Below are 72,089 nucleotides of genomic sequence, written 5' to 3' on the forward strand. Positions count from 1 at the left end.
GAATATTCTGGCCTTTGATAAGAAGAGGGACACTTGCTCTTCTTCAAGACTATAGGAGAAGATTCATGTACGTGCTTGCAGATAAATAATCTGATAACAAGGTGAGAGTCTTTACAAATGAGAGGTTCTATTTTCCCCACGAAGGAAAAAGCATCAGCTGAAATTACACAAAGAGTAAGAAGTTACATAAGTTATTAAAGAATAAGATTTTCATGAGCTTACAGAGAAATTTAGTCTTGTTTCAAAATTGACAATTATGCATTTATAAGGACATCAACATGGCTGTGTGTGTGTGTGTGTTGTTTTGTTTTCTCCAACAATATTTAGTAGTATAGGTACAAGCATAGAGAAGGCACAAATTTGGGCTCTGGACGGCTGCTGATTGAAGAGAAGAAAAAGGAAAGACATTTCAGAAAATTCACAAAGGAGTAAAAAGTAGCAATAATCATCACAAATCACAGGATTTCAAATTAGAAAAGAGGAGCAAACAGGAGGAGGTGCAAATAGAAGAAAAATGGTATCGAAATTCAAGGTGTCCATAGGATTGCTCAAACAAATGATCTTCATTGTCGGGTATCTACAAAGAGGGTCTGAGTTCCCACCGAAGATGCAGGAAAAACAAACAAAAAGCCAAAACATGGCAACTGATAGGATGTGTTTAGAAATTACATATTCCCAGTGGGAATTTCTCTCAATAATGTGGGGTGAAGGACTTTGAAAGGGAATTTTGTCCCAGGTTAGAACCTACAAGGAGCCATAGAAATACAGTACTATTTGACCTCATCTTAACTTTCTCTAAAAATTAGAAATACCTATGCATGAACTCATACACCCATGTTGAGATGATTACGATATAATAAATGACCCCTCTGGCTTCTCACACTAGCACTCAAGACCTTGATAAACTTGCCTTGTTACAATATCTGTTCCTAAACTTGTATACAAGAAACCTTACTTCTTTTTTTTTTTTCACCACCCCCATCCACTCCCATTCACGCCCATCCACCCCCATCCACCCCCAGGGCGCCGGTCCGCTGGGGGCAGGGGCGAAAACTTACTTCTTAACATACCCAGAGAAGATCAATTTACCAAGTTTAGACAAGTAAATATACAATCAGAATGAAAATATAAAGTTAAAAGTATTAGAATATTAATGATCAAAGCATTCCTTCCCTGAAGGAACACTGACATTGGATAAGAAAAAAAAAAAAAAGATTTTATAATCATACAATTAGGACAAGTACAAACAGGCAAAAGAACTATTTAAGAGTCCCTTATTTTTTTTAATATGGAGATGGATACAACAGGTGCTAAACAGCAGGCTGAAGGAACACTGACATTGGATAAGAAAAAAAAAAAGATTTTATAATCATACAATTAGGACAAGTACAAACAGGCAAAAGAACTATTTAAGAGTCCCTTATTTTTTTTTTAATATGGAGATGGATACAACAGGTGCTAAACAGCAGGCATTTCATCCATCTCATGATAAGGATGTTCTTGACAAAAGAATTTTTAAATTAAATAATTCACTGATTTCAACTCTCTCATCCTACATAAGTATCTGATCTTCAGGTAACCACACGTCTCCCCAAGTTATTTTTTGTGTATCAATTCAGCAACCAAATAATGACGATAATTTCTGTCCATTTTATTTGTAGGAAAGTAAATGCAGATTATGGAGCACTATAATAACTGGAAGTTCTTCCTGCAACTCTACTAAGGAAACAACAACCAAGATAGAGTTACAAACAGGGATAAATAAGGACAAGGGGAAAGGGCAGAAGAGGAGCTCTTATTTAAAATACACGAGTCACTACAATATTCTACTTCAGAAACATAAGTGCTATAGATGAACTGGGAAAAATAATCTACAGTCTTGGGTCATTGAAAAAACGGAAATATGTTAACTTATAATGTTTCCATGAAATAGAGTTTTGTTTGTTGTTATTCTGTCCCTTTAATTCTAAGCTTTTACTTAAATTTTACCATCAGAAATAAATCAAAAATAGTTTACTAAGTTAAATACCATTTATCTGATACTCGAGAACATAAAGTAAAGAAAGCAGAGGAAATATGCAAGGAAACACAAAAGGAAATGGTTATCAGAAAAGGTAAATGTACGTCATCTGAATGCCTCTTACATCATGGTAGAAGCAAAGTGGATAGAGACAGCTGACAATTCAAATATATTTATACTAGAGAAGTTCTTTCTTTCCCTCCATTTCTAGTAAAAAACTTATGTCCATGCATTATTTGAAGTTTTCCATTTAACTCATAATATTTAATGGAGTGTTGAATTTGTTTATATCCAGAAATAAATGGAACTTGTGTCAACATGCATCTCTATAGTGATACATCTGATCAAGGTGATGATCCCAAGATCTTTGAGATGCATCCTCCATCTGCCATCGTCACTGGGTTTTATTCCTTCTTTTCTCCTAACTATCCTTGGCCTATTGGCTATATAACTCATCCTATCCCTCCTGCTCACCAAGAAACTGGTATAGCTCTGAATATTCATGCTATCTAACATATCAGTCAGTTTCCTAGGTCTGCCATCACTCTAGCTGGCCCTTGTTCAGGTAACTCCCTGAACCATGCTTTAAAAATCCACCTATGGGTGCCTTGGTGACTCAGATGGTTAAGTATCTGCCTTCGGCTCAGGTCATGATTTCTGAGTCCTAGGACTGAGCTCTGCATTAGGCTCCCTACTCAGTGGGGAGTCTGCTTCTCCCTCTCTCTCCCTCTCCCCACTTCTCCTCCACTCATTCTCTCTCTCAAATGAATAAATAAAATCTTTTTAAAAATAAAAATTAAATTTATTTTAATTCTTTTTAGCTAAATTTAGCTAAACAAAGAGAACTCTAAAAAAATCACATTTAAATGAAACATCAATAGCATGGATTATTTAATAAAATTCTTGAAGAATTTTGAAAATGTATCAGAACTGATGAATGTGTTTCAATTTTAACCATGTAAACAAAACGAGGAAAATGATATGAATCTTGAAAAATGATGTGTAGATGAATATGCAAACCAAAAAATCACCCATTAAAATGGATTATTTCAAGAAAAATATGCATTATGTGTAAAATTCAGTTCTAGAAAGAAGAAATATAATAAAATAAGTGAAATAATACAATTGTATCTTATCTTTATTCAACACTACTTATCAAAGTCTGGAATTAATAAAATAATAGCAATGTGCTAAATGAAAGTCACTTACAAATCGAAGTTTTATACCAGCATTTGAAAAAAGGTCCTAAGACTGTATTTAAAGCAATGATTAGAAACATAAGTTTTAATTGATCAAAGTAACATCTTCTATGTCATTCTCTTTGCAGAACAATTAAGGATTCTGTTAGTAACCATTTGCTAGGTTTTTAAATGAAATTAAAAAGAACAGGACATACCATCTCATGACTGTATTTAAGTCATGATATGCAGCATTTTTTACATCAGAATGACATTTTTTTTCCATAGAGTCCTACTAAAAGAATCTTTCAAGAGTTGATAAATTATATGATGTGCTCAGGAAAGGTAATGGAGTCAACCAGAAAATCTCTAATTAGGAGAACTCTTACGAGTTTGATAGTTGTGAGGTTATGAGAGTTGTGAATAAGATGAGTGTCAATTAAAATGTCCAAAAAGCTAGAACTAAGAGTTTATCTTTTAGAGCAGTACATTATACAAGAGTTTTCTCTCTCTTTGATTTTCAACAAAATTGGAAAAAATTAAGGGTTAAGTATTTAAGCTTTAAAAACTAGGCTTATCCTGTCATAATTAGAAAAAGCACTAGGTAGGAGAAGACTGTTCATGATTTTGGAAAGCAATCTTTTTTTTTTTTTTTCAGTGACAACTTTTATGGAATTTTCTGTGAAAACTGCTTCTTGCTTTAATCAAAATATTTTAAACTAATAATATACTATATGCCTCAGGGGATAAAAGAAAGAAGAAACTAATGGGAAAAGAAGTCCATCATTTGCATTTTATTAATAGAGTGTTCAGAGAAACATTTAAATATCCAGAAAAGGAAAGAAAAGAACCCTTTAAACTAAGCATATTAACCACATTTGGTCAAGTAACCAAAGTGTTTTTTTTTTTTCTTTTTTTTTTTTTAATCCTCTATTCTCTTGACCTCTGTACTTTGAAATCAGGGGCCGCTGTATGTTACGTGTCACTCTATTCCATAGACCCTCATGAAGGGTCTTCAGAACTCTGAATGTGGAGAGTTTATAAAGAAGCAAGGCACCTTTAAAATTATTTCTTTGAAGATGTCTCTCTATTCCAATTCTGAAGGTAAATGCCTGGAGTAAAAATTGAATTGTAAATTCTAGTTTAATTGGCAGATGGCAGTTGAGAAAGAATACAATTTTTTTTTCATTTTTTTAATGCACAATGTCTCTGCTGGCTCAGTCTCTGTTCAGAAAACTTGGAATTATAAAATTTAAGATCCAGAAGACGTCTTAGTGAATTTCCAGCCCACATCTCCATCACAAAGATTAAGTGTAGCAGAGTATAAAAGAGCCTGAGCCTGATTCCTGCCCCCAAAACCAGATTCTGAGCAGCCCTGAGAAACTAAGAGACCCACAAATGCCATCAGCCCTTTTGCCAGGCAATTAAGATTCATCAGAAAAGGAGCATTTACTCTCCTAGGGAAATGGAAAGGTACCTTATAGCTGGCTACCTTCTCTCTCTCTGGAAAGCAAAAACAGGGAAGGCTGAGGATCCCATTTCAACCTATTTAAAATAAATTATTTGAGAGAGAGCAAGAGACCATGAGTATAGAGAGAGGCTAAGGGAAGAGAAACAAGGAGACTCCCCATTGAGCAGGGTGTTCAACACAGGGGTCAATCCCAGGACCCCAAGATCATGATCTGAGCCGAAGTCAGATGCTTACCTGACTGAGCCTCCCAAGTTATCTCTATTTTATTCTTCTTTTTTTTTTTAATCTCTATTTTCACTGCTGGTTTCACTCCTGCCTTCTTCTACAACAGCAGCCCACCTAGCTGTGTTAACTTGCTTGTGTGCTCCCTGCTTGCTGACCTACGTCCCATGATCTGCAGCAGAACTTACCTTGAGAACCGTAGACCATGACCTTAAGGAGTCAAGGACCAAACTCTCCCAGAAGATAGGACCTGACTACATGTGAAAACGGCTGATGCAGATGCCAGCACATCTGTACAGGGTCACACCACATCTGACTCGCTGCCCTGGCACCTGCTCCCCCTGCACATAGCGCCCCCTCCGCTCCCCTTTTTCCCATGCCTTCCCTTAAAACTTTCCAGCTTTGCCTGGATGAGGAAGACAGTCTTTGAAACATTAGTCCTCTATCTTCCTAGGCTGTTGGCTTCCTGAATAAAGCAAACTTTCCTTTCCCAGCATCACTTGTCTCTGAAGGATTGATTTTCAAGGGGTGAGTAGCACCGAACCTGAGTTTAGAGCTGGGGCTCTGTCTGGTAACACTACCATGTTCAGTGCCCATAAACTGAGACTATCTCTGCTCCAATTTCTCCAAGGAATAAAGCTCCTCTCATCTCCTGGGGAATGGGAGAGGGTAGGCACTTGGCCGTATGGACAAGGAAGAGCAGTAGAAATCTAAGGTTTCTGTTGTCAGACTTTCAAGTAGTCACCCGTCTTCACTGCTGTTCTTCCCTTGTGCCTTCCACACTACTTGTTACCTCTAAGCACAAAATCCTTCAGGAACTCTGCAGGAACATTATCCCACCCAGCCCCCATAGAGTCCATGTGCCCAGCCTCTGACACAGACATCACACATGTTTTTACTTTTTTCAAATACCAGTTCTCCATATTTTTGGAAAATATTGAGATTTAAACTCTTTTGCTGTTGGGGGAGCTTGGGTGGCTCAATCAGTTAAGCATCTGACTTCGGCTCAGGTCATGATCTCTGGGTCCTGGGATTGAGCCCCACCTTGGGCTCCCCACTCAGCAAGGAGTCTGCTCCTCCCTCTGCCCTTTCCCCATCGCTGCTTATGCTCTCTCTCACTCTTAAATAAATAACATCTTTAAAAAAGTAAATATACTCCTTCGTTGTCTTTCGTATTGTTTTTAACTATTTCTTAATACCATTCTTATTTCCTTATCATTTTCACTACGTGACATTTTTATAAGGCACAAAACACAAAAAAGTTTTATGAAAATTTTGTCTGTTTTGACCTCCACTGCTTCCTCATCATCTAGAACAGGGCTTAATCAACAATTACTTTTGCATGAATGCACATACACACATATTTATGAAATATAATTTCTTTGTGAAGTATTTTCCATGGGAATTCTAGATCATGTTTTTATTGATTTTAACTCAAGTTGCCATTAAAACATACCTTCACAGTATTTCATGGCATGGGACTTTTACAGATACAAACTCACAGTTTGCTCAAGGCAAACCTACATTCTATAGAAAGAATGAGAATTAGAAATAACTGAGAAAGTATATGAGTGTATGTGTGTATATGCATCTAGACAGATAGCTATAGATATATGGTTATAGCATCTGATTTACATTAACAACAGCTTCTTCTTATGTTTATCCTTAGCAGTTTAGCTCAAGCATCTCTGAGCTATATATAAAATCAGTCCCAGAGGCAGGAAACTTGCACAATACTTGTGGTTTGACATAAAAAGTGGACCTTATCTTGAGTCATACAGTACATCATTACTCTGTGACAGATAACCACCATATATAATTTAGAAAGGTCCTTCATACACGTTGACTGCATGCATTCTGGTCTATTACATAAAATACACCCAAGGTCAAGTTCAACAGGGAAGAATTAGAAAATATGCCTCTTTCCCTCTTTTGAGTAACTCAGCATCTTTCATCTTTGTTTTAAAAGTTTAAAAATCCTCAAAACATTGCATTTATTTTCATTTTCAAATTTTTAAGTTACTGGAGATACACAGTATACTGTACAAACCGAAGATGAGGTCTCCCTTTTTGGTATTCTTTTAATCTAATTTTTAACTTTTCTTTTATTCTTGTTCATCCTTCTGGATTCCTTTCTACCCTGGCTTTTAAAATTCTTTTTCCTTTTTCTTTCCCTTCCATCCTTTTTCTATGTCTTCTTCCATTATCTTACAGTGATGTAAGTCTTTTGAGAAAATAAATAGGCAAGCTTGAGACTCATGCTCCAAAAATCATATCCTTTTTGTGTTTTGTACATCCCTGATTTACTGAAGATTTATTACTTTGAGATGGAAAGTAGCACTATTCAAATAATGTTTGGTAATCTAAGTACCCTGAGAGAATGGGGGTGGGGATGAGCAGGCATTTAGAGAGGTAGAATTGTGTTTGAAATTGAGAGAAATCTGTAACAGAATATATGAGATTAATCTTAATGCCATTCATATTGCACTATATAGTTATCTACTATAAGAGACAAACAATTAAATGGAAAACTTCATCTGTTCTCTTTCACCCTCCACACATCATCACGCATGTGAAGCTTTTCTCTGTGTTTTTCTACCTTTGTGTGTAACAGAGTGGTGAAGATCATGGACTTCTCTCTGCTTTTCTCTCTGTGTCTATTCCTGTGTGTGTAGCAGAGTGGGGAAGATCATGGACTGTTTAGTCATAAAGATACAATTTGGATCTTTATGCTGCTGTTGTGAAACTTGAGCAAGTTACTGATTACTCTAAGCCTTAGACACCCTTACACAATGAGGACATAAATACTTAATTCTCAGGTTGTTGTCATAGTATTTAAATAATATCATATATCCAGTTGTTGACTTGGCACAGAGCCTGGAAAACACTGCATTGTGGTGAAAACTGCCAGTTATTCACCAAAATCTATGTTCTCTATTCCCTTAGACTGAAGCAAGACCACAACTGCTAGCTGCCTTCCTTTTTTTTTTTTTTTAAGATCTTATGTATTTATTGATGAGAGACACAGAGAGAGATAGAGAGGCAGAGACACAGGGAGACGGAGAAGCAGGCTCTATGCAGGGAGCCCGATATGGGACTCTATCCTGGGACCCCAGGATCACACCCCAGGCCAACGCAGGCACTTAACCGCTGAGCCACCCAGACGTCCCTACTAGCTGCCTTTGAAGACAAAAGAGGCACATGGTGGAACGATCAGGGTAGACCATGAGCAAAAGTGGTATGTTCCATTCTGGCCAATAAACACCTTGCATGACATGTATCATTCTCTCTGCTTTTTCTCCCTTAGCTGATGATGAAGCTTGACCTTGGAAGCTGTGTTAATTCTTTTCCTGCCCCCTTTGAAATGTATATAAATCTTCTCCCAGACTCTTTCCAGTTTAAGGACTCAGAAAATATCCTTCTTAAAGACTAAGAATCCTACCTTTGAAATGTAATGATGGAAGAAGATAACACCCCTACAAATCAATTACTTTGGGAGGTAGTTAGTAAGAGCTAGAATGTTATGTTTAATTTACTCCTAGCTCTTTATATTCAGATAATATAATAAAAAGGTGAACTCAGGAAAGAGTTCCTGGTTTGAGAGCAGAGGTGCAAGTGAACAGAGTCCTGAATTTCAGGATCTTTATTTATTTTTTTAAAAGATTTTATTTATTTATTCATGAGAGACAGAGAGAGAGAGAGGCAGAGACATAAGCAGAGGGGGAGGCAGGCTCCATGCAGGGAACCCCACGTCAAACTCGATCCCAGGTCTCCAGGATCAGGCCCTGGTCCGAAAGGCATTAAACTGCTGAGCCACGCAGGCTGCCCCTGAATTTCAGGATCTTTAAAGCTTGAAAAGTAAATTGTAACCTAGAAATAGGAAATAAGACTGAAAAAGCATCTGAATTTAAAAAAAAAATCCTTTTGATTTAAAGTTTATCAGAGGAATGCACACATGAGGCGGAGCCTATTCGAATGGCCTCAACTACCATTTAGTTGAGAAAAAAAAAAACTAAGAAGGAAGGAAGGAATTTTTCTATTGTGCCAAAGCCACCATATATTCTTAGAGTCCAGATAGCAGAAATTCTACAGCAACATTGCACAAATTATACAGGCATGCTGATAAGAACCACGGGAAACATTTTCATATTCCTCAATCCAGTATGATACTAAGGAAGAGTCTTGGGATTTTCATCTAAATTCCTTGCCTGGGTCTGTGCTGTATCCTTCAGTAATTCACTTAATTGTCTTTGTTTCAATCTCTACACTTCTAATGAATGTTCAAGTTGATCATTTAATCTGTTTTACATGATTTTTGTACTTCCAAACACAGTCTGATTATGACCACAAAAATATAACTAAACTTCTAGATAGGAACTCAAATCTTATGGTCAATTATTTTAATCCAGTTCACTTGAAATTTAAAGGACCTCTGCTCCCTAGCAGGCCACTTCCGTCAGCTGAGAAAATGTTCTGACTTGTGGCATGTTGAGCTCCTCATGGAGGAAAGGGATTAAGAAACACACAGATATGCAGGCTTTAAACAGGCATATTCTATACTATTAAAAGAAACCTTTAGAACATTCTTAAAGCTGAATAGTGTAGCAAATATTGTCCTTTGTAAAGAAACCAGTAAAAACAAATAATATTTCTTTGTTCATTATAGCATGATATTTGTATACAGACTTTTGCAATTGATTAGAGTAGTGCTAAATTTCAAAGAACAGCAATCTAGTTTTTATATAGTTGAGTGGCCTAGATATTAATAAGGATATACATACTAATGATGATGAACCAGCTGTCCATGGAAAAGCTGATTTAGAGCATATCCCGTTTTATCATTCTGACAGCTCGCATGGGAAAACATACCATATTCATTCCCCTTCCTTGTGCTAGAGTCAAATTAGAATTTCATTTAAAGATAAGGAGCCAATATCATACCATTTTACATTCTCATCTTTATGACCTACTTATTTTTCATACTTGCTGTTAAGAGATGGGCATTCTTCAATGTCAGATGGGAGTGGTTTTATTTCTCTCTATATTTTCTGTTTTAGTGATCTTCTGAAAAAGAAAAAAAAAAAAACAACTCTTCCCTCTCTTTCAAACACCCTTTAATGTGTCTGAGATTTTATTGATTTTTTTTTTACTTTTTTTTGGTTGGTTTATTTCTTATTTAGTGTGACTTCATAATATGTAATCCCTTATTTAATAGTGTGTCATTCATTTGTAATTAATGGCAGACAATTTCTAATTTGAAATAGATAACAGTAATATATGCCTCTGTGTGTGATATTTCAAATGACTAGAACAATTTGAACAGAAGAACTAATTATTAATGCAACTTTTTAATGCTCTTTTTGATGAAAACTGAATTAAAGGAGATAGAATGAACAAACTGCATCAGGACAGAGAGATCAGAGAAAAAAAGAGAAACTGAGTTAAGATTTCACTCATCAATTTTCCTTGGAAATGCTATTGCACTAATCTTGTAACAAGGGCCAGTAGAACTGTAAAATTCATGCTGAGTTAATCATCATCATTTTTTTTAGTCATTTCCACTGTCCACTCTTTTTCCACAGGGTACGATGCTTTTGAGAAACCCAAGACTTTATATTTTTTCCTTAATGAACCCAACCTGTTCTGCAAGGCATCTATGGATCCACACTACTAATGCCATGTGGTACAGGTATAGGGTTAACTCCCAAAGCAGAGAAAGAATGGGACGTGAGTGGTCCCCTAACGTCTCATTATCTTACAGTTTAGACTGGGCACAGATGGTCTGAAATCATCATGGCCAACAGTCCTATAGAGAGAGATCCCAAACTTGCAATGGTCTATATATTTACTGGAACAGAGGTGGGGGGTGGTGATGAGGTGGGAGACAGGAAACAGTTTTACTACAGAATAACAACAGGAAATAGTCTTATTCAAAAGGTAGAATCATGGAACCCAATAGCTGGAATTAGCCTAGGTTTGGTTTGGTTTGTTTGTTTGAGCTAACACCCTGCTGAGCCAGCTTTTGGCTAACCTAGCAAAGTGAGGAGGAAATAGCCTCTAGAGCAATCCAAATTGGTCTTCTCATGCCCTTATGAAAATATTCCTACTTTGTCTCCTATTTCTCGGGCCACTATTGTCTGCTAGAGAAGTACAAGTCAATGATTGCTGTTGCATTAAAACGCTGTGAGGAAAAAAAAAATACTGTGAAGCTGTTACTTTAGGCAGGTAATGTAATCATTGTAGTCATAATCATAATCATAATCCTGATAATAAAATAACCAGTGTTTACTGAACTTTTACTGTGCACCAAACACTATGCTAAGTACTTTATAGGCATTAAGTTATTCAATTTAATCCTTATAAGAATCCCATGAGATAAATATTATTATTAACCACAAAATATTTAGATATTAAAAGGGTGCATTAGTAAATTATGCCTTCACCCAAATAACTAAATTTAAGATGAAGAATTTAAACATTATCACATTCTGGATGGGAAAGACATATGAGTAGGAAATACACCTTCTACTTTTACCCAACTCATAACCAATTTTGATTGCTTTTCACTCCTCTGAAGAGGCACAGATCAGCTAGCTTACCAGAAATATCCTAATCTATCAGGAAATAAAGGTGTGAAGAACAAATGTCTGTGCCCTGGATATTAAACAGAGATGGCCTCCCTCATAAATTAACCACAGCCAATTTACGCAGATACCTTCTGTAGGAAAGGCACAAAACAATACAAAGTAAGTGTTCTCTTCTTCAATTTCTAGCAGCTCTGTCTTCTGAAAATACATAATTCATGCAGCTATCAGGTCACTTTCTTGTCAGCATCACAAAGGAAAGTGGGGAGGAAGGGCCATTTTCATACTAATCAGTCAGAGAATATTTACATGGCAGCCAACTGCTCTCCCTTCAGTGTGCAGGCTTGCTGCAAAAACCTCAATGTCTTATGAGTTATTAAAGCATCCAGACTAAATTGGAACATTGGCATTTTTAAAAGTGGACTATAAAAAATTACCATTCAATTCCCTTTACCGTTTCCTCCCTACCATTAGTTTCCTGTTTAACAACCTGAGGTCTCTCTAATAGGCTGTTTACTCCTGTACTCTTCTGACACTCTTGCAGAAACCACTTTGGAATCCTGAAGCCGAGACCAGTCACCCTTACTTATTCTTCTTTTACCCAGCAACACATTGCTACTTAGTCCCCACCTATTTTTTTTTTTCTCATTGAATTTTTTTTTTTTGTATATTTTTGTGTTGGAGTTCGATTTGCTAACAGATAGTATAACACCCAGTGCTCATTCCATCAAATGCCCCCTCAGTACCCATCACCCCAACCTCCCCAACTACCTCCCCTTACATTACCCCTTGTTTGTTTCCCAGTTAGGAGTCTCTCATGTTTTGTCACCCTCTCTGATTTTCCCCACTCATTTTCTCTCCTTTCCTCTATAATCCTTCCACTATTTTTTATATTCCCCATATGAGTGAAACAATATAATGATTGTCCTTCTCCAATTGACTTACTTCACTCAGCATAATACCCTCCAGTTCCATCCACGTCAAAGCAAATGAATCCCCACCTATTTTTAAAAGGAGTTCACGAAGATGTTTCAGATGGAAGAAAAGAATACTAAACACTCTAATTGCCTGGAAAGCAATTAGAAGTTATTTCCTCTGCCAGTTTTCACCTTAGGAGGAGGGAAACACCTCAAAGCCTTGTACAGAGATGGGGATGGCTTTATGGATGGCCCATGGGCTAAGGTTGTGGTTTTGTAGCAAGGTCCCATGCAGCAAAGATCAACATGAAATAACAAAAATTCTGGTGCCTTATTCTCCTAAGTCCCAATTCAAAGAAACAGAATCAGTGATTCAGACCTATTCAAGCTCCTACAGTATCTCTCTTTCTCTCTCTCTCTTTTTTGACACTATGAGGTGTTCTTTTGGCAGCCTGGTTTCATTTATTCTGTGTGCCTCAGGGAACAGGACTCCTCCCAATTGCTTTGGAAAACGATGCCATAGTTTAATAGATGTCACTAGCACAGAGGAACTTTCATGATGTTGTGACTAAATTTTTCTTTTCTTAATTGCATACCATTATTTCTAATTATGTTTACTGGTATGGTGCTAAGTAATTATGCTCTTTTCTTCCTGTTAACACCCTTCAGATATTAGAAGCAGTTACGTCCCTCATTAATTTTAGCTGAGAAGGCTATGTATATTTAATTTTGTATTATTTCCCAGATTTATGTCAAATTTTCCTCTTCTTCCAAGATGTTATGCTCCCCTACACACAAAGTGCTTCTCTGTCTTTTAGCGTAGGTAATTTTCATACTTCTGATCTCTTTGGCCACCAATCTTAATAGGGATTGATGGTTCACTTTTCACTGTCACCTAATCTCTAGCAAAATCCTATCTTTGTGTTCACGGTCTTTTCTATAATTTATCCTTGCCTCCTCTCACCTGCAACTGGGTTGTTTTAACAATCTCTCTTAGTCAGTTGGGCCTTCTATAACAAATCCCATAGACCGGGTGGCTTATATACAACAGATATTTATGTTTCACAGTTCTGGAGGCTAGAAGTCCAGAATGAAGGTATCTAGCAGATTCGGTGTCTGGTTGAGAGACTACTTCCTGGTTCCTAGTCATCTCATGGTGTTCTAAATGGCAGACAAGCTAAAAAGCTATGAGGGGTCTCTTAAGTAAGGGCACTAATCTAATTCAAGACTTAATCACCTCCTGAAGACCCCACCTCCTAATACCATCATATTGAGATTTGGTTACAACATATGAATTTTGGGGAGACATAGATATTCAGTCTATAGCACATCTTTTTCAGAAACTTGTCCTCCTGGAATTTCTGGGTGGCTCAGTGGTTGAGCATCTGCCTTTGGCTCAGGTTGTGATCCCAGGGTCCTGGGATGGAGTTCTACATCAGGCTGCCTGCAGGGAGCTTGCTTCTCCCTCTGCCTATGTCTCTGCCTCTCTCTGTGTCTCTCATGAATACATAAATAAAATATATATAAAAAACAACAACAACAACAACAAAAAAGCCTTATCCTCCTACACTCTCTACCTCTCCATCTACAGGCATATTGTTATGTTCTGGGTCCTCTTAGGTCTTCAGTCCCAACTAAAGATTGCAGAAGGGGCAATCTCTTCTGGAAGGGCTTCTGACTACTTTTATGCAAGGACAGCCTAAGAGTCCCTGATCTCATGCCCCAACTTCTCATCTTTTGCCTCCAGTCCTGAGGTTTCTTTGCTGGTGCCTAAGTTCAGAAATCACAGGATTCCCAGTACTCATATGTGATGTGCCAATGAAAGGGGTAAGTGAGTTTGTGCAAAGTGAGAGGCAAAATCTAGACCAGTGAGGCAAGAGCTGGCAAATAAATCTTCCATTCCTTACTCCCCACCAGCCCCCTGCCTCTTGGACTGAAAAGGAGGTTGTCTCATGTAGTGAAGCCCATCTCAGTAACACCCCTTCACTGAGCTCCTCTGTCACTCATCCCTACTTTCCTGACTGAACCCCTTAAGAGAGTACCACCAAACATAAGCCTTTGCTTCAGGCTCGTCTTTCTGGTGAGCCCAGGCTAAGATAAATAATTTGCCATCCTTTATAAAATTGCTTCAGGAAAAAGTAATAATGTATTCAATTTCACCACCCTCTACTTGTGTTTTATATTGTTCTTCAGTGGGTTCGTTCAAAAATATTGAAAGATGTGAAATGTAAGTGAGAAACATTAAGAGAAAAATGGCAAAGAGAATACTATAAGGAGAAAGGAAGAGAGATGAAACACACCACACAACTTCATACAATGTGTAGACCATCTGTTATCTCATTTAATTTTCATGATAATTTTATGAAATGGGTGTGGACATTGGCCTCTTAGCCATTTGCCTAGTTAGAAGTCTAAAAACTGTACAAGTAGTAGACTCACTCCATTCTCTTCATGAAAATGGAAGATTTCTAATACAAACTACTTATAATCTGTATTATCTTTGCTACATAACAAATAATCCTGAAACTTAGTGGTTTAAAATACATTACTTATTATTGCACAGTTTTTATGAGTCAGGAATTTGAGCACAGCTTGGCTGGATCTTCTGCTGTAGGATCTCTCAATCAAGGGATCACCTAAAAGCTCAACTAGAGAAGGATTTGATTCCAAGTTCACATGGTCATTGGAAAGATTCAATTCCGAATGGGCTGCTGAATTGAGGCTGGTCTCAGTTCTCTCCTGACTTTTGGCCAGAAACTGCTGTGAAGTTTTTGCCAACTCGGTTTCTTTAGCACATCACCTTGCTTTATTTCGTATACAAGCTGAGAAGGCAATAGAGAGTCTACAAGGTAGACACCACAATCTTTTTTCTGTTTTCTAACCTAATCATGAAAGTGGCATTCATCACTATTACTGCATTCCATAGGCTAGAAGCAAGTCATTTAAGGGTTGGGGATTACACAAAGTCATGAATGTCTAGGCAGGCAGACACCATTGGGACCATCTTAGAAGCTTCCCTACCATGCATTTAAATTTAGTAAATAAGACATAACAGCAAAACTACAAAATAAAAAAGGAAAGATATGACACAGTTCTCAGGTACAGATTATAAATTATAGGCTATAATGTTTAACATGACTCCTAATTTACAGTCAGTTTTTCTGAGCCCATAGTTCCTTTTCTTCCTGCCAAACCATATCACATTTCTAGAAGCAAAGCATTCTTACTGTTGAGACTTATGAGAGAAGGCTAGGTAGGAGTGTAGAGGTCCTTGGCACCAGGTTGGAGAGTTTGGATTTGATTCAATTTAGGCATTTGACAGTCTCTGACTTCTTTACTATAAAATTGGTATATTCTCAAGAGATCTACATGGCAAATTGCTTGCAAAAATGTCCCCAATTCTCTATCCCTTTGCTATAACTATAGTCTTTACAATGTGACTTGAATATGGGCTAGCCTTTTGACTTGTTGTTGCCAGTAAAATGCAAAGGAATTGTGCTTATTCTGAGATCAACCTTAAACAACTTTCCATACTTTCAGTGTCTCTCTTGAACCCAGACACCTCCATAAGAATAAAGTTTGCCTACTGAAGAATGGGAGGCCACAGTGAGCAGAGCTAAGTCACTCCAGTTTCCAGGTAAGACACCTCACAGGTGATGGTGCCCAGCACAGATCAACAGAGCTACCAAGCTGACCCTAAACTAACCAAAAACACAAGAATGAGTCACTCTCACACCAGCCCCAGTTGCCTGAGCAACCTCGCCAATTGGTAGACTCCTGAGAAAAAGTCATTGTTATTTTAAGTCACCAATTTTTCGGGTGATTTATTCTGTAGTAATAGTGAAATGGCTATCAGTAGGCCCATCATAAAGGAGGTCAATTAAGGAAGGCACAACTGAAGTCAAGCCATTACCAGAAAACTAAAAGTGTGAGTGGGAGTAGGAGCAGTTAGGAGGATATCCAGCATTCAAGGGGCTGGGTTTCAATAATCATCTCCAAAAATAAGTTCAGGTGCCACTGAGTATACCAGGGACAAGAGCCTTAAAACTGAACAGAAAATTTCCCTGAGAAAATTCACAGAGATTATCTTATCCTAGTGTCACTTTATATTTTGAAATTGATAATTATAAGTGCTAAAAGCAACTATATCCTAGAGAATACATAGAAGCAATTTTAAAGTAAAATCATAAAGTAGACACATTTCTCTGTAGGGAGCCTCCATGATTCGTAAAAAGGACACCCTCACTAGGTATGGGACTGGTTTGCCATGTTTTCGTACAGTAAGATTCGTAATTGAAAGTGGATACTATCCAACATGCATTTGAAAACCGGGAGGCTCCTAGGATTGGGCTCAAACATAGAATGAACCTGAAGAATCATTTCACCAGATAGGTTGTGTTGAACGGATTCTCTAGATGGCTCTCCTCAGCGAATGTCAGACTCCTGCTAGCCTCATCTGATTTGGGCTCTAAATATTAGTTCTTTCTTATATTTAACAAAACACATTTCCTCATAACTCCCATTCATTGATTATTGCTCTGCCCTCCAGAGCAACAGTACAATGAATGTCACCCCTCTTCTCTGTACCAACTTTTTTGCAAATATCTGAAAGCAGCTAGTACGGGCTTCCAGAGTCTGCCCCTTCCTTCCTTCTCTCCCACTTGACCAGTTTTAAGTCTCCTCAAATATACTAGTGGATTGCCCATAAATAAACTCAAATTAAAAGAAAAATTAAAAATTCAAATTAAAAAAAAATAAGGAAAATAAAAAAAAATTAATGCAGTGTATAAAACTCAAGACAGTAGTCCAGTTCCTACTGAATTCGAGTAACTAAAACTCCAGGTCTTTTTTCTGTGCAGACCCATAATACCTTTCCTTCTCTTGTTGTCCAACTTTTGTCTGTGCAACTTGTACTAGGGAACTAGATGCATTGAGGAAGAGAGTGTGTGTCACAGAGAGAGAGAGAGATCCACTCTATGGATGTACTAGATTTGTGAATATACGTATACACACACACACACACACACATATAATTTCTTTCTGTAAAATTAGACCACAAATGCCAACTGTTGGACCCTTATTTTCAACCTCTCCTTGACTCTAGGTAATCACAAACTTTCATTTGGGATGGGCAAGTCACTGAATAAATGCTAACGAGTACAAAGGAAGACTTACCTAAAGTCTCTACCACTCTCCACCCAGGCTAGCACTGATTGATCAATAATACTTTGGGTACAATTTATCACCTATTATGAAACTGCCTAACTGTGCTTTGGTCTCCCCATTTGTGCCAATCTCCTACTCAGTGATGTTAAGTGGCATTGATATATACCTTGCCTGTAACACTTCTATAACTGACCACTCCTTGTCCAATATAAGAAAACATCAGAATGACAGGTCTTGATTGTGTTCTTCACCCATACTATAAAAGCCTAAAATTCTACTTTCTGTTAAAACAACTGTGAAATTTTGAATATAATATTTATTTTCTAATCACAAAACTTTCAAAATTTCTGTTGTATCTTTTTTTGCTCATCTATTTTTTCAAGTGGATTTTCATTCTATTACTAAGCATATGACCTCATGACTAACACCTTCCCTCTTTCCCTTGTTACAAGACCCAACTATACTGAGGTACTTCACTACTGTTAATGTTCCAACCCTGAGTTCAATGGTGTCATTCTCTTCAGAAATCATGCCATTTGTAGATGGGATGCGATAGATTCAAGGAGAAAGAACTCATTGAGGGACCAGACTAATCAGCCACAATCTTTAAGTAAAATAAAATAAAAAGCAATGACGGGGAGGGAGTGAAAAATGATCACAACTTTGACTAAGTTTTAGTAAAATGAGAACCCACTAAAATCAGTAGATATTTACTAAATGCCTGCATTTCAAGGCTGTGAGCTAGGAACTGCAGAAAATATAAAATATATAAGTGCTGCCTTGTGAGAAAAGAAAACACATAACCATGTGAAGAAGAAAAGAAAAAATATTTAAATAACAGCACCAGACAGTTATAAAAGAGATGTCACAAGGCAGAACATGATTCATTGCCAGATGAATTATTCAGACAATAATTTTACGAGAGTTCAGAAGAGGGAGGGATCACTTCAGACTGGGGTGGTCAGGTCCATGAAGATAGATGCAAGCTACAACTAAAGCCCGATAAATGGACAAACTTCAGACAGGGAGTGGGCAGGGGGGAGGGTGCTGTGGGAATTGGGCATAGCTTCAGTAAAAGTCTTTGCTGGAACGAATCGAGTGTTAGTTGAACTTTTTTGGAAAGGTTTTTAGAAACTGTCAGAAAGAAAGAGGAGTAGTCAGTAAGTTCTTGGAGGAGCTGGTGACATATTTTTGGAAAGAAGATTGAGAAAGCTATTTGGAGAGAGGTGATGATTTGTGAAAGGGTTTCGGATGGAGGGAGGCCGGGAACATGAGCTGTGGCAAGGAGGTAGCCTTGTCAGCAGTACAGTGTGGAGTAGCAGGAAGTGAGAGAATAGAAGAAAAAAGGGAGGCAAAAAATGCATCTGGGTTAGCACTAAAAAAATGGTCAAAGATTCTTCTCTGATTCATCCTTTATTCACTCAATAAATACTGAATGGGAAATGCATAATTCCTGATTCATTGGGTTATTTATAGTTATAGACATGTGAGACTATCACTTGTGTGTCTGATATTATGGATTCCCCATCCATAGAACCAGTGAGTGAAATATCTGTGAGCCCAAGGCCAGCAAGATTTCCTCTTCCCTAGACCATGCAGGAGGCAGACGTAAGTCAGATAAGGATTTAAAATCACTCACCGATAGTGGCAAGGGCCAGAATAAAACCCGAAACCCAGAGCAAAGAGCTAAGCTAAAGACAGGAGAGCTGGAGAAACCATTTAACAACAAAGCACATAAGTGTTCCAAAGAAAAATTTGGAATAGGTACTGTGATCCAAAGCTGGCTTTTATGTTGCCACACGATGCTGTAAAGAACCATGAACAGGAGGACAGTGTCTAGCATAGCAACCGAATCTTCTGACATTTGAAATCAGATGATACTGTACTCAACCACAGTGTGCCCACAGCTCACCTCTGTGATCTATGCAAACTTCTTGCTCTGGTCACACAGCTTCACTCATGCTGCCTGAGGCCATCCCGGCACTGTCACCCCAGCATTTACTCTGAGACCCCATGTTGCTTCTTCCTCTAATTCTCATGTGCTATGAATCCTTTCAGACCTAATCCGACCTCCCTCCTGCTTTACCCTAGGGTGAACTCTGCTTTCTCAAAGCTTCTTGCACAATTTGTGTCCATACCACAAACTTGGCATGTATCCGAGGCAATTCTTATTAACCATTTAGTTGCATGTATATTGTTACTTAGTTTTTAAATTTCTTACATGCATAGTTTTATCTCTTTACATAGTTTTACATAGCACCTAACAAAGCGTCTTTTCTTATACATATATGCATAGTATGTAATGCATATATCTATGCCTTATATATACACATAAACATGGGTGCGGGCACGCACACACACCTATTGCTTTTAATGTGCAGTCACTGCAAAAATCTCTGAAATGCCCTGTGTAGCAGAAAATGTTTTAAAGCAAATATGTATATTCAGGATTTTCTTCCTTCCCCTCATTTCAGTAGTTCAGTCATAAATAATTATTTATATAGTGAAGCAGGTAGTCCACAATTAAGTGTTCATGAAATTACTTCCTTTACCAAGTGTTTTCTGAAATGGCACTCCTGTTGGTCTTTCCCTAAGATACCCCACAAACACATTTTAGTTACTAGATTCCAGCTAAGAAAATAAGCAGGTTTTCAATCAAGATTTTTAGAAGAATGTCTCCCACTGATGAATAAATTACTGGAGAGGACAATAACAATTAAATTCCCCACAGTGTACAGAAGTTACTAGAAGAATGATTTCAAATTACTGGTAAAAGATTTTGTACCAAAAGCTCCATAAACACAAAGCAAAGATGATCTAAACAACGTATTTTTAATAATGAGGTCTGTATTATTTATTTTTCATAATATATGCATATATACATTTTCCCAGTATGCTAATTATTCTAAATCAAGCAAAAACAAATGTAAAAATTCAAACAAATGAAAGCCTTTGTGTTGAAGTAGATAGGACTAAAGGGACATAGGAATGTGCTGGCATAGAGCAGACTTGAGACTGTCCTATCATTTTTCATGTAGAATAAATGAAATTTGACCACAATGCCAGGGAACCTGCCACCTATCTTTGAAATGAATATGTTTCTACATCCACAAAACACTAAAAGAAGCTTATTATTTAAATGATAGAACTAATACAATCATTATGTAGATATCACATGTAATTATCTAAATTATAACCAAACAGGTAAAATTCAAATCACTTTTTTTTCAATATTTGAGAAAAACTGAAGCAATGTAGTACATGGAGAAATCCTAAGTGTGATGATAATACACATCAACGTCTCTTACACAAAACTTATTTTACAATAATAAGCTTATGATACATATAACATTTTTAAAATATTTAAAAATTGCATTTTCAGGTATAAAAGATAATTTTAACCACAAGTTGGACTACCTTTAATTATATGTAGCACATAAAAGGCAATTACTGTGACTGTTCAAAAATACCCTTCTATAAAGATATTAAACCAAAGGAATGTAAATTCACAATCATAGATTCTAACAGAAGAATGGTCCAAAATTGATCTCCATCTTCCCTATTTATAAACTTATGGTAAAATGTTTGCTTTTTCTTACTGTTGGGATTTTTCTAAGAGTCATATGAAATAATTTAGGAAGACTGTCTGTATATATGTAATATATTTATTTTCATCATTGACAATTTGAATACATTTCAGTCAGTTTGTTGACCAAATGACAGAGCAAAACTATTCCCCAACCCCTGGTCTCGCTCTCTTTCTTTTCCCTGAGTAATAATTTTGTTTTCTTTTGGGGATCGCTATCTTGGGCTCAAGGATAAGACAGGAAATACATAGGCCCTGCTTTGAAGACCTCTCAGACTGTTAGGCAAGTCACGGGCACCTAGGCTTTCCTTTCTGGAGTGGGGCACAGTCCCCCGAGGAATCTGTCTACTGGTGAACCACATTCCCCAGCCCTGCTTGGCAAACTCTAAGAAGGAGGCAAAATTTAAGGATGCCCTTATTCTCAGGGTCCCATGGGTGACCCTGCTCTTACACAAACCTGAGACTGTGTGCAGCCTTAGAGTCACACCTTATGCGTGAATGGTTCTCACCAATAGAATGTGAACACAAGTGATATATGTTACTCTTGACAGGAGTCTTTAAAAAGGAGGTGTGCCTTTTCCACTGTCTTTATGGCAAGATGTGTTTAACTTTTAAGACACTGACTAGCTATTCTCCATGATGGCTGTACCAGTTCACATCCCCATCAGCAGCGTAGTTATTTCCAGTGTCTCCACATCTCTATATTCACACTTGGTAGGGTCTCCTTAACTTTGCCTTTCATGTGATATCTCGTGGTTTTACTTTGTAGTTCCCTGATGACTGATGATACTTACGCTCCTTTCACATGATTTCTCAAGGACACTAATTAGGACCTCAACAATGACTTCTTTGTTGTTACTGGTTTGACAGTTATACTTGCTACTTCCGGGGGACTTTCAGTGTGTTTTCTTTTTTCGTTCCTTTTGTTTAGGTTTGACTCCACCATCCCTTGCAGTAGGACTGCTTTGCTAAGGGTGTCCTCTCTCTTGAATATTCTGTTTCTCCCTCTAAATATTGGTCTCCTTCCAGTATACAGTGATGTTATTTTGTCTGAGCGTCAGGTTTTAGGTCTAGCTTCCAGAGCACTCTAGGCAGCAATAGTCTGGTGTGAAGGGTTTACTGTGGGCTCTGTCCTAGTGGGCAGCAGGTACAGGAGTAGGCAAAATGCTGCTCTCCAAGCAAAGCACCAAGAGGAAACCATTTTTGTTTATGTGTCTCTTTAAATTTCTCTAAGCTGTCTGGCTGAGAGTCAGCTCACCTATTTAGTGCCTTCTCACATTCTTAAGCAAGGGAGAGCAGACACACTGTCCTATTTATACCATCTGTGACTCCACCTTTTCTTTCCTGATTAATAGACTACATTTTTCACTTCCCCTTTACTCTGGGTCATGATTTCAATGATTTTTCCATTTCTTCAGTCTTTGTTTTATTTAGCAAATTTGCCTCGTTTTTATTTCAAATTTCATATGGCGGTCCTTTGAGGATTTGTCATCAAATGTATTCTTTGTAAAAATTCTCAAACTGCATTTCTAAATTGCCATACATTTGCTTCTCTTGAGTTGAGGAATATAACAATTTCTCCTTGCAATTCTGTCAAGTTCGAGAATGATATTCCAGTTTCCGATGTTGCCGAAGAAAAGCTCACAGCTGATAGGATTCTATTTTTGATTGTAATATGTTCCTGTATTCTTACAATGTTCTTAGAATTCAGAAAATATACAAGAATTATATCTGTTTATTCATTAATCCCGCTATCTCAACTAATAGGAACTTTTATTCTGATAGGTTATTTCAAACATTTTCCTCTGTAATTCTTTGATTAATGAACTCTTCCCAATCATTTTCTTGCCTTATTATTTAGTTTAATTTTTCATGGTGTATCCTCCAGAATCTATCTTTTCAATTAATAATGAAAGGTTTAAATATTATCTATGTATTTATTTTCATGTGACAGCAAGGCAATATTTTGAAGTTAACTTTAGTTTGCTGTCATTTTTTAAAGAGAATTTACAGGTTTAGTTCATCGTTCTCCTTTGTTCATGACACACTGTAACCTCTGGCTGTACTAGAGAGACCCTCATTGAATTTATTTCACATTTTATCCTAATTCCCCATGTTTATTCCTTCACCCCTTATTGCACTAGTCTAAAGCACATGCTTTTCCTTATTATTCTGTGTCCTTATAAAGCATTAGTTTTATGTCTATTGCTTTTGTATATATTCAACTTGCATAAATGGTATGTGCCTCAGACCTTTCTTTTTTCCAAAAGCATTGTTTTTAAGATATAAAATTGTTATTTTGTGTGCTTTTAGTTTACTGCTTCCAAAGTGTGCATCTACAACATTGTATATATCACCAGCACAGAGATAGACACCAGGGTTGCCTACAACTTCCTGCTCTAAGGACAAGGCGGTGATGAAAATCCTTTCATGAATTACTTATATGGACCTGTATGAGAATTTCCCTTGACTATATACCCAGGAGCTTGACTGTTGATCTCAGAGTACGCACACACCTAATTTATTACAGTAAGTTCTGGCAGGCAATTCTCCAGAATGTCTTTTCTAGTCTATCTCCCCAGTAGGATACCTGAGGATTGCTACAGTCCAACATCTCTTCCAACATTTAGTGTTGCTCTGCTTCATAATGTTTGCCAGTCTGATAGATGGAAAGTAATAGGCCAGTCATTTTAATTTGCAATTTTTTTAAATGAGTATAAATTTGAGCATTCTTCCACCATTGTTAGTCACTTGCATTTCCATTCTGTGAACTGCCCATTTGTATCATTTGTTCGTTTTCTTTTGTTTCTTCATTTTTTTTTGGTTGATACAAAATTTCAAGAAAAAATATATGAAAACAAAAACCAACATGAACTAAAAAGTACACCTAAGATGCATCTATATACAAGATGAAAGATTTAAGAGAGCATTGTACAACACCTCATGGCAACACTCCCAAGAGGGGGCAGGTGGGGGAGGATGTGATATTTAGGAGGAAAAAAGCTTCGTTTAAAAAGTGAAACTGCAAGTCAGAAAGAAATTTCAATATTTAGGCATGTGAGTATTAGTTCCACTTTCTGCTTTCTAGATAAATGACCTCAGATCACCACAAAATTATTTGCTAGAGGGAAAGAAATCAAATCAAAATGGGAAATTTGCATATGGCACCTCAGGTTATGGCATACAATATTCTACTGGCTATTTGTGCCTTTTAGTTTAAATTTCCTTCTAACCAAAAATCTAACAACTGAATTTTATCTGGCATATTGGAACATTGTTGATACAATCCTCTCCCAAAAATAAAAAAAAAAAATGAAATTTAACAGAATCAATGTCAACTAAACAAAGAGCAGCCCGTCTGAGTTCTTGCACTTTTTGCACTTTCCCATTTCCTTTTGGTTTTATTTTGTGCTTCTTTTTTAGGAGAAATTATTTTTTTAAAGCATCTGAATGATCTTGCTTTTTCTTTTTAACTAAGGAACTTCCTTCTAAATAAATATTCAAATATGATGAAAGAAGTATTTGGGTTAAATGTAACATATTGTATCTATTTAACATTTATAAATTGACACGCACTTGGGACAGTACAAGTTTCACTAAATATGGGGTATTTGCATATTACTTAACTATCCTAAATCAGTTTCTTCATTTATGAAATTGGATTAAAAATAAAATATTTATCTCACTATGTTATTTTGGTATGAACATGATAAATGCAAAGTATACTTCATATTACCTCCCTGCTCAAATTTTTGAATCCTCACTTTTCTCCTTATTTTCAACAACTGGCCTCATATTCTACAGATATGATATATCATCAGACACTAAAGCAAAAAGATATACATACTTCCATGTTCATTGCAGTAATATTTACAATAATCAAAATATGGCCATAACCTGAGTGTCCAGCAATGGATAAATAAAATGTGGTATATCAACACGATGAAATATTAGTTGTTCATAAAAAAGGACATCCTGCCATTTTCAGCAACATAGATGCTAAGTCAAATAGAAAAAGACAAACCATGCTATAATTTGTATCTTTTTTTCTCCTCTTTATGTCACAGTTCTTTTTCTCATGCTGCCTCAAGATTTTTGTCTTTCTTATGAGTTTGAATATTATATGTTCAGGGTGTGTTGTTTGTTCATGTTTTTGTATGTGTTCAATTTGGTGTTTTCTGAGTTTTTTGAATCAGTTTTGTGACTATCAATAATTTTGGAAACTTACTGGCCATCACTTTTTCAAATATTGCTCCTGCCCAGTTTATTTTCTTTCTGGAAATATATATGTATATATATATTAGGTTAATTTTTATAAAATTAAAAAACGAAAACAAGCCTGTTAATTTTTTTCCCTTCTCCTCTGGCAACTGTGTGGTGAATCCTTTCTTGCATGATCAGGTTGTGGATAGACTTGTAAGGGTGTTTGCTGCATACAGTGTAAGCATTGTGACCGCCAATAAACTTCAATGGTTTCTACTGAAAAAAAAATTATAAAAATGTATATTAACCACCCCTCCACTGTAGTAACTTCCTCCAGTTCATACATTCACAAGAGCAGGGTATATATATATAAATACACACACACACACACACACACATCCACACACACTGTCTCAAGGGCTGGGGAAGACTCAAAGTTATTGGCCACACAATTGGACCTCTGATGGACTCATCCAAATGGTTCACCAAGAGAGCAACTGGCTCAATTCCTTCTCTCCGGTCTCTCCCTTTACAGAGACCAAGCACCCGAAGTCATAGAGTTACATCCGACTTGTAAAAGCAAGAGGCATTTGTCTGAGGATGAGGATGAGCAAAGTGGGGAAAAGGATGAAGCTAAGAACACCACTTTTAGCTGGAGTTGTCTGTCACTGCAAGAAGTCAAGGGACCTAGGGCAGCATCTACGGTTGAAGGGGAAGGATGGTGCTCTGCATGGCTTAGAGTTCCTAATAACAAGGGTAATAAAGTAATAGGAAGTGATAATTTGTGGGGCAAAGGAAGGGCAATAAGAAAAAATATACATTTGGAATTTTTACCTTTTTTTTTCCCTCTCTACACTAAATATATCTCTGCACATTCACACATCCTCGTCCAGTAAAGCTTCAGGTCACCAGAATACACATTTTTCCTCACTCGCATACATAACCCCTCATATCAGCATTGGTGCACTAGACTCTAAAAATTTTTCAGTCACGCTTTTTGTTTTTACACTTGAGTCAATATAAACCTTGTTTAAAATGTTATGAAAAAATGTACATATTTATAGAAGGCAGGTTGTTGCAGGACACCGGGGGTTCCCTGCTCCCCCTGTCCCCTGGGGTGGCCCCAGGAGGAGGGGCTGGAGTCTCACACATTTGTGTCTCTATCTTCTCCCACCACCCTTCCCACCCAACCCCCCAGGAACCAGCAGCGCCCTGCCCCCTAGTGTGCATTCACACCCCTATTCCATGGGGAAGTAGCCAGTTGACTTTGCCAGTTTCCCCACACCCCTGGAGGAGGGAGCTAGGGTCAGCCAGGCCCTCTCCCTTGTAATTGTTTGCCCCTCTGGGCCAGACCAAAGGGACGTTGCTCTGTACAGGTAGAGTCCAAGGAGGTGTCAGCTCATCATATCATTGCTATTCACACCATAAGTGGAATTCTTCATTGAGCCATTGACCTTTGATGGAATGCCGACAGGTTCTGGGTGAACCTGTCTCTGTCTCTGTTTTTTGTAAGAAGATTTCACTCGATGCCTTCCATCAGGTTTTCAAAACACAGATGTAGAGTCTGCTGCTTCTCTGGTGGCTGGCTGTTCATGATACTGTTTCTTAGATCAGAAAAATACTTTTCATTAAGTAGTATCGAGCCAAGTAGGAGCCGAGACATAGACCACTGGTTCCTACAGTCTTCAAAGATGATGATGTTCAGCACCATTGACAGCATCTGCTGGATCATCTCTGGATGCTGCTGCATGATATGCAGAAAATGGCCACTCTCCTGGTTTAGGGGTGTTGTCCTCTTCTTGGTGCTCCATGACAGTTGCTTAAAGAGGTATGTCACAATGTGGCCCAGGCAGGAGCAGCAGCCTGTGCATACCATGGTATCAAGTGTAGTAAGTCCTTCAGAAATGGAAGAGAGAATATACATGATGACAAGAAGTTCCAGACTTGCAATAAAGTTCATGTGGTCCTGGGTCAGGACTTCCAGTAGTGAATAGTAAGACTGGATGAGCTTGGGGTAGCCCAGGAGGTCACTGTGGGGAATAGAGAGGAGCAGCTCAATGAAGGTCTGTAGAGCATTGCCCAGCACATCATCTCCATAGAGACAGAAGACTCCAAAATTGACATAACTCCCACTGAGGGCAGCCTTCAGCATGGAGAAACAGATGGAGATGCCCTTGAGCTTCAGTGCAATAGACCTGATCCTTTGGGACCTCTCCTAGTGTCAGGATGCGATTGCCATACATTGTTATCATCTTGCTGTTTTCTCCGAAGTGTAAGATGCCATTGGGGGAAGAGACATCAAATTGGAGTCACTGGGATCTGTTATGAACTAATTCAGCCATCAGCTTAAGCACAAGTGTAGTACACGCTAGATCATTGTACCATAGCTCAATTGTCCACTGAAGAATTGGCATGTAGGATGGATATATCCACTCAAACAGTATCATGAAGCTGGTCTTGGCATTGAAGGAGAAAGCTATCCTTCTCAGGCCTCTTATGAGGCCACTAGAGTTCGCTTTGCCTCTTGCTTGTTGAAACTATTAGTGCTAAACATCTGGGTCACAGCCTCAAATGCTGCTGTGATTGTTAATACCCAGAAATGAAAAGTGCGTGTGATTGTTCAGCATGTGTGATTGTTCAGCATGAACTGTACTGCACTAAGCTTCACTAGTTTTCTTACACTACCGTATTCAATGGAGAGGTCGTTGAAAAGCTGTAGTGTCTTGGAGGTGATTGGTTCACAGCAGTCCCACTACTTCAGGTTGGTGATGATTTTTTCCTATGAAGATGCTTAGGACCATAGTTTCATCATTCAAGCCCAGAACTTCTGAAAGTTGGCAGTACAGCTTAGAGGATTTTTGCACCTGGTCCCCAATATAGATCTTACAAAACTGTTCAAAAAAGCTCAGCATGGCCAATTCTAGCTTCTCATTACCGCTAGAGCCAAGTGAGAATCTGTTAGGTTCATCAGCTGGAGCACCCAACAGACAAGCTCACCATCCATAGCATCTTGCTCATCAGTGCTGGCAAAAAACTCTTGACCACTGATCACTGCGTCAATGATGTAATCCAGCCATGTCAGTCTTCCTTCCTGCACAGCAGCTCCTGATAGCACTGGGCAGACTGGTCAAACAACTGCACGGAGGAGTGTGCATGTCTTCTCGTACTCACAATGCTCAATGGTAGACAGCTGGTCCAGCTGCTGTTGCACCAGGCCTGTATCCTCCAGAGGGTCTTCCAGGCCATCCCTCAGGGCGATGTGCACAGATTCCAAACGGGATGTGATAATAGACTTTGGTGACCTCAGGAGTATAAGTTTCCAGCATGTGGGGCTCTGTGGCTTTCACGTATGGCCCAGAGGCTGCCAGCCTCTGGCCACAGGCTCAGGAGGCTCAGGAGATAGTGCACACTTTAGGGCAAATTCCCAGTGCTGTAGGTTGGTCACTGTGAAGTTAACTATCAATCGGATGATTGATATCTTTATCAATCATCTTTACTAATTCTCCCAGTTGATAGCTACTCTTCAATCAGGCCAGTAGTCTGCAAAACTCATGGTAATTGTTTGGGTCTGATAAACTCTGTGGGTTTTCCAGTATTTGTTTAACACCATGAACAAGATGTGAGAAAAACTTGGCCCTCTCTGCATTGTTAAGCAGGGATCTTCTGACTGAGGCAATCTATACTAAGCAGGATAATACCAGAGGTGAAAATGAAGGAGGGATGCAACGATACAGGTCAAAAAAAGCTGCAGAGTTGAAGAATCTAAGAATGCTGATCTCCAGCTGGTGGGAATCTGTACCATGCACAGGTCATCTGAGGACTCATCAGAAGTGCCGATGAAATCAAAGTTTAGGCAGTTATGAGTGAGTTTGAGCAGTTGCATGAGCAAACCATGCTGACTTTCATCATTCAAGTTTAGATTCTTTCCTGAAGCCTGTTTTAGTAAATTGCAGGAAAGTGTAAAGATATCAAATAACGATGAATCTCGGAAAGAAGAGGCTATTTTTCTGTGCTTGGTTAAAGGATGGGTGGTGTCGGCTTGATTAATTTCATTGGTTAGCTGAGATAAAATTGTGACGCCAATGATGCAGTATTCACCACTATCCTATAAGAACCCTGTGACGTCTGTGATTGCCTTTCTGAAGACGTAGTCATCCTTCTGACAATCAAACCAGCCCAGTTTTGTGATTTTGGCATATAACTGAGTAAGTGCTTGTGGCACAAAAGTAGCCAACTTTGGCCGAGTGGCAAGGTAATTGAACACACAGTTTAGTTCCGAGTATCTATGTGTTGCTCCAATGGTAGAGGGTTGTTTGTGCATGATACAAGATATTGTAAGGCATGTAGCTGCCAGTAACTGGGAGTAAGAGGAACTTCTCTTTCGAGGAGTAGCTGGCACTTGCTCAGGCAATCAGGGCTGTTGGTGAATTCATCCAAGGCTTTCTCTGCCTGGAGTCAAATGGTTGTGTCTATTGTCTCATAAAGCCATTTGCACAGATTCCCTAGTTGGGCCAGGCTCTGCACATGATCTGCCATTTTGCTACATTCATGCTCCTCTCCCAAAATATATTTTAAAATCATACACAGGAAAGCCCTTAAAATGGTACCTAATATAAATTTGCAGTAGATTTTACTGCCACTATTACTAGCTATTTTCATTATTACATGTAAGAGATAACTTGTCAGAGTACAGATATCACGTGTATTACAATATGAATATTCTCTGCAAAGCATGAGAAACTACTTTTAAATTATTTGTGACCATACTTGTCCTTCTAAACTCTTCCCTAGAAAACAATCCAATGTGTATTATCGAAGGCACACTGCCTTCTCAGGTGGAGATAAACAGGCAAAGACAATTTTATTCAAGACTATTGCAATAGGAGAGATACTGAACAACTCTGTTGAAATAAAAGGCAGGAAAGTTTCTGAGTGTTGGGTGAGCTAGTGGAAAAGTACTGAAGAGTATTAGTGGGGAAGTTGTTCAACGTGACCCAGCCACGTGTGTTTGCTAGTTGGCGCTTATGACATTAGACCCCTATCTTTTCACAGAGACTGGGAGATGGGGCCCTATCTCTCCTGATGATTATATTTAAGAAGGATGGCCACCCTGTCTCTGGGGAAGATGTCCCTAGATTGTAGTACTTTGGCAAAGGGGCAGGGAAAGCATTTATAATAGAAAGTTTTATAAAGTCAATGCTCTAAGAACAGGGAAGTCAGGGACCTATAGTTAGGAAGAAACCTGCTTGAAGTTAAGTCAAGCTGAGGAGAACATTAAGGTCATCTCTGCCAGGATTAAATCCAGGTGTCTATCCCAAATACTCCGTTATTCAAAGTAGTATGTTTTTGCTTAAGTTACATTTAGGCTCCTGAGATGGGAGCCATAAAAAGTCTATTACTATGTAACTTACCATCCCCAAACTCATTACCTTAAAACAACAACTTATTCTTGCTCATGAATTAGTTGCTTTAGACTGGATTGAAGCTGAGTTTCCCTGAATGTTGGGTCCAGGCTGAAGAGGCAGCAGCTACCTAGAAGGTCTTCCACATATCACTGATAGAAGTACTGAGATTAGCTCATTGTGCTGCACAAATCACATTTCTGCTTATGCTAATGTCTCCCTAAATCCCCTTTAAACAAAGCAAGTAATGTGACTGATCTCAAAGTCAAGGATCCCAGAAAGAATACTCTAACCATAAAAAGGGGGAGTGAGGTATTTGCTATATAGTAATCCAAAGTAGCAAAAGAAGTTCCTTTTCTAAGTTTCTCAGAGATCACCGGCTAGATTCTTTCAGAATATATAGTTATGATGGTTTCCCATATTTCCATATTCGTGGTTTGATCCTCTTGCTTTTATTCCTAAAGATTATTAATATCTCAGCATGTGACAAGTACTGTTTTAGAGCCTGACCATACAATGGTAAGCAAAACCAGACGTGGCCTGTGCCCATATAAAGAACACAATTTAGTGGATGCTACAGACTGAATGTTTGTGTCTCCTAAAATTTGTATTTTGAAAATCTCCAATGTGAGGGTATTTGGAGATGGGGCCTATGGGAGGTGATTCCGTCATGAGGGCAGAGTCTTCATTAATGAGATGAGATCAGTGCCCTTGGGACTCAGAGAGATCCCTTTTGGTATCTATCACATGAGGACACAGTAGAAAGACAGCTATGGGCCCTCACCAGACACTGAATTTGGTGGAAATTTCATCTTGGACTTCTCAGCCTCTAGAACTGTGAAAATTAAATCTCTGTTGCTTATAAACCACCTGATAAAATCACCTATAAATAGAAAGGTATTCCCATTGCAACAGCCTGAATAGACTAAGATAGTGGGCAAAACACAAAAAAATACAGAAATTCCTAAAATTTTGACCATGATCAATGCCATGACAAAGAAATGTCTGGTGCCATGAGAGGTCATAATGCAAGAATTTAACTTATCAGAGACATAAAAAAATTTTTCTAAGTGATAATTTAAATGAGATCTTAAGAATTTATGGGGCGACATAGGGTGAATAGATCAATGCAAAGACATGAAGAAAAATAAGTGCTCTAGATAGAAGAAATAATACATTTTAATGTATTATTAAAGTAATTGTACTTTATAGGAACTGAAAGAAGTACAGGAAAGTGGAGTAGAAAAGTGAAAGCAGGACTCTGGTTTTCTTTTGTTTAGTTTTTAAAAGATTTTATTTATTTATTTGAGAGAGAGAGAGAAAGAGGGAGCACATAAATGGTGGGGAGAGGCAGAAGGAGAAGGAGAAGCTGACTCCCTGTTGAGCAGCAAGCTCCACGCAGGGCTTGATCGATTGCAGGACCCGTGGATCATGACCTGAGCCAAAGGCAGATGCTTAACCAAGGAAGCCACCCAGGCACCCCAGGATTCTGGTTTAGAAAAATGCTGCCTAATTAAAATATCATGAAAGAAATTTTTATAGTTTTAAATTTTCTAAGTTACACTAGAAAGGTAAAAAGAAACAGTATAATAAATTTTAATAACATATTTAAACCAATATTTCTAAAATATTATCATTTTAAAATGTATGCAATCAGTATAAAAAATATTAATGGTATATTTAATACTGTTTTATTTTTTTATACAAAGCCTTGAAAATTCAGTGTGTATTTTACATTAACAGTATATTTCAATTTGGACTTGTTCTATTTCAAACAAATATAGCTAGTAGCCACCATATCAGACAGTGCAAGTCTAGACCATGAAGTAAATTCCAGGTTTTTTAAGGTAACTTAACTTTTAACTTCCAGGTAATTTTAAGGAAAATGACCTATGTCCTGGAACATTGGCATGACACTGAATATTTTCAGCATAGTATATGTGGAGTAAGAGGATGGTAGTAATGTGATTAGATCTGAGTTTTGAACAGATCACTAGCTATGGTGAGGACAGAGAGAAAAGTAAACAGATTTAAGAGAAAACATAGGTGGTAAACATGAGCTATAAGGGATTAAACACTAGGATGCAACACAGAAAACCCTTAATTTCCTGAACTGTTTAGCAGGAATAAATGAATATGGTCATGTGGAAGAAGGAAGATGGAGAGAAGTTCAATTTCAGACATGCTGAGTTTTGATTACTTTTAAAACATTTAAAAAGAGAGAGAAACTTAGTGGCTGGCTGTGCCAGTTTGAGACTTAGGGGAGAAGAGTGGGCTAGAGAAACAATTTTATAAGTCATTTCTCAATGACTGGCAAAGCCCTGAGCATTAATAAAAGAGCCCAAGGGGAAAAGCACAGAGTAAGAAGAAATGACAAGTTGACTTTAAAATGAGTTTAAGCATTTTATATTGTTTTCTTGTCTTTGACTTCTTAACCAGAAGCATTCTCTTGAATTAGCATTCTCATTACATCTCCTAGGGTGGAAACACATAATTCTGAGATGGTGGAAAAGAATGAAGGACTCCTAAATGCCATTCTGTTCTCTTCTTTAATGGGGAAATACAGAACATTTAGCATATGGCTGCATCCTCCACTTCTTTCAAGAGTGATTGCTTATAACTAGTCTCAAAATGTTCCCAAACAAATACAGAATAAATCTCTTAACTAAGTGCTTTTTGCAGGCCAGGTTAGAAAGAACCAGAAAACAAAAGGATTGAAAATAATGGAATTAAGGGGGAAAATTATAGTTTTTATAAGCATTATTAATATTTAAGTATGAATGGGGATATTTATGCTTTTATTTTTTGGCAAAGTATGAGTGAATGAAACCCAGGCTGCTTAATTTCCATAAATTTTATCCAGTATGAGTCATTTCTTTTAAAATTATAAACTCCAATATGCATTAAGAATGTGTATAAATCTAAAGGAGATGATAAGGGACAAGACTAATCCAGACCCCCTAGTCTCCCTTCCTTCCTTGGAGGAAAATCATAAAAGATTTCATCTTGCTGTAAGTCTGATTTGGTGAAATATAGGCTGTGACACTATGCCCTCCAAGCTCAATTTTGTCATCTTCTCCAACCACCATATGGACCTTCTACTTTTTTGTACATGATTGTTTTCTATTATCATTCTGATTACTTCAGATAAAAAAGACATTATACCTGACCTAAACCAGCTTATTAATAAAGGGAATATATTATTTCACTTAACTGAACATCTCGCAACAGGATTGGCTTTAAACACAGCTTGATTATTGGCTCAAAAAATATCAGCAGGATGTGATTTTTCTCAGTTTATCATGGATGTTCCATTTTCAGATGTGCTCTCTCTAAATGGATAAGAGGTTATTGCAGAACCTTTATGTCTTCTCAGCTTCATTTCTATAGGAGAAGTTAAGTCTCTTCCAAGAAACATGGTAAGATTGCTTGTCAGTGTAAAGAGTCCAATGGCATCTGAAATTTACACAGGAACAATTGAGACTCATTTTACTATTATTCTCTAATTTATAACTTGTCTATGAAGATAACACTTAACAATATTAGAAGTGTAATACATAAGGGGAATGACTTTATGATCTGTGCTATAATACATATTAGCTTCTTATTAGAATACTTTCATTTGTTTAAGCATCATACATATAGGCTAAAAGAAACTAATATTTTATTGTTATAGATCTATCAATGTAATGTAGGTGAGGTGTGGTCAAAATTTAACTATACTAGAGGTACCTGGGTAGCTCAGTCAATTAAGTGTCTGCCTTTGGCTCAGGTCATGACCCTGGGGTCCTGTGGTACTGGGCTGAAGCCCTGCTTCAGGCTCCTTGTTCAATAGGGAATCTGCTTCTCCCTTTCCCTCTGCCTTTCCCCACTCACTCAAGTTCTGTCTTTCAAATAAATAAAATCTTTAAAAAGATTTAGCCACAGTCAGATTTGCAAAGAAAATGTAGCATGTTCCATGCTGTCCATCTTTTTTCTCACAACTCTCTTCCATTAGAAACTTAAGCTCCCCAATTAATATTAACCCAGCATCTTCATACTTAAACAGTCTGTGCTGTGAATGAGTCAGTTCAAAGTTCAACTCTTTCTCAGCGCTATTTTAAATGCTTTGTTTGAAAACAAAAAAAAGCCTTTTATTTTTTTAACTCCCCCTCTTCTCCTTAGATACGACATCTTAATGTAAGGGAAGAGGGTCACTACATAACCTCAAGCAGTGGGAAAGAGTAGGTTTTGAATTCTTGAGTGTTTTCCAGAATTTCAATGGCCTGTTGAAAGTCTGTCCTCATCTAGTTCCAGAAATAGTAACAGTTAAGGCATTATGATCCTACAGTCCATGACCTTTTAAATGTGAGTTAAGATCATTCCAATAGCACATAGCATTTGCTTCTAGTCACAAAGTCAATAAGCAAGGTAGCCTCCTTGTCCTGATTCCAGCTGTTCTGGAGCTGTTTAATGGCAAATGGAAAATTCTGCATCTCACGTCCAACACATGCTGTCACAAGAAAGCAGGAAAACCATCTCAGTCTTATCTACCTAGACAACAGTCAAGTTAATAAAGGACACATATATCTCAGTACTTTACATAGAAAGCAGTCACAATCTTTTCTTTCAGATTTCCCTTTAAGTTACTAAAGGTTCTCACTTCTGATCCCCCATTCAAAGAGCTTTGGCTTAGAGATGTGTCATATGCATCTCTTTATCTGCTTCCTCCTAAAACTGCTACGTTATCCCTTCCCTGAATCCATCTGGCTAGAGAACAATGAGCTCTCTGAATATTATTTCTCTCTCAAGAATTTCTGTTATATCATATTTTCCATTTTCCTAGATCAAGTTCAACATTAAGGGTGGTAGAGTGGTAGAGTCTTCCTTTTCAAACTGAAAGAAACTTAATAATTACTCCATTTGACCTTCCTCTTAATAACTCAAAGGAAGAAGTCTTTTCTTTCCCCTAATGCTGTGTGGCTGTATCTCAAGAGCATTTTCACAATAATGAAAATAATTGGAGAACAACCCCTTTGTTAATAAAGTCAGATGATATATGTGTGTGTGTATACATACGCATGTGTATATCATATAATATATAATGACATAGATATACATAATGAAATATGTATATAAATATTATATATATGTTCTTATATATTCCCACTTATTCTCACACACACATACATACACACACACTCATTTAATACTCCTAACTTCCTCTGGAATTTCCATTCCAAGTTTACATATAAAGCACAGGAAAACATAAGGAGTTTGAGAATCTTCCCCAAGTTCCTCCATATTGACATAAAACTAGAATTCTGAAATTATGAAAGCGAAAGCTTTTAGTCTCAAAGTTGACTCCTACTTCTCTAAAATGCAGAATTTTCCAAAGAAAATGTACAATTTATACAATGATTTTTCCTCCCAACGCTATGCAGAATAGTTTTAAGACACCCTAATAAGAAATGAGATCTGACCTAAGTTACAGAGAACTAATTATGGTTAAACTTTGCAGACTCTTGTAGAAGGTCAGTGGTTTGATGCCTCTGAAATGGGCCCCGAGTCTTACACTCAGAGAGGCCCGGAAAGCCTTATGGCCTAGCCTGCATAACCAGGCAACATGCTTAGAATTCTACTCAGACTACCTCCCAGTTAAACCTTTTTCCCCTGAAAGCCAATGTTTTTCAAATTGATATATTCTCAAACAACCTTCAGATTTGATCATATCTTTATTTGCATATATTAGTATTCAATTACTATTTTTAGTTAAAAACTATTTTTATATTTGAACAAATTTATTAAGACAAATTTTTTTTTTTTTTTTTTTACAGTGTGGAACCATGTTAAGATGCAGATGTTTATTAGATATCCAAATCAAAATAGCAAATAAGCAATTGACAACTCTAGAGTTCAGGAGAGAGAGGCTGGATATAAATTTTGGATCTTCAGCACAAATATTTAAAGCCACGAAAAGGTGGGTTTCAACAAGGAAATGAGTGTAGAGACGTCCAAGAACAAATCCCTGGAAAAAGAATCAGAACTAAAGCAAGAGACGGAGGAGCAAAGTAGCACATCCCTGCAAAACAAAGCTAACAAAGTGGGTTCAAGAAGAACTAGTCAACCCTGTCCAACAGGACTGAAAGTCCAGTAGGAAGAAGACTGGACCTCTCAATCTGCTCATCACTGCTGACCCTGACGTGGTTTCAGTGGAGTGGAAAGCTTGACTGGAGTGCTTGAACAGTAAAAACTGGAAAAGCTCATCTAGAAAACTCTTATGAGGAATCGCACTATAAAACGGAACGAACGTGGCCTGCAAGCAACCCATCGTGAGTCTCATAAAATGTGATTCCTATAAGGGCATCTACTGCTCTCATGCTATTTCGGAACAAGCAAGGAAATCCCATTCATGTTCTCTCTCAACTCTGTGTCTACTAGAAATTATTTTGCAGCCAAAGACTTTCAGCTAACAGAGTCACAGAGCATTTAACTCTTACAGAGCTAGTGTGAAGCTCCTATAGGTATTACACATATCATTTAGCCCGCCAGGGAGGAAATCTGCTTGGTAACTGGCCCAAGGCTGCACTAGTCCAGCGTGCTCTAGAGAAGAGGCAAACTGCAGACTTACTAGTCTGATGCTGTTTTTCGAACCGGATGTTGGGCGAAATCACAAGTGATTTCCTTCCTGCTTTATTTTCTGAGTATGCATGCAAATGTGTATGTGATACATCTGCTAATTTAATTTCCTACGTGAAATTCTGCAGAACATCTAGGTCAAAGTGTACTCTGCATCATCAAAAAGGATGAAGGGGGGGGGGCGGGAGGGGATTGCATGCCAAAGTCCTTACTTTTAAATGATTATCAGTACACCAAGTAATAACATGTAACAAGTTCCTGAATTCTATCATCTAATAATTTTGATTAAGAGAAAATAAAAGCAGCCCAAACAATTATACTAGTATTTGCTGTTCTGCCCCTTAGCCAGAAAGGACTATTTTAAGGCTGGCTGCTGCTTCACACAAGTTACAATTAACTATTTACTACTTTTTCATAGATAAAGCCCCTGACCTTCAAGAAAGCTTTAGGGAAAAAAATATTTAATCCCTTTCTTTCTTTTAAACAAACAAACAAACAAAAAAATGATTTTAACTACATCTAAGAAAGAAAAAGTACCGATATAATATATGTTGCTTGAGCTTAAAAGGCATAGGAAAACAGAACGTATGCACATTAAATTTCTAAGAAATAATGAGGTAAAAGAAGAAAATCTTTGGATAAGCTCTACGTTTGTACAAAGAAGCTCGATTTGCTATTCTCCAAAAAGTGAAGGGACCTACACTATAATATACAGAAATAATTTAATGCCTTTTCACAAGGATGTAACTCAAGCTGTGCTGAAGCTTCATATTCCAGGAAGGCATATAAAATGCCAATCTGCTCACAGAGCTGCTTCCTCCTCTCCTATCCATTGATGCGGTAGTTTTCATGGATTTCTGGCCGGATGTCACAGACAAAGGCCAAGAGGTTATCCAGGACTTCATCCCTGTTCTGCTGGAAGTAGGTCTGGAGGATGGTCATCTTCTCCTGGGTCTCCTTCTCCACTTCAGTGCTGCAGCTGCCATGGGATCCCAGAGCCGCAGCTTCCTTGGCCTTGAACTCCTTCTCTCTTTGCAGACGGTATTGTTCAATTTCAGCCTGAGCTTCTTTGGCCTGCTTCAGCCTCCGGTTCTTTCGCTTGCGGGCCTCCGACACCTTCTCGGCGGCGCGCTTCTCGGCCTGCAGCAGCTGCTGGATGCCCCTGCGACTGGCGGCGGCGGCGGACGCTCCGGGGCCCAGCGAAGCGGCCTAAGCCGGCTCGAGCGGCTCCCCCGGGTCAGCTGACCCAGCCGCTCTATTAAGACAAATATTACTGCCACAAAGGAAAACCGGTAGCATTTACAATAAATAGGAGATAAGCATAAATATATACAGAAAAGAAAATAATGTTATTACATTTAAAAAATATAAATTAAAAATGAAAATGAAACTAAAGTAATGTAACAATTTCTGTAAAAAGTTTTTTCAATGTGAAGAATGCAGCTGGTTATAATCAGCAATACGTTTATATTTGTTTGGACTTCCCTAGTTTAATTAAAGATATAGTGGATAGCCCTGTATTACCAAAGTATATTACTTTAAAATTTTGATCCTAACCAGAAATCTAGCACAGAGAAATTGCTGGAGTTGAGCCACAAATCTCATTCTTCAGTAATCTTTTCCTGCACTTGCAATACATCCACTCACCAAAACCTAAAATCTACAACTCTGCACTGGAGGCTGTTAGGTGCCTGAGTTCATGGCTAAAGTGAGGATCTTTTTTTTTTTTTTAAGATTTTATTTATTTATTTATGAGAGAGAGAGAGAGAGAGACAAAGAGAGACAGAGAGAGACAGAGACAGGCAGAGGAAAAAGCAGGCTCCATGCAGGGAACCCAATGAGGGACTCAATCCCGGGACTTCAGGATCACGACCCGAGCTGAAGGCAGACGCTCAACCACTGAGCCACCCAGGCATCCCATAAAGTGAGGATCTTTTTCCTCTAAATGGGCATACCTCTCACTGCCCAGGCCACACAAAGACACCACAAGATGCCACCTGAGCACAGCCTCTATTTGTCTGCCTCGCTGGCTCCATTACTACATGCTGGAGTAGATTTAGAGGATAAATTCTTAGCTAGATAAGAAACATGGCACTAATTTGGGCCAGAGAATATTTTTTAATTAAAAAGCCCCACTCCCTTATTGTGATTATCATTTCATAATATATATGTGTTTCAAATCATCACACTATATACTTTAAACTTATACAATGTTATATGTCAATTATATCTTAAATCTGGGGAAAAAAGATAGTATACTAGATATTTAATTAATAAAAAAAGAATGCAAATGTTTGTCATACTCCCCAAGGGTATTTTGTCTATTAGCAATGCTGTTTATTCCAACTAAAACCTACTGATTGAGACTGTAGGTTTCAGACAATTATGTTTTCTTTTGGAGATGTAAGTACTTGTATGTAGAGGTTTGTATATAGGGACAGTTGTGTTTTTGGACCTGTATGTTCGTATAACTAAACTGGTTCCACTTGCATTGGGAAGAATATTTACTCTGCTTCATAGTAGTGGCATAATAGGTATTGAAGGCATCATAGTAGTGGCATCATAGGTATCCAACTTAGATATATTTATTTATTTGAGAGAAAGGGACAGAGAGAGAGAGAGAAAGAGAGACCCCATGAGAGCAGAGGGAGGGGCAGAGGGAGAGAGAATCCTCAAGCAAACGCCTTGTTGAATGCAGGGCACCATGTGGACCTTGATCCCAAGACCCTGAGACCAATCACGACTGGAGCTGAAATCAAGAGTCAAGACACTAAACTGACCGAGCCACCCAAGAGGCCCAGGAACTGAACTTAGCATAACAAAGCCCATCCTGTTCTTTGGCTCATGGAGTGCTCCATCTCATTGGGATTTTCCTGATGTGGCCAGTCTTTCCTTAAACAGCCTCCCATGTTTCTTTACCCTTTGGACTGAGCCATTTTGTCCTCTGAGTACTTGATACTGGTTGCTGGGAAAAAGAAGTAAAATAGATCAATAGCACAAGTCCAAAAGCTGGGGACAGAGTTTCTCTCCTAGATCAAATGGAGGTGAAAACTTGAGAAAAATGAGCCTTAACTAGCAGATGCCTGTGAAGAATACAACCTGTGAATGGTTAACATGCTTTCCACTTGAGCCACTCCAATGTAATATATACTCTAAACAAATCCCCCCCCCCTCTGAGTTGTATTTTTTCATTGTCTCCCAGGTTTTCAGTAAAACTGAATACATGTGAGATAACTCTAAAGAATTAAGTCTATCAAAACAAATGTGGCCTGGCCCACATTCAGTCACCTGCCAATGCTTTCATGAAGAAACAGAGATCACAGTGCAGGAACCCAGCACAAGTAAGATGAGAAGTGGGATGGATGGAAAATTACTTGTGGGGCAGCCCGGGTGGCTCAGCGGTTTAGTGCCGCCTTCAGCCCAGGGCCTGATCCTGGAGACCTGGGATCGAGTCCCACGTCAGGCTCCCTGCACGGAGCCTGTTTCTCCCTCTGCCTGTGTCTCTGCCTCTCTCTCACTCTGTCTCTCATGAATAAATTAATAAAATCTTTTAAAAAATAAATAAAATGACTTGTGATGTAAAATTGTTGTCATCCAGTGCTCAAATGCTGCCCATTCTTGCCATCCATAAAGGATGAAAGGACCCAGAAGAAGAAAGTTGCTGGAATGAAAAGAGGGATTCCATGGTAGTGCTAATAATCCACTTCCTATGTTTAGAAAGCTGTATAGGTACTTTGGTTATCATCTTTTCTGATCTCTATTCTTTTCCAGATCATATGTTAACTATTATATAGTAATATGTAGTAGTAACTAAAAATCTCTGTGTCTAAGTTAAAAAAATTTTTTTTTAAGATTTTATTTATTTATTTGATAGAGCATATGAGCAGGGGAAGGGGCAGAGGGGGAGTGAGAGGGAAAGAATCTCAAGCAGAGTCTGCACTGAGCTCAGATCCCAACACGGGTCTAGATCCCACATCCCTGCAATCACAACCTGAGCTGAAACCAAGAGCCAACCAGGTGCCCTTAAGCTGATAAATTCTATTTGGTCTTTACATCTTTGTAAATAAGAAGCAAATCTTTGTGGATTACAGCAAAATATCCTTGGGGCTAACTTCTATGAGGAGGTTGATAATTTAGAAAAGAAATCCCTTGGGACACCTGGATGGCTCAGTAGTTGATCATTTGTCTTCGGCTCAGGGTGTGATCCCAGGATGCCAGGATTGAGTCCCGCATCAAGCTCCTTATAGGGAGCCTGCTTCTCCTTCTGCCTATGTTTCTGCCTCTCTCTGTGTGTCTCTCACAAATAAGTAAATAAAATCTTAAAAAAAAAGAAATCCCTCAAATGTACTCAAAATTTTCAGACATTTTAATGATTGGCTGAATTCTTAGAAGTCAGGTTCAAAATTGTGCACTATAGGAAAAGTGTGGCAGTGAACTGTTAATGAATTTTTTAATAAACTTTTGATTCAGTATTTAGAATACATTTATTTTTATCATACCTTAGTGAGAAAGTAACCCAATATATCATTTTAATGAATTTGTGACTATAATTATAAATATATGCTATTTACTAATTATAAATTTAATATATATGATGCAATATGAATGTAACATGGAAACCCAATTTTCAGTATAATTTTATTAGGTTAATACAGTAACAACTAAATTTCAGAGATATCAACAGAACCAAGCGTTCCACTAGGCATTTTCTTTTTCTTAACTTTTAGTTGTTGGAGTTTAAATGAGTAACAAGTGAATTGTGAATACATTTTTAATAAATGTTTCATTTACAATTTAAAATATGGAATTTACCTGAATAACAGAGATTCAGTATAATACAAAGACTTTTATAATCTCACTGTTTTATTAGCAATATATAAAAAATATGCATCAAGATATCTATAGAGACAAAAATAAGCCAAGCTATGTTTCCTCTTGTGATCTACCCCTCCCACCCACAAATATAGGATTGTCTGAGCAACCTAATCTTCCCAGTTTCTTTCTTTCACCAAGACTTTTATGTTGTGAGGCATCAAAAAAAAAAAAAATGCATTCTAAGTGGCCAAGAATGTATGACCAAAGCAACTTGGAAACTGAATTTGGAAAGAAAGCAAGGCCCCGGGAAGAGAGAGAATGTATATGAACTTTTTTTTCCACTTCTGGCATGGTCAGGGAGAAGGAAGCAGCCACCAGGGTATCAGAGAATGAAAAGGGTTGATTTGATTGTTAACAAACACATAACGGCCAAGTTTAGGCTAGAAGGAGAGTTTGGAATTCTTAAGAACCTGGACATAAGAGGTGTCCACAGTCATTTGCCAGGTCTTCCCAAGGGCTTCACAAATGCCATGAGAAATACAGGAAGCAGAATAGAAGACCTTAGAGTGCCTGCCTCCCTCCTTCTATGGTACAAAAATGCAGAATTCCCAAAATTACAATGTTCCTTCTTGCACACCAAGCAAGAAGTAAGCTACTGGGGTAAAGGCAGGAACACTCACATGCTGTGATCCCAGAGAATAAACTACTGCCTCTTATGGAGGAAAAGAATCAAAAGCTTCCTGATGGTGGGTGGCACAGAGCAGATCCAGACAAAAGACCACTGCTGCTGGGCAAAGAGTAAAAATGAAAGTTGTCTGCTGCAGGGAAAAAAAAAAAAATATATATATATATATATATATATATATATATATATATATATATATATTGCAAACACATCTGAGCTAAAGGATCTTGCTAAGAATGCTAAGAATATAAGAAACTCTGACAATTCAATTCGGTAATAATAAGATGATCAACCTAATTAAAATTAGTGATCAAAAGTATTTTAACAGATACTTCATCAAAGAAGATATACGAGTGACAAATAGACACATGAAGAGATACTCATTATCATTAGTCATTAAAAAATGCAGTAGATACACTATATGCCATCTAGCATATATATTTTTTAAAAAATTAACAATAACAATATAAGGATTTTAGCAAGTAGAGATTTCATTCTTTTCTGGCAGAAATTTAAAATGGTGAAACCATTTGGAAAATTTTTGCAACTTCTTACAAAAGTAAACACTCATCATAGGGTGTCCAATTCCTTCTCAATATATTTATCTAAAAAAAGAAAACTCATATCCACACAGACCTGTATAGCAAATTTTATGCTAATTTATTTGTAACTGCCCTAAACTGAAAATAATATATATGTCTATCAGCTGATCAATGTATAAACACATTGTAGTAGTATATCTATACCTTAATACTTATTCAGCAATAAAAAGGAATCAGTGAATATATTAAAATATGTTCATGAATCTCAAAAGCATTATGCTAAGTGGAAAAAGAAGCAAAACAATACCTACCTTATAATTCCATTCATAAGACATCATGGGAAGAGCAAACCTTACAGGGACACAAATCAGATCAGTAGGGTCTGGAATACCTAAGCACTGTGACCACAAAAGGGTCATAATGCAACATTTTATAGTGGGTGAGACACTATATTTGATTATATACTTACATTACTCTATACATTTATCAGATTTCATTAAACTGTACAATTAAAAGAGTAAAAATTTTGTTTAAATTATATCTCAAGCTTGAAATAAAAAATAGAAAAGAAGTATATGGGACCAGAACAGAGAATATCTATAAGGCATCATGAACAGCACATACAAAAATCCAAAAGTGTGAAAGCAAAGCACATTATGATGCTTCAGCTCATCTAGTGTGACTGAAAAAGCAGTGCGAGGGAGAGAACAGTGAGGGAATTTGAAAATGTGAGCAGAATGCAAGTAATGGGGGCCCTCATAGGCTACATTAAGAAATTTGGGGAATTTTGCATTTGACAATGGAATCATAAGCAAAGAAGAAATATAAAATAATCTAAATTTTAGAATAGTCACTTAGACTGAAGCATGGGAATAAATTTAGGAAAAGAATACTAAGTCATGAGGACCAGTGCAATTAATTGACTTCATTTTTGATGTTTAGCTGCTGACATCTTGCAAGTCTCACCTTTCTCTCTTCCTCTTTTGACTCTTTCATTTCCTTGTTTCACTAAGAAAGTCCATGTGTACTATCTTGGTGCCAGCAGAGGTATAAACCATACAAGCAAGCCTGCATGGAACCCTTGCCCCAACCCAAGTCCCTAAGGACAATAAAATCAGGTCTCTTCCCTGCTTTCTGAAGCCAAATTTATATCTACTGGGGAACCTGCTCTGCTCTCCTTAGAAAGCCCCAATTAGGTGAGTTACAACCTTTTCAGACCCTTTTGAAGCATATGTGGTAGTTCAGTCTCTCTATTAAAAACCAAACTTTGAGTTGGGGTTTGATTCTATTCTTCACAAGGTAACCAAATACTAGCTAAGAGACTGTTGTTGAATTCCAAATGACTCTAATAAAAGAGGATGGGCTAAGTAAAGGACAGAGTTCAGAGATGCTTAAGAAGCAAAACAAAGAAAATGTTTTCAGATATGATGGAGACTTCCAAGAAAGGGCTGAGAATGGCCAAGTAGAATAGGATTCTATTTTCAGATACAATAACGAAGGGGGAGAAGCATGACGGTACTTAATTAAGCTTTGTACATTTTGAGTTTAAGGGGCCTGGGAGATAGCTAAGGAGAGATATATATAGGAGGAAACTGTTTGTTAAGGTCTATAATTAGTTAGTTCTGAGCACTGTAGTAGCTGGCTCATCTCTCAAATCCCAACTCTGGCCATTCCACTCTTAAGTCCTTCCATCACCTTGGACCGTTTCAGACCTTTATGGCCCTTTCCCACATGGTGCCCCCAGGAATGCTCATCCTCATTCTCTGGTTTCTTATATTCCACATCTCAGCTTAAATACAATCTCCTAGGAAAATTTCTCTTACAACTTTTTTTTCTCTCTCATCATCTTTTCATTTCCTTTAAAATATTTATCATAATTTCTAGGTGCTTTGTTTTACGTAAGCATAAGTTCAGAATCATTGCCTAATTTAGTTACTGTGGCATTCTCAGTGTGGACAGAATGCCTACAGTTAACTGGTAGGTTTTAGACAAATATTTGTTGATTGAATTAATACTAATCTTTGACACAGAACCTAGATGATACACGGACTGTAATAAATATTTTCTTCAATCAGATTTTTTGAATTATGAGGTAAAATGAGGACTAATTTGCTTCTTCTTGATTAGGATCAATTTTGATATTTAAACGGTTTTATACATCTTATTTATATAGAGAAACCTAACTATCTGATTACTCTTTAATTAATAGTAAGTCTTGGTCTCATGGTTATTAGTATGAATCCTTTAAAGAAATCAGTGTCAAATCTCTATAAAATTTAAGTTCAAATCCTTGGGCTATAACTCTCAGCCCAGGGCTATATATAAACTTCTTGAAATCAGCCACTTGCAACATTCTGAGACAAAAACCAACTTGGGAAGAATAATTCACACTTCTAACCTAACAACAAGATGAATCTGCTCCCCTTAGCAATCACAGTTTGGCCATAAAATGATTATTTTTGAGGGTGCCTTTATTTTTTCATGCCTAATATTTCAAAATAGGTTGTTTTTCAAATAACAGAAATGCACTAATTGTTTAGTGATGCCTTATAACATTTTATGCTTCTTTCTTACAGATACAAATCTAATTAGTACATATTTCTGAGGTCTAAAGTAAGAAACTTTATTAAACACTTTGAAACTTATTCCTGAGCTAGTAGAATAGTGAGCCAAGTGAATTTCAATGACATTAAAAATAATCACAGCAAAAGGCTTGAGAAAAGGAGATGACATAGCTTTAAATATGTATATTCTTACCACATGCTAATCACACTTGCAAAAGTTGTAGAATTGCTTATTTGGTATCACTACTTGCTTCAACTACTTACTACATTCTTGAAAGTAATTAGTCCTTAGTAAGTACAACTTCCACATATTCTAAGAACAGGAAAAATATACCTCTATATCTAGAATTAAAAGTCAGATATATCTCCATAATAGCTAAGAAATAGAAATGTAGTATTACTACTGTGTTCTACAAACATATTGTTTTCACTTTTAAATGAGTAACCTAGAAAGAGCAAAAAATAAGTAACCATTAAGAAAAAATCATGTTAGACTTCAACGGCTCATAAGAGGGTAAAGAAATTCTAAATAACAATAGATCTTGTCACTTTTAAAGATACTTGGTTTCTCTACACCTTAGAGTGTCTGTTTGTTTAGCTATCCATCAGTTTGGTTGGTATTATTAAAGCCTCTAATAAGACTAATCCCTTTGTATGATCAGGAGATATTTAAGTCCATTAACATACTATTTTCAATAGTCCTAATTCTGAAATAATTCATCATATATGCTAAATCTTAACTACATACTGAACATTAATCTCCAAACACATGTTCTCTATACACAAAGAACTATCTCAAAGAGGCAACTACAGAACTTCCTAAAAATAACAGGAAAGCTAAAGGTTAATGAAATCAGAAAGAATATGTTCAAAGGTTAGAAAGGATTCAGGAGTGGTAAAAGAAAAAGTATAGGTGAATTGCAGTGAATTATTTAACTAGTAGTTCTCTTTGACAAATATAATCGGGTCTCAGCATCCTTATGGATGAATTTATTACAAGTTAGTAAAAAAACAAACAAACAAACAGCAACAATATCAAAACCCAGAGGCCAAGGCTGTAGTTCACATTTTTTTAGAATGTATCAGTGAATTAGAAGTCTTTCTTAAAATGCCTCAAGGAGTCAAAAGTTCTTAGTTATACTGATTATTTATTCCTTCTTCATTGGCTCCTCAAATTTTGAAAAGATACAAAATTATTATAAGGAGCAAAAAGAACTGAATACAATACTACTTATTTGGAAAAGTTTCCTTCTATTACTGTCATGTTTTCCATCCTAATTCTATTTTTTACATGTTTTTACAACTTCCCTTGATAGCCAATAAATAAGCTAATGAGATTTTCTTTAAAATACAATCCATTTAATTTGCTTATTTCCCTACACCATTCCCTTCTCACTTTTCTTTTCCAATTATTTACAGTTCTCCTAGACTTACTTTATTAAGCAATCTGAGTCTAAATATTGTTTGAAATAGGTGAGTCAGGTGGGATGTTCTCATTTACTCTACAGTGAATACTACAAGTCATTCCCTCCCAGATAGCTCTAGGCAGACTTGTGAATTATTTCTTTGTCACCCACAATATTTATTCATTATTTTTAAATTTCTTGACTTCAAATCCTTCACCCTAATATCTCCAGTAACATTTGTTCCCATTGCAGAAACAATGACTTCCTACATCACATCATCACTTAAATATCCGAAACCCTCATGAAAGTGTAGGTAAAAATGCCTAATAGAAAAGTGTGTTTTCACCAACAATACCTATTTAATGAGGAAAAACAAAGGCTTTAACCAAAGGAATTAAATATATCCTTTATGATTAATTTTTAAAAATCAGTGAACCAGGTAAGAAAAGTGGATGTGTTTTAGACGTGTAATAGAATGATGGAACAGGAAGTGAACACAGAAGTTCAGTATTTATGAGGATCCTGAAAACCTTACTGGTATTCAATCCCCAAGTCATCTACCTATGAGATAACCTCCCCAGATTTATTTCTGTATAACTAACAGAGTAAGCGATTACCATTCAAACATTATCATCCCTGTGCCAGAGTATCCTAATACTATTCATGTTGTGAGCCAGTGAACATTACTTAATTTGGTGTTGTTCTTCTCTAAAAAAAAAAAAAATCTAATCAAGACTATATTTCAAAAATACAAGGGGATAAAAGATTACAAGAAAATGCCTGATATAGGTGGAGCAACATCTTTGAAATGCTTCTCTCACTCTCATCATAGAGCTTTAATTTTTCTTTTATAAGGCCTTGAATTCAGTTCTTTGAAAATGAGGTAAAATAAAACATTTCAAAAACTAAAATTATCAATGGACCATCAAACTTCTCCTCTTGTATGCTCTGAAATATCCAAATAATAGAGTATTTAAACCAGAATTCACGAGAAAACAAAGCTTCCTATATCATCTATGTTATATATTACCATGTATAAATGTAAGAATTCTTAGGCTATCCACTGAAGTTTCAACAAATCTCTGGAAAAGATTAAACTCACATCAACAATAACAAACTCACTGCCAATGTTTGCAGATTTTTTTTTTCAAAATCATTTAACATTATGCCAATTCAGAATGTCTGACTTCAGGCCTTTTAAAATAAATGGCTTTTTTTTTCATATAGTTTCCCAGAAGTAATTATATTTTTAAAAAATACTTTATAATCAAGTGAAATATTTCACATTCTCTTGGATGTAATTAATTACTGTCTGGATGGCATTGGCTCTTTGAACACTCCAGGGCATCATTTGTGAAATTACCATGACAATGTATCATTTCCATCTTAGTGACATGAGAATATTAATGTGTTTCTGAATGTTCCTCACTAACCTGGCAAACCAATTATTCAGAAGCATGATCTAGAAATTTATACATATACATATGACTTCAGCATCACCAAATGTATTCCTTCTGGAAATAGTATCACTAAGATCAAAGCTGAAAGTTTAATAGTGAAATCTTGAGAAATAAAGAGCAACGTAGCTACATTTTCCAATATCTGAATGAGTCATAAAAATGCCTTTTGACTTTATGAATATATATATGATCACCAAGTTTTACTAGAATCTGACACCTGCCCATATATGCCATTTTCTATATTTCCATTGTTTACACAGTATTTTCATAAATTATAGAAATGTCTTTGCAAAATTAGAGCTTGTAATTTAAGTTCTTGTGAATTTATCGTGGAATAGCATAATACACAGGTAAGCTCAATTCTATTAGCACATTTGTATCTTATTATCATGATTTTTGTAGCAATGATGAGTACAAATCTTATTAATGGAGATTTTTATGTTATATCATCACTTTTCTTAATGACAGTGTTAGTGGGAAATGAATTCTGGATTTTTTGAGACTTAATGAATGGACAAGATTTAAAAATAATTTTTCACATCCAATAAAATAAGATGGTCCAAATGATAATAATTAGAGTATTTATTCTTAATTTTTAAGGAATATACTGAAAACTATATAATTGGAGTAATGTCTAGTGCTAATGACAGCCTCCACATACTAGAGATAATGACTTGACATGTCTGGTTAATAATTTAATCAATTTTAGAGGCTTCCTGTCATCCAAGCTGAAAATACTTACACTCAATATTTCTGACCCTTAAATAAAAGTAGAGACAAAAGTAGATGCTAATGTCATATGGTTGTCCATATACTTAAGGTCAACTATAGTTTAAGTAAGCATGCAGAGAATAACCTTTAGACAGAGCATGAATTAAGATTACACACCTATTTCTAGGCCTGAATTTTCCTCTGATATTCATGGAAGCTATGAGCAATGCCTACTGCTCTTAGGGGTTTTATAATTTTCAAATAAAATAGCATATGAAAGCACTTGAGAAATGCTGAAGATGCAGCACAATATAATGAATTTTTACATTCTGTAATTAAAATATATTTTGTGAACACCAAAATAACATATGTACTCTAGAATTAAAACTTGTTTGACATAGAATTTATGAAAAAATAAATCATACATACTCACTCACATATACTTCTTTCATCTTCCACATTTCCAATGAAAAGTAAAATAATCCATAGTTTAGGGTACACAGAGATGTGCTGTAAACACATTATTGCATTCCTAGGATTGATTAATGTTCATATTTTCAAATGACAGACTCTAAATGCAACTAATTAAACAGAAAAGAGTTATAAAAATTATATTAAGTAGCTTAAGGAATCTCCAAGAAGGTCAGCCAATTAGACTTATATACAGCCAGCTAGAAATACTCCCTACCCTAATGCCCAAGCACAATACAGAACTGTTCTATAAAACAGCCCTGCTGTAAGACCTATGATATCTGGGACTGGGTAACAGAAATTCACCAAAGCTGTCTTGGAAAAATGGGATATGACAGCTATCATGCTTTCAGAAGATTAGGTTTTTCCTTATGTGACTGAATTGTACTGCTCATACTTCCCTCTCAATGTGTGCTAAGCAAGCTTACTTACAGGATCTGATGAATTCAGTCTATATGGGAGTACAAATCCATGCTTTCCTTTGGCATTTATTTACCTCCTACTAAGTGCCAGATGCACTGTTAGGCTTTGGTGATAACATGTGAATAGTACAAGATCCTTGCCCTTGATAAGCTTACAACCTGAAGCAGGGCAATATGTACTAACAACGTTAAATAAAAACTTAACATGTGGGTAAAGCATAAAGGACAGAGAAAAGATCAGCAAAACCAAAGGTATGTCTGTGTGTGTGCAAACATATCTGCAATATTTAGTACTTTATTTACTAAAATTATTGAATATAAAAAAAGACACAAGAAGTATACTTTCAATATTGACAGTAACCTATTGTAATCACAGGGATTTGATTTATGTGCATATCATAGGGATATAGATATAAAGAAGAATATTTCAAGAGATTATAAATTTAATTAAACAAAGTGTTAATTATTGCTTCATATGACATTTTTAAAACATGGCAAGGGATCCCTGGGTGGCGCAGCGGTTTGGCGCCTGCCTTTGGCCCAGGGCGCGATCCTGGAGACCCGGGATCGAATCCCACATCAGGCTCCCGGTGCATGGAGCCTGCTTCTCCCTCTGCCTGTGTCTCTGCCTCTCTCTTTCTCTCTGTATGACTATCATAAATAAATAAAATTAAAAAAAAAAAAAATTTAAAAAAAAAAAAAAAAAAAAAAACATGGCAAAATTTTTAAGTACAAATCACTTAAATTAATCCAACATATATATTTTTTAAAGATGGAAAGTTATTCTAAATGTGACATGTTGGGATCCCTGGGTGGCGCAGCGGTTTGGCGCCTGCCTTTGGCCCAGGGCACGATCCTGGAGAACCGGGATCGAATCCCACATCAGGCTCCCGGTGCATGGAGCCTGCTTCTTCCTCCGCCTGTGTCTCTGCCTCTCTCTCTCTCTCTGTGACTATCATAAATTAAAAAAAAAAAAATTTGAAAAAAAAATAATAAATGTGACACGTTTAGAGTAAGATCATCAGTGAGCAAATAAAAGAGCGAGTAGTAAAAGAAAAAACAACTTATCAATTATTTTATAAACTCAGATCTCACCATGTGATAATATTTTTTCCATTGAAAAAGACACAATTTGCTGACACAATGAACCACCGATTTTGCACAGATACAAAAGGAACTTCTTATAAGGTAATCAGTATGATTTTAGCAAATTATCAAATTGAAAGTACTTGTAGTGAATGTAATGAACTTTTTTAAAAGTTAAAGAGAACTGGAGGAGGAAGGGGAGGAGGAAGAAAAGGAGACGAAAAAAATCCAAAATTATGAGAAATGGATTTTTAGTTTACTTTGCCTTCCTCTTTTGCTTTCCATCCAGACATATTTTAATGGGTTCTTCTCTAAGTAGAAAAGTCTCCTAGGGCACCAACATGTTGTAGCAAGTTGAATAAATCTTACAATTCATCCTTTGCTCTAATACTCAATGCAGTTAGATGAAATATCTATTGCATCTCCTGGAAAAAAAAATCTGATATTCAGTGATTTGTAAAATGAGACTCAATCTTTTAAAAATAGATTGTTTTCCCCTATATTTTTCCCTGACACACAGGTCTGAAGTTTTTTTTTGTTGTTGTTGTTGTTGTTGTTGTTTTTATCTTTTCTGATGAAGCCAGATTTAGAAGCTCATTTAAATTTTTTTTTACTTTAATCATTCTCTATTTTTGGCAAAACTGCCCCTCCATTTCACCCTGTGGAGTTGACTATGAATGTATCACTTCACATGTCAATTAAACACAGTATGTGTTCATTTTCAGAGGCCATGAATGGTCTTCGCTGCTTAAATCGCTAGTGAGTCAAAAAGCATATGAAAGCATACCTATATGCTTATGAGAATAATTCAGGCACTAAAGATCTTTAATTTGTTAGAAAGATATATCACCAACCAAAACATATTAACTATTAATTTAGTTACTACTCATAGTTCTTCAATAACATAATTATTCCCTCTCACATTAATAACAGAAATGTCTTCAAGACTGCATGTCCAAAAGACATGTTAGAAAATTTTCTTAAACTATAATCACATACTTAGACTATAATCTTTGTGTAAAGTAGTTTTTTTTTACCTTCAAGAAAGTAGGACAAATAAATCCAATTTTATTTTTTTTTAATTAGAATTCAATTTTATTAAGGAATGTGAATAGACTAACATTTTGTCTGTTGTCTTCCATTCAACTTCTTAAATATTCAGAAGCTGCTTTGATCATTAATTTTTGCTTCCTTTTCTCCCACATGCTTACATAATATGGTTTTCTCTATAAAAAGGTAAAGAATCAGAGCGGTGACAAAACTATGTAGTGTAAGAAGTACTGAGCCTACCAGAGTTTTTTTTTTTATTCCTAAAGAGTTTTAAAAACAGATTCTGGTTTTCTTTCTCCAGAATATAATTCTCTTAGAATAACTCTTTCAAATTGCATGAAAAATACATTTTTGATTCCAGAAAGCAAAATCTAACTTGAAATAAGAAGATATGAAAGACCTTATCAATTCCATTATAGCTGTTGAACTATATTGCAGGCACTATTTGTTTTATAGAAATAAAAAAGTATAAAAAAGAAATTGTCTCAATGTTAAACTTAGACAAGTATATTAAAATTAATAAAATGTTTACTTTACAAGACATCAGTTACCTAGTTCCAAGCAAATGAGATTGGTTGCCCAGAGAGCAACTGAATCACTCTGTATAAAACAAGTAGGGAAATTTACAGAGGTCTCTGGCAGATCAAATATCTACTCTTGAATCCAATTCCAGCAGATCATAATCACTCTTCCTGCTTCCAATTCTGCATGTTAACTATTTTTAATAAGAAATCCATTTAATAAAGGGTATAACCTAACTGCAAGGCTATTGAATGAAAAGGGAATTCAGGCTGTAGCCAAATTTCTTATTTCTCCTTCTGGACTGAACTTACTAAGAAATGCAAATTGATATCCTTTTTCCCCAGACAACTAATTCTCAATACACACACAGTGTATTTGATAATACATAAACAATGAACATTTGAGACTTACTGACATTAAGTCTCTGAATGGAAGACCTGGAAATGGTTCTGAAGAGTCCAGAATAAAGGAACTTTTCCTGCAGAGACTTTTAAAAATAATAATAATTCCTTTGTAACCACTGAACATTCATGTATTTACTTGATAATAATATGTGATAATCACTAGAAATACAAAGACCAAAGACACAGTCCATGAACTCAAAGAATTCACTGTATCTGGAAGGATATAGACAAGTAACCAATAATTATACTGAAGTGTAGCAAAGTGCTATAAAGGATGTAATAACAGGGTATTAAAATGATACAGAAAATAATTATTTATTCCTATGAAGTGTCTGCTTACATATTCTTTGTCTTTCAGCAATCTGTTTGATACTGAATTCCCTAAATTTCACTCTTAAATTCACAATTATCATTTCTATAATAACCATTTCCTACTTCTCTTTCACTAATAATTAAATAAATAAATCCCTTTTTAAAAAAGAGCAGGGTACTGGGTGGCTCAGTTGGTTGAGCATAGGACTCTTGATTTCCTCTTAGGTCATGATGTCAGGGTCCTGGGATCCTGCCACTTGACTGTTGGGCTCCACACTCAAGAAGGAGTCTACCACTCTCCTCCTCCTCTCTCTCTCTCTGCTCCTTCCCTAATACATGTGTACACATCTGTGCATGCTCATTCTCTCTCAAATAAATAAATAAATAAATAAATAAATAAATAAATAAATAAATGTTTCAAACAAAACATTTCCTATCAGTAAGAAAAATCTCACCTATGTGCTAGTCTCACTTTCCTGTTTTGAGCTGCGTGGATCTGACAGTATAACATCATGACATGCTCTGTCTCCTTGATAACTCTTCTTTTTTTTATTGCCTTGGAAGATGGCAGCAACCAAACCATAAACTCGAGGGAAACAGGATGTCTAAGGACAGAAGAAGGTCTGCATGGAGCAGTATCGAATAATTGGGTTGGATCAACATCAAGCGTACAGATTATAGAAGAGGACTGAGTAGTCTAAAGAGGATGCAGTAGGGAGCACTTACCTAAATGGAAGGTAAAGTTAAAAAAAAAAAAAAAAAGGAATGTAAAGTTTGCCAAGATAAAACTTTGTTTAATTCGAAGTTTGTCCCCATACAGTGCTATTATTTATCTTTATCAGTTTGTTAATATTTTTATTTTATTTATTTTTATTTTTTATTTTTTTTAAATGTGCTGTTAATATTTTTTAAATGCAAGACTGTTTATACAAAATCCTCATTTACCTGAAGTATATTTTGAGAAAAGGGGAGAATCTACAGCCTGACTTTCTCCCAAACAATTGATTGTTGCTAGAACTTTATATTAGAAATTACTATTGACTTCAAAATATGTTATCTGATGTAATAATACATTATCACCTTATTATCTTTATTAGAGTACTTATTAAGTTATCTCAAATGATCATAAGGGAGTGGGGAAAAGAGCCAACACATAGAGATGGTTCTTCACAGGAGTCTGAGACAGAGAGAAACAAAAAGGATCATGGGAGAACTGGAGTTCAAGCATTTGAAGTTTAAAAATTCTGGAAGTGTACAAGAACAGTATAAGGGAAGGAATTTTTGCCACAAAGTAATGAGACATTTAATTTCTACATATTATCACTTCATTCATTTGGGGTAAAAGCCAGACCATGAAGTCCTTAAGCACCATGATTTTGCACAGAGTGAGCAGCCCTCTAAAAGGTCTCACTAATTAATATATAGTCTTTACTCAGTTGTTTATTTCTTCACTCGCCCCTTCCACTGCTAGAAAGCAATCCCAAGAAAATAACCTCCTGGCCTCCAATATAATTTTGAAAATGAAGCTCAGAGCCCAAAATTCTTTTCATTTTTATTTAGACTAGTTTTCAGGCCTTAATTAAATGCTTATTGTTCTCTAATCACTCTTTCTATTTAAATTACAGCAGTGTAAGTAACCAGAAAACAACCCAAACACTGGCAGAACAAACTCCACAACTAAAGGTGGAGAAGTGACTACATGGAATAAGCTAGAAAGGATGAGGATGTGGTCTGGGAGTAAGGCAATCCTAGGCTGTCCATGGTGGGGAGGGAAGTGGGAGAGAGAAGGGTGGAAACAGACGTTCGTACTGGGGAGTCCACAAAAGAAGAAAATGAATTCTCGTAATATTTGCCTTTGAAGAATGAATTTCATGAGTTCTTAAACCAGCTGGACTTGAAGCCTAGAATTTTAAAAATTGGCAGGCTTAGCTCTAGAAGTGCCAGAGGGTTTGGGGAAGCCCTTTAGAGGTAGCAGGACAAGCGGCTTATGCAGATATAGCTTATAACCAACAGTTTGAAAAACACCAGGGACAGACCAAAGGGACAGTGATTTGTTTAGAGCATGACCTGGAAGGACCTGGATCACCAAGAGACCCTTCCAGGAACAAAGGTGCTGGCAGGCAACATTTTCATCCCCTACCTTTCAGCATAAACAGTGGCCACCTGTGGGAACCAGCCTGATGCCAGCACTCCATACCTAACTTACTTGCACCAAGCTGCCCTTCACACTCCCCATGGTCCCCTACCTTTGGCAGATCTGCCTTTCCCAGTCACACTTCCCTCAGTCCGGGCACCATGGGCCCTTCCTCTCAAGAAAAGCAACACAAAAAATGCCAACACATCTCCTGACCCACACATTTTGTGGGGCCTTAGTTCTGGGGCAGCAGGTCTCATTTTGCAAGTAGACCACCGTTAAAACCGTTAAAACACACCTACTCCTGCTAGAGACCAAACAGTGCCCACAATAGGCAAAGAATGCCTCTGCAGACAGCTGTACTGAAGGAAAAAGAGCCTAAGACTCAATAAAAAGAGCACAGGCAACACACATAAAAGACACTTCCTAGAGAGCTAGGCCCTGGGGAACAGGGCACACCACACTGCCGGGCACAGGACCTCTTCTTCATAAGGCTATTATGGTTAAGAGCAAGAGAAGTAACATACAGAAATGCACACATAAAGTCAGACAAAATTAGGAGAGAGAGCAATATTTCCTAAATGAAAGAACAGGACCAAACCACAGCAAGAGACCAAAGTGAAATGGATATAAGTAATATGCCTGACTGAGAATTTGAAATAAGGATCACAAAGATACTCACTGGATTGAGAAAGAAGTGGAAGACATTAGTGAGACTCTTAACACAGAGATTTAAAAATAAAAACAATCAAGAACACAATAAAAGAAATTAAAAATACCCTTGATGAAATAAATAGAAGGCTAAATGAAGCAGAGGAATGAATTAATGACCTGAAAGACAAAGTAATATAAAGTAACTGAGCTGAGCCAAGAAAGAAAATTATTCTAATTGAAAATAGTCTTAGGGAACTCAGTGACTCCATCAAGTGTAATAATATACACATTATAAGGATCTCAGAAGAAGAGAGACATAAGGAGGCAGAAAATTTATTTGAAGACATAATAGCTGAAAGCTTCCCTAATCTGCAGAAGGAACAGATATCCATACCCAGGAGGCACAGAGAGCCCACCAAAAATTCAAACTAAGGAGGTCCACACTAAGACACATAGTAATTAAAAAGGCAAAAAGTAGTGGTAAAGAAAATAATTTTAAAGCAGCAAAAGAAAAGAAGACATACATTACATACAAGGGAAACTCTGTAAGGCCATCAGTGGATTTTTCAGCAGAAATTTTATAGGCCAGAAAAGAGTGGGTGATATATTCTAAATGCTGAAAGGGAAAAATCTACAGCCAAGAATACTCTTTCCAGCAAGGCTATCATTCAGAACATGAGAGAGAAAGAATTTCACAGGTAAACAAAAATTTAAAAAGTTCATGACCTTGCCATACAATAAATATTAAAGAGGATTCTTTGAGTGGAAAGAGAAGACCATAAGTGACAGTATGAAAGTAAAAATAAAACACCAAGGCAGTAAAAATAAATATTTCTGTGATTCTCACAGAACAAAAAGGTGAAAATATGACATCATATACCTAAAACATGAGAGAGGAATAAAGAATGGATTTTAAACTTAAGAGACTATCAACTTAATATAGATTACTATATACAGAAGATATTATATACAAATCTAATAAATACCACAATCAAAAACCAGTAATAGATACCAAAGAATAAAGAGAAAAAAAACAACCAACTATATCACTAAAGAAAGCCAAGAGACCATGAAAGAGAGAGAGAAAAAAAAGAAAGGATGAGAGAAAATCTATAGAAACAATCAAAAGACAACTCACAAAATGGCAACAAGTACACATCAATAAATAATTACCTTGAATATAAATAGACTCAGTGCTCCAACCAAAAGACACATGGTTGGAAGAATGGATTAAAAAACAAGACCCATCTATATGCTGCTTACCAGTGACAGATTTTAGACCTAAAGACACAGGCAGATTGAAAGTGAGGGGATGGAGAATTAACTATCATGAAAATGGAGGTCAAAAGAAAACTGGGCTAGCAATACTTATAGCTGACAAAATAGAGTTTAAAACAAAGACTATAACAAAAGAAAAAAAAGGAAACTATGTAATAATAAAGTGAACATTCAACAAGTTGTAACAATTATAAATATTTATGTACCCAACATAGGAGCACTCAAATATCTAAAACAGTTCATAACAATCATAAGGGAAATAATAGTAATACAATAGCAGTAGGGAACTTTAACACTCCAGCAACACTGATGGACAGATCATCCAAACAGAAAATCAACAAGGAAACAGTGACTTAGGATAACACAAGACTTGATGGATTTAACAAAAATACCCAGAACATTCCTCCTAAAACAGCAGAATACATTCTTTTCAAGTACACACAGAACATTCTCCAGAATAGATCACATATTCAATCACAAAACAAGTGAACAAATTTTAAAAAATCAAAGTCATACCAATGCATCTTTTCTGACCATAACACTATGAAATTAGAAATGAATCACAAGAAAAAAATCTGGAAAGAGCACAAACATATGGAGGTTAAATAACATGCTACAAAACAGTGAACAGATAACCAAGAAATCGAAGAAGAAATAAAAAGTTACAAGGAAACAAATAAATATAAATACACAATGATCCAAAACCTTTGGGATGCAGCAAAAGCAGTTCTAAAAGGAAAGTTTATAGTACTTCCCTAGTTCTAGGCCTACCTCAAGAAGCAAGAAAAATCTCAAACAACCCAACCATACACATAAAGGAGCTACATAAAGAATAAACAAAACCCAAACATAGAAAAAGGAAGGACATAATGAAGATTTGAGCAGAAATAAATGATACAGAAACTAAACAAAAAACAAAATAGAACAACGAAACCAGGAGCTTGTTTTTTGAAAACATCAACAAAATTGATAAACCCCAGCAAGATTCATCAAAAGAGAGAGAGAGGACACAAGTAAATAAAATCAGTAATGAAAGAGAAAAATAATAACCAGCACCACAGAAACACAAACAATTATAAAAAATTATGAAGACCTATATATCAACAAAAGATAACATACAAGAAATGGATAAATTTCTAGAAACATAGCACCTATCAAAACTAAAGCAGGAAGAAACAGAACATTTGAAACAACCAAATACCAGCAATGAGACTGAATCGGTAATCAAAAACTCCCAAAAAACAAAAATCCAGGGCCAGACAGCTTCACAAGTGAATTCTACCAAACATTTAATGAAGAGGTAATTTCTATTCTTCTCAAACTATTCCAAAAACTAAAAGAGGAAGGAAATCTTCCAATTTCATTGGTATGCCCCTGATACCAAAACCAAATAGAGACACCACAAAAAAAGAAAATTACAGGCAAGTATCTCTCATGAATATAGATGCAGAAATTCTTAATAAAATCTTAGCAAACAGAATCCAATAATACATTAAAAAAAATACAACACTATCAAGTGGGATTTATTCCCGGAGGCAAGGGTGATTCAATATTTGCATAATAATCAATGTGACCCATCACATCAATAAGAGAAAGGATAAAGACAGCCTGATCATTTCAATACATGCAGAAAAAGCATTTGACAAAGTACAACATCCATTCATGATGTAATTCTCTCCAAAATAAGTCCAGAGGGAACAGAGCTCAACATAATAAAGGCCTTATATGAAAAACCCACATAAACATCATCCTCAATGATGAAAAACTGAGAGCTTTTCCCCTAAGTCCTAGAACAAGACAAGGGTATCCAATCTTAGCACTTTTATTCAGCATGGTCTTGGAAATATAGCCACATAAATTAGACGGTAAAGAATTAAAAGGTATCCAAATTGATAAAGCAAAACTATCACTATTTTTAGATTACATGATACCATATATAGAAAACCTAAAAGACTCCACCAAAAAAAAAAAAAAAAAAAAAAAAAAGACTGGAACTGGCTCAGAATTCAGTAATACCAGGATATAAAATCAATCTACAGAAATCTGTTGCATTCCTATACTCTAACAATGAAGCAGCAGAAAGTGAAATTAAGACAACAATATCTTTTACAATTGTACCAAAAACAGTAAAATGTCTGGAAATAAACTTAATCAAAAAGGTGAAAGACCTGTACTCTGCAAACTATAAAACCTGATAAAAGAATTTCAAGATGATGCAAAGAAATAAAAAGACATTCCATGCTCATGGATTAGGAGAACAAATATTAAGATGCCTGTACTACTCAAAGCAATGTACAGATTTAATGCTATCCCTATAAAATACCAAAAGCATTTTTCACAGAACAGGAACAAACAATCCTAAAATTTGTATAGAGCTACAAGTGGACTGGGGTGCCTAGGTGGCTCAGTTGGTTAAGACTCTGACTCGGTTTCAGCTCAAGTCATGGTCTTAGGGTCATGAGATTGAGCTCACCTTGGGGGCTCCACATTCACTGGGGAGACTGCTTGAGACTCTCTCCATTTTTCCCTTACCCTCCCCCTGATCATACTCCATTACCTCTCTCTCTCTGTCTCTCTAAAGTGGATAAATAAATCTTAAAAAAAAAAAAACAAAAAAAAAGATCTCGCATAGCCAAAGCAATCCTGATAAAGAAAAACAGAATTGGAGATATCACAATTTCAGATTTTAAGATACATTACAAAGCGGTAGAAAATTAAACACTGAGGTACTGGCATAAAAGTAGACACAAAGATGAATAGAACAGAAAACCCAGAAATAAATGGGTACAATTATATGGTAGATTAATCTTTGACAAAGGAAGAAAAAATATACAATGGGAAAAGTCTCTTCAACAAATGCTGTTGGGAAACTTGTACAGTAACATGCAAAAGAAAGAAACTCTCTTTATACATCATACACAAAAATAAACTCAAAATGGATTAAAGACCTAAATGTGAGACCTAAACCATAAAATCCTAGAAAGGAACTCACGTAGTAACATCTCTAACACTGGCCATAATAGCATTTCTCTAGATATATCTCCTGAGGCAAGGAGAAAGAAAAGCAAAAATAAACTGTTGTGAATTCATCAAAACAAAGAGCTTCTGCGGAGCAAAGAAATAATCAACAAAACTAAAAAAAAAAAAACCTTATGGAATGAAAAAAAAAAAAAAACCTTATGGAATGGAAGAAGATATTTGTAAATAACATATTCAAAAAAGGGTTATTATGCAAAATATATAAAGAACTTATATAACTCAACACCCAAAAACAAATAATCCAATGAAAAAATGGGCAGAAAACAGGAGCACACCCACGTTTCTCAAAAGATGACATCCAGATAAACAGCCAACAGACACTTGAAAAGATGCTCAACATCACTCATCATGAGAGAAATGCAAATCAAAACTACAATGAGATATCACCTCATACCTGTCAAATGGTTAAAACTAAAAACACAAAAAACAACAAGTGTTGGTCAAGATGTTAAAAAAAAAAGGAGCCTCCTTTTTGTACTGTTGGTGAAAATGCAAACTGGTGCAGCCACTATGAAACACAACATGAAAGTTCGTGAAAAAATTAAAAATAGAACTACTCTACAATCCAGGTTTCGCACTGCTGGGTATTTACTCAAAAAATACATAAACACTAATTCAAAGGGATTTATGCACCTCTATGTTTATTGCAACATTATTTACAATTGCCAAACTATGGAAACTGTCCAAGTGTCCATTGACAGATGAATGGATAAAGAAATGATCATATATATATGATATATGATATATCATATATATATATATGCAATGGAGTATTAGTCATAAAAAGAATGAAATCTTGGCACCTGCAACAACAAAAAGCTAGAGTGTATGATGCTAAGCAAAATAAGTCAGTCAGAGAAAGACAAATACCATATGATTTCATGCATGTGTGGAATTTAAGAAACAAACAAGCAAAGGGAAAAGAAAGAGAGAGAGAGAGTCAAACTAAGAAACAGACTCTTAATTATAGAGGACAAACTGATGGTCACCAGATGGGAGAGGTGGGGGGATGGGGAAAATAGAGGATGAGGATTAAAGAGTAAACTTATCATCATGAAAAAAATACAATAAAATGATAAAACATAAAAAGTGATTAATTTACTGTTTCAAATTTAATGTTAGCTTTTATGTAACATCAGCAATTAGCTACGCAAAGTGCTATTAAGTATGAGTTTGTTACAAATATTTCCTAAAGGACAGAAGAAGAAATGCTAAAATTCTTTAAACTGAGAATCACATGGGAAAGGCTTCTACTTCCCGATCACCAGCAGGTACAAGCATTTTCTCCTCAGTTAAAAAAAAAAAAAATGTTCCAAGGTATTGGCTTCTGAAAGTTCTAAAAATTAAAATAATAAAATTCAGAAAGTAAACAATTTGAGGCAAACACAGCCTTCAAACCTCTGTAGGAAGCTGAACTCAAAACCAAGACATGAAATTATTTAGGGGATATTTTTGGCAAGGGGAATTCTTCAGGACCACGATTCTCTGGCAGAAAGAAGCACCAATTTCAATTTGCAAGAAGCCACTCAGGTGTGAAATGTGTCTTTCTCCCAGAAGCTTCTATTTCAGTGGTGCAGAACTCAGTATCAGGCACCCCACATCACCTCAAGTAAAACAATAAAATGTGTGCATGTTCCCTATTTTAAATGTATCCAGCCATGACTACATTAATTGTGAAGCTTCAGTGACTTTATGTTTGCTTTGAATATTTTCAGGTGTTTTTATTTGGCAGTTTCTTATTAGTGATATACTTAACCATAAATCAATGGAGAAATGCTACTTTCAGAGAGAAAATGGCCTGAATATTTCACATATTTACTCAGCAGCCAGTTGACATGTCTAGTAATTTAATCGGTATTTACTGTATACTCTTCTGCAAGAGACAAAATAAATTTGTTTCCTCATTCACTATAATTTAGTTTTATAAGAATGCCATCTTATGAAATAATTCAGAACAGTTTAACAGCAAAAAGTACAAAAGAAAGTAAACCTTTCCCTACTCGAACATATTAACTCTCACACAAAATGAAGAACAAGAGTTTATATTCAAGAAGAGGGTAAAAGAGAAAATACACAAATTCACAAACTGTCCCAAATTGTTGGGTAAATAACAGAAAAATAGGGACAGCTGGTTGGATGAAAAACAGAAAAACAATCAACCTATTATATCCTCCCATAATATAATAAAATACAACGTAACAAAATAGTCTTGCAAATCAAAAACCTTAGGTTGAACAGCAGCTCCAACACCATCTTGAGGGTCGTGAGAACTTCATATAACTTCAGTGGGATTCAGTTTCACTATTTGTAAAATATTAATGTATCTGTATCTTAAAGATAATACAAAGCTTAAATGATTATCTAAGTACCACAGCCTAGTACTCACTTAACATAAGTTATGAGTATTTCACTTCCAATCCTTTCTGATTTGATTTCATTTTTCTTCCTTTCTGTTTCAGTAATATGCTATGTACTAGTGCACCTAAGGTTAATAGCTGTATATAAGAAACAACTACAAACAGGACCCTAGTAATGTTTTGTGTCATCTTTAATCTTTTCTCCTAAGAGTTCTCAGGTGAATTATAGTCACTCTTTTCTGTCAATTAGCTTAGGTCTTAAAAGTATAGTGCTGGGCAGCCCCGGTGGTGCAGCGGTTTAGCGCCGCCTGCAGCCCAGGGCTTGATCTGGAAACCCTGGATCTAGTCCCACATCAGGCTCCTTGCATGGAGCCTGCTTCTCCCTCTGCCTGTGTCTCTGCCTCTCTCTCTGCATCTCTATGAATAAATAAATAAAATCTTAAAAAAAAAAAAAAAGTATAGTGCTTACACTTTTGTAAACTTTGGCAGCTGACTAGATTCACAGAGTGCCATTTGACTGTTGAAAGTATAAATCTTCATTTAAACAACAAAAAATAGTAATACAATAAATATCCTAATATTTTCTTCCTATTAATGGACATTAGCCAAGCTATTGAGCCACATTAGATAATATATCTGAGGAAGAAGGGAAAGTAAGGAAGAAAATCAAGCAAATTCAGGAATTGTGCATATGATTATCATAGGGGACTGTCTGTAGGATGAAAACACTGCAACATGCAGTCTACAATTAGAAGTTACTCTTCAGTTACTGTACTGATCTTGGTATTAGGAAAAGAGCACTAGATTAACACCTAGAAGATTAGTTTGAGTCCAATGTCTTCTACTATCACCATACAAATTTGGTCTGTTCTCTTAATATTTTGTCACCTAATTTTTGTCAGATATTTTAAAAGGGTAATAATTACCTGTCCTGTAAACCTCATAGAGTCATTACATAATTTAAGATGATGTATGTGAAAGTTGTGTGAAGATAAGTTATAAACAGTAGGCAATACATAACTCTAAGTAGTTATGTTATTGGTATTGGTGATGTTGAAGATCTTGTCCATGGGAAAGATGGAGAGACCTCCCGACACTTGAGTAAATTTCCACAAGTGAAAGCACCACACAAGGCAGGAAGAGTGAACCCAGTTTGAAAGATGCTTCCACCACTGCTATGGGCAAGCCTCATAATTTCATTTTCTCATTTGTAAATCAGAGATCATCATCATTACTTATCGCCTCACATCTGTCAGAATGGCTAAAATTAACGAGACAAGAAACAATAGATGTTGGAGAAAGGGGAACTCTCTTGCACTGCTGGTGGGAGGGCAAACTGGCGCAGCCACACTGGAGAACAGTGTGGAGGCTTATTAACACCACAGGTTTTAAGTCAAATACCACTTCTAACAGGCCAGCTAAGAACAAACATTCTCACACAGGGCTCCCATTTTACTGTTCATTTCTACAACCAGCACTGAACTCAAGCAAAATGAAGTACTTCACCTTCAGTGACCCAAATCTCTTTCCACTATGGGTGAACAGACTGTGATACCACTCCTGGATCCTAACCCTTCATTAATCCCTCTGTCTCCCCGCGTTCAAGAGCCTGCTTGGTCATCACTCAACATTTATGGAACACCTATTATGAGCCAAGTATAAAAATGACCAAAATACCCTGCCCTTAACATGTCCCAATAAAAGCAGACAGGTACCTAAATGTTCTAGGCTGAGGAGAGTTAAATCAAAACCAGAAGATTTCTCGGGCATGACATTAGAGTATGACAACACCCATAAAAACTCAAACCTTTTCTGATCTACTTTTCTAATACCCCTTCATGACAAACAACTCTCCAGCCTGTATTTCTTTATACTTTTAGGGAATTTTCAGTATATGTCAGGTCCTATTTACCCATAGGGACATATTTCTGCTATTAGGAAAATCTGTTTGGATGCCATTGAGCAAAATAATAATGCAGATAGAGAAAATTCATAATAATATTTAAATGACTGATAGTGACAGTCATTGCACGTTTTCTTCTGTTATCAGAAAGAAGGAAAAATGTCTGACAGGAAAAAAAAGAAAGCATTAACACTGATAATGTGCTTTAAGACCGTATGTTAATTCCACAAATTTAAATTCTGCAAACTTGCTGAAGTTAGAAAGATATACTGATTTCACTAATTTTTTATGCATAGGGCACAAGAATGAAGAATTCTGGGTATAAATATATGGGATTTTGGTTTTGTTTTGGGTTTTTGTTTTTTGGTTTGGTTTGGTTTTTTTGATCATCAACATCTCAACAGCTCTGGACTTTAATTTAGCTACCCATTTAATCAGCAAATTTCAGAAAGCTGTTATATTAAGTGAGAGAAATACAGGAAAGCAAACAGTTAGCATGAATTTCCAAAGGACTTACTATAGTATGAAGGCTGCACATTAATGCATAGATGTGAGAAATTAGGGATGGATCCCAAGTGACAGAATGATTTAGGAGAATACGAAGCTACTTTAAAGCTTCATAAACTGAGTAACAGCAAAATATCAGAGCTGTGAATCTTAAGGGAACTAATCCAGTGTCATGTGAAGAAAATTTTAGCATAAAAGGATACATAAATAGCTAATTTATCAGCTTTGATTTAAAGAAAAGATTACCATAGAATTCAAACTCTTGTATAGATTTATTAAAGGATTATGTTAACTTCATTGTATTAGTATATATTAGATTCAGAGCTCATTTTAAAAAATAAGACCTCAATATCAGTAAATATTGAGTGAAGACTATTAAGGCAAAACTTAAATGTAGTACATTGTGAGACTTTTAAAAAATAATTTCTCTTCACATAAAGCTATACATATATAGGACCATATATATGAATCTATGTAGCATATACACATAAATACAAAAATTTAAAAGATTATCAAAATATTACTTTCAAAAATATTTATTATCATTCCAATGGAATTTGAGGGTATGAAAAGCATATTTCCTAAGTAAATTCATTCACTACATTTGCTCATTTCCTTCCTAATTTTATTACTGATATTTTTTGTAAAAAAATAAAAGCAAATATACATTATTCTTTCATTTCTTTGTTGCAAGCAAATTAAGATATAAGATTCACTTTCAGACATAGTTTCACATAACTGCAACTATAACATAGCAAGAAAAGACAGACTGCACTGAATATTAAGTGTTAAGACAATATAGCATAATACAGATGCAGCTAACAAAATAACTTTTACTATCTATAAATAACAGCAGGGATTACTTATACTTATTTTGTTTTGCTTTTCTATTTTTTTCTTTGTCTATTCCCCAATTCTATGATCAAAATATTGATAGTAAGCATGCTTTCTGAATTACAATTGTCCACAGAATTCAGGAATAATTCTGTCTTCATCTCTCTATATGGAATCCAAGGCAGTAATGAAAATTCAAGTGTTTTTTTGTTCTGTTTTGTTTTTTACATAAAAATCCCATTTAAGATCATTTTGAAAATCCAAGTTTCAATATTGCTCAACTTAAGGATTATTGTCCTTCCTCTTGGAAGTTAGGAGGTGAGGCTTATTGATCATCAGGCATGATGGAGGTATGGGTGACTATGAGGCTCATAAGGTCTGTAGTTGTTCCCTCCTGAAACCCCTGGTAGCTAACATTTGTAGACCATTCTCTTGGTATCTGGTACTGACTCTGATAAATGGCAATCATTTCTATAGTCATACCTTCTCATTTTTCACAGATCCCTCAAAACAACCATCACTTTAATGTGTCAGCTGTGTTTACACCTAAAGAGCACACATCTGACTTATCCTCTTGCTTCTACCAAACTCCTCATTTGGGCACATAGAAACATTCATGTATTTGTTTGTTGTTGTTTTAAAGATTGTATTTATTTACATGAGAGAGAGAAAGAGAGAACATGCATGCAAGCACACCCCGGGAGGGTGGGGGCAGACTCCCCACCAAGCAGGGAACCCAGATGCAGGGCTCCGTCCTAGGACCCAAAATCATGATCTGAGCCAAAGGCAGATGTTTAACCAACTGAGCTAATCCAGGCTCCCCAGAAACATTCATATCTAACCTGGTATGGCCCAAGAGAAATTCCTTAGGAACATTATGTTTCCACCCTAGTTGTTCTTCCTTCATGTCAGAGCTGCTGGATATGTCTACAAGGCTCCTATCTTAAGGCTTCAGTTTTCAGGCAGCAAAGTTCCAGGATGGTAATACACCCTCCTCAGGCTCCCCAACATAAATAACTTCTCTTTTCTACTTCCTCCTTTCTGTCACCTGCCTCCCATCCCAGAGATAATTGGAGACAGGGAAAGCAGTTAACTTGTTTCTCCATAAACTCTCCTCTAAATTCCTTCTCATCTTCCAACCTGAGATTAAGCCATATCATATCCTGTATTGGGTAGGCAAGAGCAGCTTTCTCCTTTTCATATAATTCCCATTTTTTAAATCTCATACTTAGTGTTGGTCTACATTTTCCCAACTTTACAGAGTTATAATTCAAGCATACTAAACTGCTCATATTCAAAGTAGGTAATTTGATCAATTTGACCCAGATTTATACTCATGAAACAATCAAGCAGTGTTTTCTAAACAACTCATCCATGATCCAACCTTTTGATTTCATTGGTCAACATGAGAGTCATTCTGAGAATAGAATCCATCACTGGATGTCTTAGATATTAAATCTTCTACTGTGTTAACTCTCAGCGCATCATTCCATTTAGATGTGTAAAAACATTTTCAAAATGTCACTTATGTTCTAAAGTTTTCAACTATTTGGGTTTTACCCTTTTGGCAAATAGTCCTCAAGTAAAACATTTCCTAAAATAAATTGGACAAATGAATTCATATAGTTTCAGTGTAATCACAGCACATATGTGTGTTCTTTCCTATATTAAAGAAATATGTTTCAGGAAGCAAATGTACCCAATATTTTTTATGATCAAAAGCTAATTATATCCAAATAGTTCAACAAATTTCTTCTGTACAGAATTATTTCACAACCAATTCCAAAAAGGTTAAATACAAGTTCTTCATGTCTAGGACTAGGATCATTAATTTTTGCTTTTGTTCTGCTGAATCATTATCAAGTCCTCAAAAAATTAATTCTGTTTCCCCAAAACACATTACTGATGGTGATTATGAATGGAGTGTGTTTGGTTAAAGAGGCCAATTTGCCACAAAAGATACTTTATAAACATACCAGGCTTTTTTGTATTTGTTTTCAATATTTAAGACTACCACTATTATTTTAAAAGAAACAATTTTTTCTGAACATTATGTGACTTGAGCTCAAAAACCTTTGTGCAATGAAAAGAAATGTTTATAAAGTCTAATCAGAATTAGTTAAAATATGGTCAACTGTCACTGAAATCTTAGACCTGTCTCATTTTATTGAAGCTGCTCTTTCGGGACTGGAAATCAACAGAACAGGAATGTAGTTAATGACCAGTTTATTTTTGGTCACTAAAATCTCTAAAAAGCATAAGATAATAAAGAGTGAGTTTTCTGGACATAAAAATTGACACTAGGTCAAGGAAGGAATTTTTTTTAACTTTGAAATGTCAGTTTACTTGCTGCATTTACAATTTTCAAGTCCTCATAGATCCTAATACAAATATTCTTTCTGTTATTCTTTTCCCCCCAAAATCACAATTATTTAAACTACTGTTCAAATCTCAAGTATCTCTTAGCTCATTGCCTGAGTTTATACAACTACTGCTTAACTTATATTCTCTAAATATTTGTACCTTTAGAATTGAATATTAATTATCTTCAGTATTGGTGAAAATAGAATAACAGACAATTCAGAATCTTATTATTGGTGAACATTTCAAATGATGATGATGATGATACCTGCCATTTTTTAAATGTTTACCATATTCCAAGAATTTGTATTTGTCCTAATGCATTTTAACCACCATCGAATGAATTAATCTTATTCCACTTATAAACAAGATAGTGAAGGCTCAAATAGCTTAAATGTATTACTTGGTTTATATATGGCTAAGCCAGAATTTAAATCCAGACCTACCTACAGATGTCCATAAACCTGTTATTGGGCATGTTATACATCTTCTTCCAGGCTCCTTATTTTTTACTTTATTAGAGTTTGCTGAAAAGGAAAAAGTCAAAATTCATCTTGAGGCATCTGGGTGACTTAATCATTTATGCATCTAATTCTTGATTTTCACTCAGATCATGATCTCAGGGTCATGAGTTCCATGTCAGGCTCTGTGCTCAGGGCAGAGTCTCCTTGAGATTCATTCTCTCTCCCACTTTCCTTCTGCCCCTCCCCCTACTTGTGCATGCTCACTCACACTTTCTCACTCTCTAAAATAAATAATCCTTTGAAAAAATAGGTTATTAGTCTTTTAACTCAAAACATGAACTCATTAAATTTGTGCCTTTACTTCAGAGAATATTTCCGGATGGCAAGATTTAAATGTCATTCTCTCATTCCTAGGGTTTACTTAAATGGTATTGGTTGAATATTCTTTTCCTGCCCTGCATACCATTCCATATATCCAGTGTAGTCTATTAGAAACCCTGATGGACATGCTTTAAGCATAAAATGCTACACATCTGTAGCATGCAAGGTACCAGGTCTCATTGGCTGAATAACATTTCTTTCCTGTGAGCAGTCACATGAATGACACAGCACTACCGAGAATACTCGATGAAAGACAGATGACACATTTTATTCTTTGGAACTGGAGGTCTGTAACATGAGGAATTATTATAATTATGAGCCATAAAATTCCTGGCTGTCTTCTATAGTGAGAACTTTGTTTTTCGGTTAAATCTAATAATGAAAAGTTGCATACTGGAAAGCACTTCTAATCTTTTCCTAATGTACAAACCATTAGTCCTTCTAAATATATGCATGACAATTTTTCCTTCTATTTACTTACTATTGCTAAGATCCAATAAAGGAAAAGACTTATCACAGACTGAAAAAGAGATGACTGATATCCACAAGCCAGTTTCTCTCATAATGAAGCAACGGAAAGGAACCTTCATTCCTCCATAATTTGTAGGAGCAAAAAGTGCATGTTTTTCATATAGGCCATGAGAAGGTAAGGATCAAAAAGAGACCAAACTGGCTAGTCTGACCTTATTTTACATTATAATCAAGAAGGCTGGCTGAAGAAGTAAACACAGCTCACAAGAAAGAAGCTGGAGGTGTTCTACAAGATGTTCCAAAGCTAAAAGAAGCATCTTAGGAGACCAGTCAGAGAAATTTATCCAAAAAAACTGAAGGTAGGATACCTCCAGTAGAGGCATTTTTATTTTGAAGGGGAAGGAAGCAGAAGAAAAAGAATGAATACTTCCATAGCTAGAAAAAAAACAATAACACACTGATTCAAGTTAATGGAGACCACTCTGCCTCTTAAAGCTTCTTCTTTTCCTCATTTGGAATCCTGGAGAAGTCTCAGGTAGTCCAATGCACTGGGACAGGGCACTAGAAATGGTAACCTGGAATATGGGTAGGAAGTCTCCATGTTTTCCTTTCCCTCTACAGTTTCTTAGGCTTCAATAGTTGGGAGAAGGAAGAAGCTTTAACTTTAAAGGAAAAAGTAGTTTATTTTTATACTGGACTATATATGATAATTACTAAACTGGGAATTTTTAATGGAACTACAAATAATCACAGAATTGTTGACTATCTGGGAGTAAACCCCAACTATCACCACCACTGAAGCCACCCCACAACACAAGCACTGGGTATCCCCAAGAGCAGAAAAAAGAAATAGCCACAGTTAAATGAGTTAAAATGGACCAAAATTAAAAAAAAAGAAAAGAAAGTATTTTTCTGTCTATATACTACATGTCCTGTTGTTTATATTTACAATTATTGAAATCCCTTGAGGACATTCTTAAAACACTATATATTCTACTTTTTCTTGAATCCTCTTTCACACAGCAGTCATCTTCACATTTGGGGGACTTTCTGCCTACAGTGAGATGCTTATTTTAAAATGGGACTACATCCTGTCTTGTATCTTTGTCTTTTCCTATTTTATATACCCCAGGTGCTATAACTGCTAAATAGAAGAGTAGTTAGCAAAACAGGTAACACCAATTAACTCTGCTACTACTGATCTTGTTCTTCTAATTAGATATTTGTTGAGCTTCTATGTTATATGGAAGGAACTGCCAGAAAATGGAGGAAAACCCCTGCTCTGCAATCAAAAAAGAAATTAAAAAGAATCTGCAATTTTATGAGCCTTATATTAGGTTTGTCATTACTTATGACATTAGCGCCAAATCCTTGCCTGTGCACCATCAAGTGGTATTCTACCTAAAAATACAGGAACCATAGTAAGATATGATTTGTCACTAGAAATTACTGTATTCATTGAAAAAAGTAACTGAGTTCCTTTGAGTCAATAGGTTAAAATTTTTTAGCAGAAAAATGTTTATAAGTAAGTTGGGCATATGATCTTGACCAATTTATAGCCAACCAAGTAACTTTTATTTTTTTTTTATGTTTCACCTAAAAGATAATCATTAATGCTCAATGAAGGAGATTTGGATCAAAAATATGTTTCAAGTCTTTATTAGGATTAAAGGATAAAATGAGAATTTATCAATCAAAAATTTTTATCACAATTCACTTAGAGCTATACAACTTTCTCATGTTTTAGGATAAAGTACTGTTACCTTCCTTTGAGAAACATCAATTTGGAAAGGATAATGGTAGAGTAAAAAGTTAAAACGAAACTCAAGGCACCTGAAGCCTTGCCCTGGGTTTGTCACTAATTAATTTTCTAACCTTGGAAATTATAT

The 72,089-nt window shown here is 36.2% G+C and overlaps 1 protein-coding gene and 1 pseudogene across 1 annotated transcript; both read right to left on the bottom strand.

Annotated features, from left to right (window-relative positions):
• Nucleotides 1-26,741: 26,741 nt before the first annotated feature.
• Nucleotides 26,742-29,901, bottom strand: LOC112914536 (exportin-7 pseudogene; annotated as a pseudogene).
• A 6,671-nt stretch (nt 29,902-36,572) lies between these two features.
• LOC112914591 (V-type proton ATPase subunit G 1) lies at nt 36,573-56,053 on the bottom strand. The gene is made up of 2 exons (XM_025991684.2): nt 56,024-56,053; nt 36,573-38,576 (listed from the first exon to the last, which is right to left on the bottom strand). The coding sequence occupies exons 1-2, from the start codon at nt 56,051-56,053 to the stop codon at nt 38,193-38,195; spliced, it is 414 nt and encodes a 137-aa protein (XP_025847469.2). The 3' UTR covers nt 36,573-38,192.
• Between the last annotated feature and the right edge of the window lie 16,036 nt (nt 56,054-72,089).

Source organism: Vulpes vulpes, chromosome 5 (assembly GCF_048418805.1).
Source record: "Vulpes vulpes isolate BD-2025 chromosome 5, VulVul3, whole genome shotgun sequence".
Lineage (NCBI taxonomy): Eukaryota > Metazoa > Chordata > Mammalia > Carnivora > Canidae > Vulpes > Vulpes vulpes.

Excerpts from the sequence above, each read along its gene's own strand:
- LOC112914591 (XM_025991684.2), bottom strand. The coding sequence starts at position 56,053 with ATGGGGAGTGTGAAGGGCAGCTTGGTGCAA. Across the intron at positions 38,577-56,023 it reads TGAAGGGCAGCTTGGTGCAA|GCCGCTTCGCTGGGCCCCGG; the intron begins GTAAGTTAGGTA and ends GAGCCGGCTTAG.